Raw genomic sequence first — 71,763 nt, forward strand, 5'->3', positions numbered from 1 at the left:
CACCGAGCTGGGACCCAGCTCGGCGAGCTGCCTTGTGGACTGATTCCTAGCCCCACGAAGTCACGATCGGCCCCACGTCTTCCCACCTGCAAAAGGAAACGAATTAGGTCAGAAAGAGGGCCCGAACCGCATCTATAAATAGAACTTTTCAATTGTAAATTAGATATCTTTCATTATTGTAATTTTCTTAGCTTTCCCCCTTGAAAAATCCTCTCCACCTCCTCCATCTCCTTCAACCTCCATTGAAGAACTTCCGAAGCTCCATCCATCGAGGATTGTTCAAGGTCCGTCCTTAAGACCTAGGAAGCCGGCTGCAAGGTAGACAGGTTCCCTGAAAGGGATTTTCTTATCACCTTTTATCTTACCATGTTTGTACCCTTTGATACAGTCTATGAATCCTAGGCTAATTGTATCCCGTGACAATTCTTCGCCTTTAATAATATTTTAGCTCTTGTTTTGTTCTATGATTCATTTATTTAATCGTTGTCTTACGCTTTATTCAATTGGTTTAACTCATTCAAAAGCCCCAAAATCTAGTAGGCACATATTGTGAGCTGAATCTGACCTAGTCAGAGCCTAGGAGATTGACGACCTCTTAGTTAATTAAGCCCAAATTGCTGAGCCTTAGACCTAGTTTCGGCCTTACAAGGGAATCACGCACTAGAGACTTCAAGAGGGTAAGTAGGGTTAATCGCCTTGAATACAAGTGACTTAGATTAGGTTTTTAATCTATTGACCTAATAACCTAATTTCATTGTTATCGTTCATACCATGTTCCTTCAGGGAATTGCATTAGTGAAAGATCACCTAGGAGTAGTTTAACTTAAATTAGGAGTAGTTTAACTTAAATTAGGAGTAGAATAACTTAATTAGGAGTAGAATAACTTAATTAGGAGTAGAATAACTTAGCTAGGAGTAGCATAATTCAACTAGGAGTAGATTAACTTAAACAAAACCAACTCAAAACCCACACAGCCTAGATAACACCTGAGACCAAGTAGCTCGATACTTGTAGTAAATAAATCATGTGGATTCGATACCTGGACTTTCTAGATTTTATTACTTGATAACGACGGGGTACACTTATCCCTTAGTGAGCCTTGTGGTACCGAACGCCGTGAGGCACATCACTTCCTCATGGTTTACCCTCTTCACCCTCCACCGCGAACTCTAGTAGCTCTTTAAGGGCTATCGAAGGTGCATTGCTTTCTAGTAAGTTTTTTGCAATCTCTTAGTTTAGACAGCTTTTTTTGGTACAAGTGTTTTTAATATTTGCTTCTCGCGTATTATAGCCACAGCTTCAGCTGCTAGAGCTTTTGGACTTAATATTGAACCTTTTTGCGGTCGTTCCTATTTCTCGTGGTGGCCCTATTGATTCGAGTGAGATTCCAAATGCATCACCCTCCATCATGGTGTTGGATGAGGATGAGACATTGGGTAACTCTGAAAGGATTAATTTCGAAACCGGGGGTGAAACTCAGACTCACATATAGGTTGAAGTAGTAACTTCTGTCGAGGCCGAATCTATGAATGTTTTGAAAGAGAAGAAGCGCGATTTCATAGAGACAATTGAGCTACATATTGGGGCGGAGAACTATGATCCGCTGAAGGACAAACATTTCAGTGGCTTCGTGAAATTTCCACACATCCCCCTGCCTAAGATGAAGATTTGCATGCTGGGAGATTCTCAACATATTGAGGAGGCTGAAGCTGGGGCTTTAGCAATGGTTCCTTTTGAGAACACGAGAAGGAACTTTACAGGGGTAGCTCAAGAGGTTTTCTTTATTGAAAATAAGAATGATGCATTTGAAATATTCAAACTAGAGAAAACATTGTTAAGAAACAAACTATGAGACAAATCAAATGTCTCATAATTGATAATGGTATTGAATTTGTTTCTTGATAATTTAATCAATTTTGTGAGAATGAAGGCATAAGTAGGAACCATACATGAACTTACAGTCCATAGTAGAACAATATTGAGAATATGTGAACAAAATAATTGTCGAGGGAGATCAATGCATGTTATTTAATTCTGGTTTGGAGATGTTTTGGGCTGAAGCTGTTGATACAACTTTCTATCTTGTGAATCGATCTCCACATGCATCCCTTAACATGAGAACATTTGGAGAGATATGGTTTGCAAAACCTTATGATTATTATAGTATAAAAGTCTTTGGGTTTCCTGCATAATGTCAATGATGGAAATAAATTAGAACATAGAGCAAGAAAATGCATATTTACTGGGTATGATTCCTAGGTTAAGGGTTACAGACTTTGGTGTCCTATTTCGAAGAAGATTGTAATAAGTAGGGGTGTAAAATTTTATGAGTCGGTTATGATATACTCGAAAATGGAAGGTTTCGTTTCTAGTGATGCAGGTCCTTATGAAAGATCTAACGAATCAGTTGAGTTAGAGGTATCTCCCTCACCTCTTGAAACGTCGCCAAACGCACCAACATCCGAAGGACTTGTAACTGACAAGTCGAGTAATTTGGGATCTGGACCTCTGATGCAACAAACATTTGTATCTATTTCCAAGAATGAACCGATGGGACATATATGTCCATTAGCGAGGCATGAAAATTCAATTTCATATGAACTTATTGTTGAGGTGATGTTAAATATTGATCCAAATTCCTATAATGAGATTATGGAATCATTTTATTTTGACAAATGGTTGATAGTGATATGGTAATTAATGGTTTTTGAGCTTAGCAAACTAAGACTCATGCCTATTAAAAACATCGGCCCAACCCACTAAAAGGGCTTCTTTGGAAGAATGAACTAAGCAAGATGCAAGAGAAGCTTCGAACTTCAAAGGATACGCTCAACTCTACTTTACTGTGGAATTATAAGGTCTGGAGCCTATAAAGAGCTTGTACTTGTATAGTACACAAGCTTACTGGTAAATAATTATCTATAAATAGCACAAAAATGGAAACAACAAGTGCATCAATTATTATTCATTTCTCTACCTTTAAATTGCTTTCAAGTTGATATTCTCTATAAGATACCTCATTGATTTAAGCATCGGAGAGGGTTTGCTGAACGAAATAATTGACAATTCAATGTAATTTTATTTGGGAAGTTGTGAGTGAAGAGCAAGTTTTAGTGAGAAAGATTCATACTTCTGAAAAATCGAGTTGCTAGGTTAACTAAACATGTATATTTACCAAGTTCGAGTCGTGTAATGACTTGGTGGATCTTGGAGCTTGTTGATTATAGTACTAAGGGGTATGAGGAAAAGATGTAGAATTTGGAACTAATACTTAAAGATGAGATTGTTAAAATAAATTTGGGTATTAAGTGGTCCAACAAATTTGGTTTGGATACTTTGTTGGATTTATTTACAAATTATGTCTTATAAATAACATATAAACTTCACAGTTTTAATGATTGTCATTTAAGAGTAGAGAAAAATAAAGAGTTTGAGAAACATTTGGATATATAATTTCTAAAAATTTTGTTTTTTGCTTTTTTTTTTTTTGAGATTTCATAAAAAAAATTTGTAAGTTATTTTTTGCTACTCCAATAATAAAAAAGTACCATCTACTTTAGCAGATACGAATTTACTGAACCACATAAATTTATTGTAAAATTTATTTTATTTTATTTCAATTAATTTACATAAGTCCGATCTTCATCTCCTAACAAATTTAATGCGAATAGGGCTGTAAATGAGCAGAGCCGCTCATGATCGGCTCGATAAAAGCTCGGCTCGATTCGGCTCGATTTGTAAACGAGCCGCTCGTGAACACGATTTACTGGCTCGGTTCGTAAACGAGCCGAGCTTGAACAGGCCAAAGCTCGGCTCGAAAGCTCGCGAGCAGACTCGATTAGAACATTTATGAACAAATTTTAGTTTTGTAGAAAACTATATAGTTTTGTGTAAGTTCACAAATATCTAAACTTAATATTATTTTATTTGTTATTAGATGAGTTTGTTCACAAACATAATAAATAAGTAATAGACGAACTATTATTTATTTATTCACGAACTTTGCTTGTTATCTTGTTTATGTACACAATTAAAGAGTTATTTGCGAGCAAACTTCACAAATATAATTAACGATTTACTCACAAACAATTCATGGTTAGATAATTTTCTTAATGAACCAAGTCCAAAGAGGATTTTGGGCTCGAAACAAGCTCGAAGCTCGAGTCAAGCTCGTTGAGCAAGCCAAAGCTCGACTCGTTAATTTTATAGCAAGCTCGGCTCGGGCTCGAGCTCGTTAATTTTATAACGAGCAGAGCTTGAACAAGTCAAAACTCAGCTCGGCTCGGCTCGGCTCGTTTACAGCCCTAAATGCGAAACAAACTTGGAATCATGTTAGATCAGATTAGTTTTGTTTTAGCCTTGTATTAATTTGAATACAAAAAAGCAAGGAACATAGAGGCCACAAGGTTTTCTTCTTTAGAATGAATTGATTTAAATTGAATTGAAAGAAGGGAGTTTTCCGAAGTAGAGAACAAATAATATAAAACATAGAAAATGAAAGAACCACTTGTTGTGTTTGATGTTGTGTTGTGTGTCATTAAACACATTTTGTTTGAATCTCACACAAGATTCCTATAATAGATAAGAATGAATATTCTTACTCCAAAACAAATATCAGTCTCACCCATTATATAATTTTGGTTTCATTGTAACACCCTGGTCCAATACCATGTAGATATTGTCCGCTTTGGTCCAATTCTAACACATTGGGCCTCACGGCTTTAAAACGCATCTGCATATATTAGATTCACATCTTGCTATTAAGCCGTAATCACTCACTCTCCATTTCCGATGTGGGATTCAATTCATTCCTACCCCCATCGCCATCCCTTAGTGTCGCTCCTTGCTCAGGTCTTCTACCCCGGCGCCACCCACTCCGGACCGGATCGTTACATTCATACTCGTTGGAATTGAGAATTTTTAGTTAAGAATGAAAAGAAAAAAAAATTATGAATTCTAATTTCAAGGGTTAGGCTATGCTTACTTTGTTTTTCCCACCATTGGATAGTGATGAACTTTGACAAAGTAAACTCATCTAATGGTAGAAAAAACAAAGTAAAGCTTACTTTGTCAAAAACAAAGTAAGCATAGAAGGCACCCCAATTTCAATATTACAATATTACATTTGATCACTAGTCACATACCACAATCTAGGTTTATGGAAATATTTTTTGGTTAGTTTTTCACCTGTTACGAGACTAAATTTTTTAACCTGCGTTGCACTTAACTAAAATTATAAAATTTGGTCAAATAGGAAAATTCATTTACATATTTAACTCATTTACTCAAGCTACTATATATCTAGACTATTTTTACGTAATTTTTCCAAAATACCTCAACCTTTCATCTTCATCCTTCCCCTTCCTTCTCATTGCCGTACGGTTTCTCTCCCCTTCCTAAACCTTTGACATTCCTCTCTTCTTTTATATTACGAAATCTGCACCATTTTCTTTATCACCATGTCTTTCTCTTTTTCTTCTCTTCATCTCTTGATTCTTCATCTTCCTATTGCTAGAAAATTAAGTCATCGTTCTTCATCTTCTTGTTTCTTCTCGTCTCTTGGTTTCTTTCTATTTGTGCGGAGCGAAGAAATTGTTATTCGACGTTATTTTCATCGTTTTTCTACGTTTATCATATGGTTATTGATGATTTTAATGGTAAAAGGCGAAAAAATGTAAGTATCTACCAAATATTATCTTCGCAGACTTCGCATATTGCGAAATCTAAGAAGTCAGACGGAAAGGAGAAAGAAAAAAGCTAAAAAAATTTTAAGTGTTATATATATATTAAAGATATTTTGGAAAAATCACATAAAAAATAGTCTAGATATATAATAGTTTAAGTAAATAAGTTAAATATATAAATGAGTCTCCAATTTGACCTAATTTTATAATTTTCCTCATACAATAACTATACTAGTATAACACCACTGATAAATACCTGATATAATGCAAAGAGCATGTAAAAGGGGATTTATTTATTTATTTATTTTTTTTTTTGGTATGACATATATGTTAAACTGAGAGAGAATTTGTTTAGGAAAAAGATAATTTCATTCCTTCTATTTTTATTTTTATTAATGTTTGTTTTATAAATATAATCATTCATTTTATCCGTGTTAGTTTTGAATTTACCTCAAAATTTTCTAATCACATTATCAAAATTACATGAATATCATAATTAACTACAAAATTACAATTAAATTAAATTATTAAACTTAATTTTAAATATGTCATTATTTTCCATATATAATAAATAAAGTATGTTTTTACATTCTAATTTAAAATTCTAAACTCCAATTCATAAATTTTAAAGCCTAGACAATATATACTAGACTTTTAATTTATAAACTCCAATTCTTAAAATAGATTAAAATTAATGATTTTATTAGTTTGACATAATTGAAAATTAGGACTTGATATAATTATAGATGGTTTTTCAAATATGAATTTAGATGTAAATTTCTCTATGTTCTAAGGGTTTTCATTTCCTTTTCCCTACTTTAATATCATGCACGTCTATCTTTCTCCGTAAAGTTTTAATTAATCTCTATTTTACTTTTTAATTTTCATTTGGTCCTTATATTTATTTTTTTATTTTTTTTTATTCTAGATTAATTTTACTTTTGATCCCTTATACCTTAGTAATTTTTACTTTTTACCTCAAAAAATAGTATTGACTAAATTTTTTATTTTATCATATTATTTCAGTTTTAATATTTTTAATTATTTTCTTTTTAAAATAGATTTTTATACATTTTTTTTTATTAATTTTGTTTCCGTTTCCTTCATTTCACCATTTTTTTTTTATAAATTTTCCGATTACTAGATTCGATACTTGTCATGCACCCTTTAGGTGGATTCTCTTCCAATTAAAGTTTTCTGGATACACTAATTTCACCATCTTTTGATTTTAATGGTTTGAAATAATTAATTTTAATTTTTATAGGTGCATAGATTAATTTATTAATGTAAAACATATAAACATGACCGGTCTTGATATTTTATGAGCCATAGACAAAATAAGAGATAATAAGCCCTTAATAATAATAAAAAAATGTACTTAAAAGTTTAAAATAGAAATTTGGGTCCATTTTAAACCTAATATATCATATTATTTTGTTAACTTTTAGGCTTGAATGGATATTATAACTGCATTTATAATAAACAAAATGGTTAAATATAAATAACTACCATGTGGTTTCGCCGATTTACAGACTGATAACTAGGGGTGTACAAAAATTAACCAACCCAACCCAATCCAATCCATACATTTCCATTCTAATGGTTTTATCTATGGGTTGGATTGAAATCCAACCCATATAAGGAATTGATTAATTAGGTTGGATTGGATTGGATTGGGTTGGGTTGGATTTTTATTCAAATATTTACATGTATCTTTTTATTCTTTTATTTTCCATTTAAAAACAATTTTATTACAAAATATTATTATAATTCATATATTAAATTAAGAGTGTTAAATAACAAATTATAATTTAAAGTATATGCAAACATAAACTTTATTTATTTTAAAAACACACCAAATGAGAAAAATTAAAAATTTAGAAAAAAAACTGAAACAAAATGTGAAAGTTGCGAAACAAAAGATAAAATAGAAAAAACGGTAAAACGAAAAAAACAAGAAGGTTCACGGTACGCTCTTCTTTATTTATTTAGTTTCAAATATTTCCTTAGTTTCAAATATTTCCTTAGTTCGAATATATATTTGTCTAATTTTTAGAATCATTTACGATTTTAAATTTTAATTAATTAATTTATTATTTCTTGTATTTTGACAACGCTCTTCTTTATTTCTTTAGTTTCAAATATTTCCTTAGTTTCAAATATTTGATAACTATGATATTTTTTTTACAAACACAATCCTATGGTTGAAACTTTTATATGTTTTTTTAATTTGTCAAATTTGACCGATAACGACTTCAAAATGAAAATTTTCAAGAATTAAAGTTGTTTAGTATCATATTTATTATGGAACCATATTTTTAATTTTTTAAAATCATCATTTTTGGAGTTTTCTCTCTCTAAACATTATTTTTCGCTCTCATTAAAAACAACACCTAAATGACCTCAAACCTACAAAGTTGAAGAATTAAAGTTGCTTAAAATATCATTTAACTCTTGAAAAATTTCATTTCGAGGTCGTTATCGACCAAATTCTGACAAAGTGAACTCAAATGTAAAATTTTGCAAACCACATAATTGCGTTTGCAAAATTTTACAAACCACAGAGTTGTGTTTGCAAAAAAAAAAAATCACAGGTACCGATCTGTAAATTAGTCAAATCATAGGATAGTTATTTATAATTAACCCTAAACAAAATTGATATATATATATATATATATATATATATATATATATATATTAAAAAATGGATCCCTTTTATCCCTTTTAGTGGGTCTGAGAATATGTAAACTTTATGAGCATACACAAAATGTCCTTTTCAACTAGTATATTCTTGAAAGGAACAGAAAGAGGATGATGAATAATTGAATTGGAAATAAAGGAAAGTAGTTGTGTCATGTTATGTGGCAATCCTTGTGCCAACAAAATATGGTTTCTTTTAGGGATGAGCATGGTCCGATTCGGTCCAAAAACCGAATAAAACCGAATTGGACCGAACCAAATTATCTCTATTTTTTAGGATCAAATCAAACCAAATTATAATTCGGTTTGGTCTGAACCGAACCGAAATCTTTCAGTCCGGTCTGGTTTGGACCAAACAAAGCACTAGAGATCTACAACTACTTGTATCTTCACTAACTAAACAATTATATAAAGAAAATAATCATATAACTAGTTTTTCTTTTGTATATATAGTTAGTTGAGAGAGAAAAAACATATTTAATTGTTTTTTCTTTTCTATATATAATTAGTTAATTAATTTAAAATCTTAAAATTAAGAGTAGTACATATTGTATTTCGGTTTGGTTTTGTTCGGTTTTGGACCGGATCAAACCGAACCGAACCGAAAACCAAACTAGCTTAAAAATTAGGACCGAACCGAACCAAACCAAAATATAATTCGGTCCGGTTTGATTCGGTTTTTTCGGTCCGCTTTTTTCAGTTTTTGAAGTTTCGGTTCGGTTCGGTTCTGCTCACCCCTAGTTTCTTTGGTACAATTTTGTTTGCTAAATTGTGGAGTTTTTTATTCAGATATTTAATCAGTTTAAGAATCTCGCTTAGTAATAGTGACCTTTAAAAATCTTCAAAATTTTACCTAAATCAGATTTAAAAAAAAAAACAACAATTCAATCCAATTCTTAATCTTTTTATATTTGAATATTTAGCCGGATTCAATAATATTTAAAATCGGTGCAACTTACCTGAAATGAGGGATGGATCCAGGAATTTTATCTAGTGGGGGCAAAATACATATATGCGGATATGGTGTAAAAGAAAAAAATATAAAAAATCAAATTACTTAAAATGGATAAGGTGCAAAAATGCCCCTAACATTTACACCTATGGGCAATTTTATCCCCAACGTTTAAAATAGTGCAAAACATGTCATTATCGTGATATATGATCTATGATAAACTAAAACGTTAAACATGATTACATCTAGAAATCAGAGGACCATGACATAATGCATCAGTGTAATATATTGTTATCACTATCAAACTCTATTAAGAAAGCATATTCCATGATTGCATATTCATGTCCAATAAGTCCACAAGATTTGAATGAATCATCTAATGTTATAACAGAAAAGTAAACCATGATAGCTCAAACCTCATGTACTGAACAAGCAAACGCAGTAACACCTACAAGTTCGGGTTCGTATCGTACGTACCTGCATTACTTGCTGAAACACTATGGTAGCAGAAGAGTAAGCACAAATTAGTTTAATAAAGGTGAGAAATTGGGACAGAATTGCCAATTTTCCCGAGAGCCGCGACTGCTAAAAGCACTTAAATTAGGCAATCACCAAAAAATCAGCCACATGTGAACACAAAGGATATGTAAGTTCTAGTTTTGCATCCAATATCTGTAAGATAAATAGAGTAAAGCAGCAAAAGAATGTAAAAGTTATTGGTTTCAATTCGGATTTACACAAAATCGACAACTACAACTACGGAACTACTTGCTAGGTTTGACTCGTAAGTGTACATCTCTTAACATAATGAAAAGTTTGAACCAACCAGTAGTTTAACTACTTCTGCACAGGCAAAACACATAGTAATTCACATCTATCCACAATGAGGAATAGACGAATGAGCTCGTGTGGCTTCATAGCCGAAATGTACTTATGGCAATGGTTACAAACTATAACTAATGACTAGGCAAAAGAACGTTTCTTGCGAATGATAGAGACCCGTTATTCGGAGCACCCTGAATATTGAGAATTGAAGTTATCATGTTATATATCTGAACATTTTCGAAAGATGGAACCTTTTTCCCTCTTGCAAACTGTGGACCATGGCCAATGAAGATAGTTCTCATGGAGAACACAGCATTGTCATAACCATGAGCTCCTCCACACTCTTGTTGCTTCGTTCTCTTCTGTTCCACCTTAAAACCCTCTTCAATCAGCCCAATAATCGGTGAAATTCTATCACTTGCAACATAATGAAGCCTGCTAGGCAAATCCTCCTTAAGATAAACTTTCATATACTTCCCATTCTGTACTTTTCCTGACTGCAATGCTTCATTCATCTTTGAAACAACATCGGATAGTATCCACCCTGAAGGGGGGCGAATTGCAAGTAATGGAGAATAGGATTGAACCCAATCAGCTGGAATTTCAATCCAGGAAGCTAAATCATCTAGGAAGATCAATTTTTTATCACAAGTACCAACCATTCCATGATCACCAACCATAATAACATGAACATCCTCAAAAACCCCTCTTTTTTCTAACCCATTAATCAATCTACCAATCATGTTATCAATATTAGTAACAGCTTCTGTTAAACGAGGATCATCAGGTCCAACTTGGTGACCTTGATGATCAGGATCTTCAAAATAGAGAGTCATAAACACAGGAATTTCACTATTAGGCAAATCAAAATAGCTCAAAACCTTATCTACTCGTTCCTCAAATGGAACTGAACCATTATAAAACATACAATACTTATCAGGGCAATTCCAAGAACCTTTATGAACCTCAGACCCAGGCCAAAAATAAGTTGCAGCTTTTAATCCATGATTAGCCACAGTTTCCCACAATGGCTCACCGAGCCACCACTTGGGTTCATGGCTTCTCATCGTGAAAACATCGCCGGTTTTTGGATCGACGAAATCATTATCGATAATTCCATGGTAAGCAGGGTAAAGCCCGGTTACAATTGAGTAATGATTAGGTAAAGTAAGAGTAGGAAATACCGGAATTAAACCTGTTTCTGCTTCAGTCCCGTTGTTGATCAGACGGTGATGTTGGGCGTCGGAGTTTTGAATTGGTACCCGAATCGGAACCCATCGGAAGAAACCAAAAGCACGACAGGACGTCTGAGCTTGGTCAATGGGCGCGACGTCGTTTCTAGGGAAGATGATTGCTGAATCGGAGTAGTTGCGGAGGCGGCGGAGAGAGCAATGCAAGCGAGTAAAAGGAGGGAGATGAAGACGATTGTGGTTGGTACATCCTTCATTAGACTTCGAGGAGGTTTGATGACCATGGTTTTGCTCCATTCTTAATAATGAATACTGGATATCCAGTATCTTATCCATATTGATACTCTTATCCATATTGATACAGTTCCAAATTCTTTTCAACGTCTCCTCAACAATGGTGAAATTTGTATCTCTATAAAAATTCATGATTGTATCTCAACAATGGTGAAATTTGTATCTCTATAAAAAATCTGAGGAGGAATAAAGAGAACTTAAAATTCCTAAGGATTCGATTACAATGAATGAACTTTGTGTAAAGGGTGGAAAATCCTTGTAATCATATTATGTAACAGGAGAGTGCCTATAGTGTTGAATGAAACATTGTAACGGTGGTTGGCTCTAGGCCTCGACTTGGTATAAGGAACACTATAGGAGAGTGATCTGTAGTCTTTGGACTTGTCACTAGGTGTGTTTGTATTCCACCATCTCTAGTAGTTGCCCTCCTACTACTACTACGAGATGAGACCTTACGGAAGTGTCCCTTATGTGTTGCCTATGATTGTATGTGAATATGCTTGATTATCTTATGATTGTATTATTGTTGTGACATTTATATCTCGGATATATGGCCGATATCTAACCCCTGCGTGTGAATATTGCAGATAAGGTGAATTATATCTAGTGGCTGGCTTACTTCTGAAGGGTTAAATGAGCGCCACACAGGTCCATCGGGTTGGTCCCGTGACATTTGGTATCAGAGTCGGAAAGCGGTAACTGACAAACGTTATGGCAAGCAATGGCTTTAAACGGATGGAAGCCCTTAAGAGGCGCTTGGGTGAACTTGAATTAGAGAATCTAACCACGATGGTGTTAGAGGACAAAAAAGAGGCAATGTTTGAACTTTAAAGAAAAATTGGAGAAATGAATTCGGCAGAGGCTGTGGAAAATAGCAAGCACATTAATAACCTAGAGGAGGCAATGTTGAAACTCCAACGAAAAAAATGGAGGCGTGAACACATCAGAGGCCAAGGTATCATCGACGGCCACAGTAGTCGGTGTGGAATTGTGTGAAGCCTTGGTGGCTAATGTTGATGTGATTAGGGACATAATAGCTCAAACTAAGTTGTTCAAATTTGTGAAGGCTAACGCCGATGTGATTCGTGACACAATAGCGAGAACCACTTCCTCCAAGGATCAACCACCAGAGGGTGGGGTGATCCAAATGGAAGGTGGGAACGATCATAATGATGATTCTATATTTTTTTTATTTTTGCGTTTTTATAGTTTTTTTTTGTTTTTATCAAGTTTTTACTGTTTTAAATAACTAATAAATTAAACTTGAGAATAATGATGTCTTTTGACATATAAAACTAGTTATTTCAATATATTTCATTCTTTTAAGGATAAATTTCAAATAAAACTCATATGGTTTCACTAATTTTCAGATAAAGGACTGTGGTTTACTTTTTGTCAAAACGAGGATTGAGGTTTTCAACTTTAGCAAAATAAGGACTTTTTCAATTGATAGTATTAAAATCACCCTTGACGATTTCAAAAATGACATATTTTAAGAACTAGTAATATTCTAAGCAACTTTAATTCTTCAACTTTTATTTATTTAGATGATGCTTGGTAAAGAGAGAGAAAGATAATGTTTAGAGAGAGAAAATTCCAAAAAAAATGATTTTCTAAAATCGAAAATGTAGTTTCATAGAAAATATGACATTGAACAACTTTAATTCTTGAAAATTTTCATTTTCAGGTCGTTAAAGATAGTTTTAATAGCATTATTAAAAGTGTTAAACATCAAGCCTCGTTTTGACAAAAAGTAAACCGCAATCCTTTATATGAAAATTAGTGAAACCATATGGGTTTTATTTGTAATTTACCCTTCTTTTAACCAAACATAGTAATAGACATTCCTAAAGAATGATTATTCTATTCTCTCCTATTCTATTAATAAGAATAATTATTCTATTCTCTCCTATTCTATTAATAAGGAATAACTATTCTATTCAATTCTATTCCATTCCGTGAACCAAACGACACCTAATGTTATTGGTGATGGATATTCTTGTCGCTGATTCTTAATTAAAAAACTGTTTTTTTTTTTACTAAATTTTGTAATTAGTTATGGCTACTGTTTGGATATATTTTGATATAATGCAAAAGAGCATGTAAAAAGGGATTTTTTTTTTTTTTTTTTTTGCTGCATGACATGGGTACACTGAAGCTATAAATTTGATGAGCATACGCAAAATGTCGTTTTTGAGAGTATATTCTTGAAAAGAAGGATGATAAATATGTTATTTGAATAATTGAATTGGGAATAAAGAAAAAGTAGTTGTGTGGCAATCCTTGTGCCAACAAAACATGATGGTTTCTTTGAAATTTGACTACCACTTCTACTTGTGTAAATCGAATAGGCAAAAGCGTCTTGAGCTCTTTCATCCTTTCAACTTTTTGTTGATTATTGATTAGATCTTTCAATTAACTCTAATAACACAAGTTAAACCCGTACTTAGTATAAAAAAATTTATTTATTAAACTCGATTAAAATATCATCTTTATTTTAACTCATCTTTGATTATAGGCAACATTAGTGAAATATCAAGGATAGCTCTCTAACAAACATGTTGCACTCATATTCGTGTCGCAATCTTATTATACGATATAAATGCAACAAAAAAATATAACTGTGTCAAGCGGATTGTCTCTGAAAATCGTGTAATCATATCAGAGAGTCAACCCAACTGACAAAATTGCAAACTTGGACTATACCAGCAATGTAATAATAAACAATAGTAATTGTTTCCATGATTACCACAAGTAGTTCCCAAGATGATGATTACCACATAACAAGAATCCTCTCACAACCCCATATCTGCTCAAAACAGTTTATACATCATATCATCACAAACAACTAGAAAATTATCCTTCTTGTAAGGCTGCAATGTTCTACTTCTATCACATTCAGAGGTCAGTAACATAATAATCAAACTCTATTCACATATTCTGAAGATTTCTATTGAATGAATCATCTGTTCCTATAATCTAATGTGATAACACAGAAGTAAACCATGCGAGCGGAAACCCCATGTACCGAACAACCAAATGCAGTAACACCTACAAGTTCGGGTTCGTACCTGCATTATTTGCTGAAACACTATGGTAGTAGCAGAAGAATAAGCACAAATTAGTTTAATAAAGGTGAGAAATTCGGGCGGAATTGCCAATTTTCCAGAGAGCTGCGACTGCTAAGAAGCACTCAAACTAGGCATTAAACAGGCACATCTGAACACAGGATATGTAAGTTTTAGTTTTGCATCCAATATCTGTAAGATAAATAGAGTAAAGCAGCCAAATAATGTAAAAGTTATTGCTTTCAATTCGGATTTACACAAAATCGACAACTACAACTACGAACTACTTGCTAGGTTTGACTCATATGTGTGCATCTCTTAACATATGAAAAGTTTGAAACCAACCAATAGTTTAACTACTTATGCACAGGCAAAACATACAATTCACATCTATCTGCAATGAGGAATAGATGTATGAGCTCGTGTGGCTTCATAGCCGAAATGTACTTATGGCAATGGTTATAAACGATAACTAATGACTAGGCAAAAGAACGTTTCTTGCGAATGAGAGAGACCCGTTATTTGGAGCACCCTGAATATTGAGAATTGAAGTTATCATGTTATATATCTGAACATTTTCGAAAGATGGAACCTTTTTCCCTCTTGCAAACTGTGGACCATGGCCAATGAAGATGGTCCTCATGGAGAACACAGCATTGTCATAACCATGAGCTCCTCCACACTCTTGTCGCTTCGTTCTCTTCTGTTCTACCTTAAAACCCTCTTCAATCAACCCGATAATTGGCGAAATTCGATCACTTGCAACATAATGAAGCCTGCTAGGCAGATCCTCCTTAAGATAAACTTTCATATACTTCCCATTCTGTACTTTTCCTGACTGCAATGCTTCATTCATCTTTGAAACAACATCGGATAAAACCGAACCTGAAGGGGGGCGAATTGCCAGTAATGGAGAATAGGATTGAACCCAATCAGCTGGAATTTCAATCCAGGAAGCTAAATCATCTAGGAAGATCAATTTTTTATCACAAGTACCAACCATTCCATGATCACCAACCATAATAACATTAACATCCTCAAACATCCCTCTTTTTTCTAACCCATTAATCAATCTCCCAATCATATTATCAATATTAGCAACAGCTTCTGTTATCTGAGGATCATCAGGCCCAACTTGGTGACCTTGATGATCAGGATCTTCAAAATAGAGTGTCATAAACGAAGGAATTTCACTATTAGGCAAATCAAAATAGCTCAAAACCTTATCTACTCGTTCCTCAAACGGAACTGAACCATTATAAAACATACAATACTCATCAGGGCAATTCCAAGAACCTTTATGAACCTCAGACCCAGGCCAAAAATAAGTTGCAGCTTTTAATCCATGATTAGCCACAGTTTCCCACAACGGCTCACCGAGCCACCACTTGGGCTCGTGGCTTCTCATCGTGAAAACATCGCCGGAATTCGGATCAACGAAATAATTATTGATAATTCCATGGTAAGCAGGGTAAAGCCCAGTGACAATAGAGTAATGATTAGGGAAAGTAAGAGTAGGAAACACCGGAATTAAACCTGTTTCTGCTTCAGTCCCGTTGTTAATCAGACGGTGAATATTCGGCGTCGGAGTTTTAAATTGGTACCCGAATCGAAACCCATCGGAAGAAACTAAAATCACGACAGGACGGGTGAGCTTGGTCAACGGGCGCGAAGTCGTTTCTAGGGAAGATGATTGCTGAATCGGAGTAGTTGAAAAGAAGAGGAAAGCGAAAGCGGAGGCGGCGGAGAGAGCAATGCAAGTGACTAAAAGAAGCGAGATGAAGACGATTGTGGTCGTAGGTTTCTGAGTAGGATTTGAAGAATCGGAATCAGTATTGAAAGAGAGAAGAGCAGCGGAATGAATGGTTGTTTCTTCTTCTTCTTGAGTTGGGAGCTGAGTGGGTTTGGTTGAGTTCAAAATCGAATCAGAGCCCATGATTATGAACTTGTGACCTGAATAAAGATCAAATCGTTGTGCTTCTTTCTTCTTCTGGTTTGAATCGATTAAGGGATGAAGATGACGACTTTACTTGCAGAGAGGTGAAATTGAAAGTGGGAATGGAGTAGGAATTACGGAAATTTTGTGGGTTGGAGGAAAGATGTTGGAATGTAGCTATCTGGAAGTGTTTGATTGATGAAGGAGGCGGGTTGGACTGAATTTGGAGTGGAAATGAAGATTTAATTATAAAAAAAAAAAAAGAAGAAGGAAATAATAATTGCAAAAGAAAAAGAGAGGAGGGAATGGGTTAGTTGATGAACGGTACAGATTGGTAGGAGTACAAAGTTGGGTCCTACCTGACCTGGAAACTTTCATGTTTCACGGGTAGGCTGCAGTTTTCTGTTTTTTTTTTTTTTTTCTAAAACAAAAATGTGAAATAGTGAGTCTCGTTGTAAACGTGGATGCATTATTTGTTGGATAAATTACACCCATGACCAATCCATTTCCATGGTAAAAAGCATCATTGGACCCCTATTGTTTTTTTATTTTTTTGGTTCATTAACCCTTTAATTTTTTATTTGGACACATTAAATTTATAATTTTTTTATTTTTGGTCTTATTAAATCTTTGATGACTAAATTAGTAAGTTGTGAATATGTAATTCTGTTAAAAATACATTATTAACTTTATATGTATTTGAAATAATTCAAAAAAAAATTACAGTTTGAATTAAAGTTTTTACAATTTTCTTATAACTAAATTACACATTCAAAACTGTTTTCAAATAGTGAAAAATATAAATTTTGAATGCAGTTGCAATGAATAACAGTTTATTAATCGAATTTTATATTCAAAGTTACATTTTTTTTGTCATTAATGGTTTAATGAGATAAAAAATAAATGGTCAAAAGTTTAATGTATTCAAATAAAAAATCAAGAGCTTAATAAACAAAAAAAATGAAAGTTGAATGGCCTGACAATGCTTTTTCTCATTTCCATTTTCCATAAAAACTTTTGACAAACAAATTTTTATTTTGTTTTACATATATAAATTAATAATGTTGGGATCGTAAAATTTTATCAATTTATAGAGATATTAATTAATTAATAATTATTAATAATTATTAATTTATAGAGTGATGAAGCTGAGGATGAAACTGGTGATGATTCAGTACTTTTAGAACGAATCACAAGAAATGAAGCTGTGTCTTTTTATGCTAATCGGCTGGTGTTTTCGGACTCTTTACAATTTTTTTTTTACACTTTGACAAGAGTTTATATTGAGTCAAAGTAAATACTTATAATTTAACTAGTCTTTTTATTTACTCCTGATTATATCATCAAGCCTTATCCTTTGTATTTATACTTCCAATATCTGTAACTATACGATTTAGTGATAATATGCATTAGGATAAAGTCTAAAAAAAACCGATATGCTTTTACGTATTGTCAAACTTGTATTTGAAAAAAAAAATTATTCAAAAGGACTGAGTTTTTTCGTTTTTCTAAAAACGAGAATATTTTAGTTTGCTACTATAAAAATTACCGTTAATGACCTCAAAATGAAAAATTCCAAGAATTAAAGTTGTTTACTACCACATTTACTATGGAACCAAATTTTTCATTTTTCAAAATCATTATTTTCGGAGTTTTCTTTCTCTAAAACATTCATTTTATCGCTCCTCACCAAACACTACCTAAATGACATCAAAATTAAAAAAATTGAAAAATTAAAATTGCATAGAATATCATAAGTCTTTTAATTTTTCAATTTTAAGGTTGTTAACGCTCGTTTTAAGTTTAAGATCCTTATTTTTAGTAAAACGAAAAACCACAATCATCTTTTTGACAAAACGAAAATGCTCAGTCACCTTTTGGATAAAAAAAAATCAGGTACTAGTTTGATAATACGTGAAAGCACAAGAATTTTTATAGACTTTACCCTCTACATAATTTTTACACTCTCAAATTTCAAACACTACAACATGGTATCACAAGCCGGTTCTGGCCCTCACCCTATTCTGTCCGTCGAAAATATACCTCCGTTGCCACCACCATGTTTCCATCGTCTTCCACCTCTGCCTCACCAGAGTATACGATGATATCTGATAACGCGTCGTCGTTTGTCATCCCGTTAGTCACTCAATACGTATTCAATTCGCCATTCGGTGATTTACCAAATAATGCTCAATCAATTTCCTCCCAGCAACTAAATAACCATCAGCAACCTCCGCCCATTCCTCAGCTGTTTGCGTCTACATACCTGCCGGAGTCGACTATGTCTAGTGTCTCTCTTCCATCGCCTAATCTGCCAGATCCTGTGACCTCATTGTCGCAACCAGCATTTGTCTTCTCGAGCTTCATGCCTCAGCAGCCCCATATGACCACCCAACACATAGTCAATCCACCTCATTCTCAATTTCCCAATTATGATTACACAATTCCACACACCAATTTTGATTCTCGTCTCCATTCTAATTAGGTATCTATTCAATCCAATTCCACTTCAGGCATTCATGTATTCGTTTCTCATATCATTCATCCATTACCATTTTCTGCTCATGTTCCAACAAATATCATTGTTAATATTATCGTTTATGGAAAATGAAAATAAGCACTACTTTACAAACTCATGATTGTATGATCATGTGCTTAGTTCGACTCTTCCTCTCCACCAAAACATTTGCACAGACAGAATAATCCTATGGATTATATTTTAAATCCTTCATTTATATCTTAGGACACAACAGAAAACACTGATTGTATGATAATCGGTTGTATGGATTATATCATAAAGACTATGAAATTTGTACACGGATGTGACATATAGAGTACTCAAAAGATATTAATTCATCCATATTTGTTTACTTAAGTTTACATACTACTCTGTATCTATTCCTTCACTGAGCACATTAAGGACCCAACAAGCCCAATCCAAATTTCCTCACACCACCTACATAACTTAACTCGATTTAAGTTAGGGGCATATATTATATTAGACCATGTTAAAGATTTATATGATGTTATTTATTTTTAACATGTAATTCGGTCAAAACCTAATTATTCCTATAACTTAATTTGATCCATTTAAATTACAATAAGATATTATATTGGATCCTAATATATTTCATAAAGTATATAAAAAAAAATTTAATTTTACTTTTCAAATGTTAAAAAAAAAAATTAAACTTTAAATATATAAATAAATTTTAAAATATTCAATAATAAATAAGTTCTACTAATCCCTATTGTATTTATATTGGTAAATAATATAAATATGTTCTATTAGTTTCTGCATTTTGTTTATTTTCTTTTTATTTTATTGTCAAGTTTCTTACGGATGAAAGAAAAAACTTAATTAGTTGACTCAAATGTCTTAAAGCCTGATAAGAAAATGTGCAGCTCAAACAAAATTTGATTCATTATTACAGGATAAGAAAATGTAAAAAGAAAAAAAAAATATAGAAACTGTTTAAAATTGGAATTAAAAAAAATAAAGAAAAAAGATTTAGGAAAGGTATGAAATGAAAAAGAAAGAGCTCAGAAACACCTGTTTTCATCTGAAATTAGATGATAGAGATGGACCCCATCCATCATAGGAGGCGTTGAAATCCTCATAGCTCTAAGAAATGCACCAGCCGGGAATCGAACCCGGGTCTGTACCGTGGCAGGGTACTATTCTACCACTAGACCACTGGTGCTTCATGCAATGTTTTCAAAATAATATTATATATTACTATATTAGAAATACTATCTCCCTCTTTTTATTTCAATATGATTGTGGGCGTGTAAACTTAGGAATCGGGCTATCAAACAAATTTTCATTTTTTAGAAAATCTATCTATCAACTTGACATTTTCTCAAATTTTTGACATTTATATTTATTTATTGCTGTGAACATGGGTCACAACACGATAACACGATTCACGTAACACAAAAATTAAATGAATTAGGGTTGAGATAAATGGATCGACACGTCTAACTCATAAAATAAACGGATCGGGTCGCGAGTTGACTCGCGAATTCGTTGTAACCCATATAATTTAGACGAGTCTATGGGTCGTGTCAACCCAACCCGTGAACCCATATAACCCGATCCATATAACCCATCATGTAAATATAAAAAAGTTTTATGGATATTAAAGTAATTTTAATTTTTAACCCTAAGATATATATATATATATATACAGATTAGTAGATTACAGAACACGTTAGGTTTCCAACTTTCTTTCCCTAACAATTTGTGTTGCCTGCCTCTCTTCATTGATATAGCCACAAGTAAGTCTTTTGTTGATTTAATTTTCCACTTAAATTGTCTTTTGCCTCTTGTTCATGTCCATGAGATTCAGCTTTAGTCGGTTACACTCATTTATCCGAAACTGCGAGCCTAAGAAATTCTAGGAAATTAGGTATTGATTTTGAGAGACCATGAGATTTGATGGCTTTTGTACTCTGGTAGACTAATAGTAGTTCATTTTTCTAGGATAGTGATATTTTCCTTTAATCTAGAATCCGGGTAGTTGTTTTTAATATGCTTTATTCCTTTGGTATATAAAATAATAAACAATAGGCTATCAATCTAAACCAGGTTAATTATGTTCTCTAAATTTTTATTTCTTATAAAAGTTTTTAAACTTTTCTTTATAATAAAATTAGATTGATGATGGTGTAGTGTAGTAGGCTATAACTACACAACAAATTCATGGATTACCCAACAAAATACACATTAATAATCAAAGACCATCTATGCTAAAAAAATTCCAGAAGGTTGAACTTGACTTCTATTTGTTCTTGTTTCGATCTCAAAGGCATGGATTTCATAATCAATTGAATTAATAGTAATCAAATTGGTAACCTAGGTAGTTGTTTTGTTTTTTTTTTATTATCGTGGTTCCTATTCTTTGTTTGACTAGCTTTAATTAAATTAGATACTGAATTTATTTGTTTCGTTTTTTTAGTTTCTCATTGTTTTTACACTTTGTTCATGATACTGGGTTAGTAAAATGAGAATGATAGAAAATTATATTTTGTAGATGACTAGTACTATCCAAGTTGGTTCAGTTAAGATTGAAGATAGAGCAAAGATCGACAATATTACCATTGAAAGTGATGGTGACAATATTACCATTGTATTGGATTTTATTTTTTCATATGCAATTATGCATGTTTTTATTTTCTTTTTCATTTTGTTTAGTTGAATATTTTTTTTAGTATGAAGTTCCAAAATTAAATGGGTTAGCCAGGTTGACACGTTCAATCCGCTTTTTAAACGAATCGTGCCGAGTCGACCCATTTATTAAATGGGTTGGGTCAGGGTTGGGATAAATGGGTCACCTGAGTAAATCGACAGGACACGTTTACAACCCGCAAACCCATATTGATACCCCTAATTATGAACTCTTGTGAGATTTTGGTCTGCATTTATATTTCAGTGATTATGGTTTTATATGTATTATAATATCTAAAAATAATAATATAAAATTATTTAATATAGCAAAACATGTATATTTATAACACATATCTTTACAAATGTGCAAGCATCAACATTTCAACAACAATATAATTGAAACAACTTAAAATTGAATTATAATAAACCAAAAAAATAAATTCACAATAAAAAATGATTTTATTCATTGTCGCTTAGGTAGTACCTAAACGGAAGCAAGACGGCTAAAAATCACTTAGTAGTCAATAAAACTCTTAGAGGGATTAATTGAAGAAAATCGTGGCGGATTCTCAATTTCCAGCGCCGGGACGGGGCCTAAACGGTCCAGGCGGCCTCCGTTTCAAACAGTGAGATTTGATGATAATATTCCTACTCGAGCTTTAGATAACTTTTAGGTTAGTAGCAGCTCTAAAATGTACACTTACTCTTGGAGGGTTCTTCTATATGGTTCTTCTTCCATTCGATCACCGACAACCTAAAGTAGCTTGCTGATTTGGCTTTCTACAACAGTTTTGTACTTTTTCATTGCAACTGTAAGTTAAATTTCCTTTCTATTCAGCTGTGATGGGTTTACTTTCAAATCTGGTATTAGAAAAAAAAAGGTTTCTTTTCTAATGATTTTAGGCATCACTACTTACCTTGGATTTACTTCAAGCATTTCATAATTGACTAATGGGTATGGATGTTGATATGAATGGATTCTTATTCAACCCGGTGATGGGACATTTATAACTATAAGACTTTCCAAGACGAAGTAATATCCAAAAATTCAAATGGTTCTTCTGTATAATATTTTCCATGTTGTTGCACCTTAACATCAATTTTCTTTCTAAGTATTAAATTTTTATTGAAATTTTTTATTTATGTATATATAGGTTTTAATCTTGACTTTTAGAGAGACTGGAAAATGACTCAAGTAAACATTTTCAAAAAATTGTATGGATACAATTCATAATTAAGAAATTAGTTCAAAGAAAATCCGAAGAGTCTATTAAAAAACATTGAAACGTTTTCAATTTTCATTCTTCATAGTTTCGTATATTTTTTTGTTATTTTTAAGTTCATTTCACTTTTGATCTAAGTACATTGTCACAGTTCAATTTTCATTTAGTTTATATCACTTTTGTGCATCACATAGAATTCTTTTTGGTTATCTATTCAGGTATTTTTCTTTGCAATTTTCATGGAATAATTAAAAGGAAACAACAAGCTCGAATACATACTTTATATGTTATCACTAATACATACTTTATCAAAGCCCAATTTCCCTTTATGGAATAATTTTCTATAATTTATACTTTATATGTTATCATTTATACATACGTTTTAATAGATAATAAAATTTTACGTATATCACAGGGTTTCATACTAGTTAGGGGTAAAATTGATCCAACATGCAAATATTAAAGATGTAACACGGGTTTTGGATCTTGTTATGGGACATTGCGCCCTAAAATCGTCTAGGAAAGAATGCTTAAAAGTCTTAATTCTCTTACCTATCTTGTTGGAACGGTTAAGAGCTCGTTAACAGAGAACTCTGCAATCTCTTTAGATTTTAATTGGATTTTCAACTCATATTATTCAATTAATAATCCCCTTTAAATAGAAGAGACATATCAACTGATTAGGAACAGGAAACAAAAACTAAGTAGGAAAAAGAGAATAATCACCACTAATTGCAGAAATCAAGACCTATCCTATCCTATATGGTAACTAACTATTGCAGAAATCAAATTAATGCATGAATCCTAAATAGACATAAACCACTATAACTAAGACATATCCTAGATGGAAACTAATTAATGCATGATTCCTAATTAGGACTCTAAAACATAATACTAATTTTGATTAAAAAAAAACATAATACTAATTAGGGATAGGTCTATGATTTTTGGGAAGTATCAATTTAGGCTCCACGTATAAAATAACACCAATATGAGTTTAACGTTTAAAAAAGGTTACCAATTTAACGGAACATGACAAGTCATTCATATTACTCCGTTAAGTTCTGATTTCTCTCCACATACAATTGACAAAACTTAACGGAATAATATGAATGATGTGTCACATTCCGTTATCGAAACCTAAATTGGTACAAATTTTAAACATTAAGCCCATATTGATGCTATTTTGTACATAGAGTCTAAATTAATACTTCCCCAAAAACCATAAGCCTATTTCCCCACCTTACTACAACATAGGGACGGAAGGGAAAAGGTTATGAAGGTGGCCTTGTTATCCACACCTCCAGTCGGATGAATGGAGGACCAACCCGGGTTTTCATGAGCGTTGGCGGGTCCTGGAGTGCCTGTCAAGGGTGCTAACACATACCCCAGGGTGATCATCACCACCTGCACCTCACATCTCGGCACAGTGGAACGTGTAACCCACCTGTTGTCTCATTCAACTACATTTGTTCCTGTAATCTATAGCCGCCTAACAGAACGCAGCAGCGAGGGACAACCCGCACATACAGCCAGCGGGGAGGATGGCACTACCGGAAAAGACCGCCTAGCGAAGATCCATCACTATACCATAGGATTACAAAACAATAGGAAATCAACATTTCAATTAAGGAAAAACTTTGTTTGTACGAGGCTCATCACAATCGAGTCCATAGAGCTCAAAACCCGATATTCCAAGCACTCGCACAAGGACAAACCAATCGAATAATCGACAACAGGCTCGAAAAACAATTCATTTGACCGTTCATAGGCTCGATTGACCCTGGAATGGTAAGATGTATACGACTCCAAATGGGCAGGACATCCGGGAGCTCACAGAACTTTGGCCTTAGCTAGGGGATAGCTAGCCCATCTGGGAAAAGGAACTCCCTATAAGGCTGGTAGCAATGCAATGGGATTGGTGGGTGTTATCTAGCTATCCACGGCCGAAGTTTGAAGCACTTGGATGTCCCCACTGGATTGGACCCCCGGCTAGATGAATCTACCTCATCAGCCATGGGTGGCTGTGGATGTACCATTTGGCTATGACTTGGTCCTTCGATGTAGCGACGTATGCGGCCCCTTCATTGTACTTTATCCCTACTAATTAGGACTCTAAACAGCAACAGCTCATTCATCTACATGTAATTGTACTATTTATAACCTTAGGATAAAATTGCTCTAAGCTGCTATGGGATCGACTAACTACTACCAAAAAAATAAAAGAAATGAAAATGGAATGTTGACAATTATTTTCTTGGGATAAGAAGAGTGATCAACCTGCATCTAGAAGTGCTAAAAGTTTATTAATTTCTGTTATTTGACTATCCGTATGAACTGAACCTAAATGAAGCTTCATATGAAGTAGGAAAGCATGGAAATAGTCACCGTTTGACAAGTTTGTAGTCAAAATAAACAACTAACTGTTGCATAAATTGTAAAACCTTTTTCCTCTCTTCTGAAATATTTCAATTATGGCTACCAAAGCAACAAGTTATTTCCTCCTCTGTTTATCATATTATTTCCTGTTTGTTGATCCCTCTCATTCATTTACAGACACAATACTACAAGGACAACAGCTCAAGGATTCTGATCAGTTGATTTCATCTAATCAGATATTCAAGTTGGGATTCTTCAGCCCTGGCAGTTCAAGAAGCAGATATTTAGGAATATGGTACAACACAGTGGATGAGAATCCTGTCTCCATTGCCAAGAACAAGGTAGTGTGGGTCGCCAACAGAGATCTTCCGATTTCTGATGCATCCGGAGTTCTTACAATTGATAAATTTGGCAACTTGGAAATTTCATACAACAGAGGCAGTAGCAGCTCCATTGCTTTAAGTTCTGTTAAAGCAGCAAGCAATGTGACTGCAACACTATTAGATTCAGGGAATTTTGTTTTAAAAGAGTTAAACTTAGATGGTTCTGAAAAACAGATTCTATGGCAAAGCTTTGATTATCCCACAGACACACTCCTGCCTGGAATGAAGCTTGGACTTGATGACAACAATAAGCGGACATGGTCACTCACTTCATGGATAAATGACAATCTCCCAGCTCGAGGCTCCTTTTCGCTTACCATAGGCATTGGTTTCAATAGTACCAGCCAACTTGTCATATGGTGGAAGGGAAGCATTTATTGGACAAGTGGAATCTGGCAGAAGGGGCATTTTGAATTTGTGTCTCGGTTATCAAATGAAGGCAACCCCAACTTTAGCTACATCTCCAATGATGGGGAATATTACTTCTTATATTCCATGAGTAATACTAAAGTACATAGTTTATCAAGCTATACAATGGATTCCAGTGGTTCAATACTAGAAATACAGGGGATAGCACCGTTCGGCTCTTGTTCCTACAATTCTGATCCCGGTTGTGTGGAGCTAAAGTTACCAAAGTGCCGGTCAAAGAACTATTTTTTTGTGGAGAAGAAACTATTCATGTCTAAGGAAGGACAAAAGCTTGATCAAAGTTACAACTTTAGTCACTTCGACTGTAAGCAAAAATGTCTGAATAATTGTTCTTGCATAGCATATGCTTATACTAGTGCCAACAAGACTATCTGTGAGCTATGGAATCAAGAAATGCTAATCACAGATAAAAATGGTGAAACCAGAGTTGTAAATGTTCTTGAAGGAAAGAAAGGTAGATACACTTACACTTAACCTGTTTGCTTAAGCTCGATGCTAAGCCTTTAGTAAAAACACATCACACACATGTTTGGTAATGCAGCAAAGAGATGGATATGGCCTGTCATAACAGCTTCCGGGCTAGTAGCTCTCCTCACAACATTATTACTAATGTACTTCTTTATACAAAGAAGAAAAAGAATAGCAGGTAACTTCCTAGAAATATTTAGAATGTGTCAGCCACTAGCTGTGTTGGCTAATTACTTCCTGTTAGAACTTGCAGCTGAGTACAACGCAGAGCAGGAGATTCTACTGTGTGTCTCAGAAGAGAACATGACAGATTCTAGCCGAACCAGAACGACAGATGAAGTCAGGAGAGATAAGAAGAGTCATGAACTGAATTTTTTCAGGTTTGAAAGCATAGCTTCTGCCACGGATAATTTCTCAACCACTAAAAAGCTTGGTGAAGGTGGATTCGGTCAAGTTTACAAGGTGCAAACATATATAAACAGAAATGGTTAATTAGTTTTTAGCTATATTCTAACAAATTTGTTATTTTTTCAGGGAATATTACAAGATGGCCTACAAGTAGCAGTAAAAAGACTTTCAAGAAATTCTGGGCAAGGAATAGCAGAATTTAGGAATGAAATCGTACTGATTGCAAAGCTGCAACACACTAATCTTGTCAGGCTAGTTGGGTGCTGCATTCAAAGAGAAGAGAAGATTCTGATCTACGAGTTTATGGAAAATAAAAGCTTGGATGCTTTTCTCTTTGGTTTGTGAACTTCAAAATTTTTTACTTTCCTCCTATAGCTTATGCTTAGAGTAATTTTATGTCCTAACTACAAACATATAAATGCAACTATTTTAATTATTTTCTGGAGCAGATCCTATTCAAAAGAACTTATTGGACTGGAAAAAACGCCTCCACATCATAGAAGGCATTTCTCAAGGACTTCTTTACCTTCACAAATATTCAAGATTAAGGATAGTTCACAGAGACTTGAAAGCAGGTAACATCTTGCTTGATGCTGAAATGAATCCAAAAATTTCTGATTTCGGCATGGCGAGAATATTTGGCAGGAACGAATTAGAAGCAAGAACAAGAAGAATTGTTGGAACATAGTGAGTATATTCAGCTCCAAATCAATCATGTTTTGTTCATACGTTTGTGTGTGTATTATATCTACATCACTTGAAATTTTTAGAACATTCAACAAAATTCACTTCAGTGGCTATATAGCTCCAGAGTATGCTTTAAGAGGCATTGTTTCAACTAAAGTGGACGTCTTCAGCTATGGGGTTCTACTACTTGAGATTGTGAGTGGTAAAAAGCATAATAAAAGCTATGGTTCTGAATATCCACTCAACCTCATAGGAATTGTAAGTTGCTCTCATTCTATTCGACTAAACACTAACCAGATTGTGCAAATCAACCATGACAATGTGTATGAAACTCTTGTTATTACAGGCATGGGATCTGTGGAGTGAAGGTAGAGGCTTAGAGCTAATGGATCAAACCATGAATGGTTCTTGCCCTCAAAATGAAGTGTTGAGATGCATTCATATTGGTCTCCTCTGCGCACAAGACCAACCAGCAGATCGACCACACATGTCAGATGTTTTATCTATGCTAACAAATCAAACTTCAAATATACCTAAACCCAAAAAACCAGCATATTTTCTTGACAGAATTGAGGAAGAGCAACAGATAGGCAAGTACAAATCAGAAGAAAAGTCAGTGAATAATGTATCAATTACAACCATGGAAGCTAGATGATAACCTTTCCATATATAAAGGATGTAAATATTCATTATTCACAATAATGGAAGGAATATTGTGATCTAGTTTCCAATTTTTTCATTAATCTGAATTCAATATAGCATGTGCATAAGTTTCATCTTATCAATATCATGAAATGAGATGTATGATGAGCTAATGACATTAAATCTTACAAACCCAGGAGAAGTATATATTACCAGATAGATTAACGGGAAGGAAGAAGGATGAAAAAAAAAATATGTTCACATTTCGCCGTCACACATGAGACAAAAGGAGAAGCAGAAATATGTACTTGTGACCTTATATCTACAAGAGCAATAGAATCCATTAAGCTAATAATATGCTGACCTTATATCAGAAAGAGAGTGGTTTCACAATTTTAGGGGAGAGAAACAAATGCTTAAGCAGCTCCAAGTTCTGTCCACAACCACAATTCTTCTTCCCGGCGTAAGGGGGAGATCGCTGCCCGGCTGTGGATGAGAGAGAGAGAGAGATAGAATAACTGTGAATCACGAAGAAAAGATGAGATTATGGAGTATTGGCAAAGTTGAATAATATGTTGTTCTAACAGTGTAAATACCCTTAGAATCATGCTTCCAAAAATACTGATATGACTGAAGTTGCGGTGGACGTGTGATAGAAACATCAAACCAATACAGAAAAACAGATTGAATCTAATGAATAAATAGTGAAATAGGCTATTAGATTGAAGGACTCAAGAACTATTACACTACCAATGAAAGAAAGAGACAAAGATTACATGAATTGAGCCTAAACTCAAGATATTCTTCCCTTCCTATAAGTGGCAGAAAGCCAATCTTGGAAGCCCCTACAAGTTATCAACGTAAAACAACAGCATATAAGTTGTTAAATCTAAACTATTGAACAAGAAAAAAAAAACTTTATTGTCTGCATCAAATGCAATGGCCAGATTGAATACATCAAATAATAAATCAAACCAAGCATAAGGCACTTCTAACAGACAAGGCAACCCTACTTTTAAAATCTCAAACGCCTACTTCCTAGTAGAAACTTAGAAGTCCATTGAAGTCCTGAAGAATTACTGCAAGAAAATAGAACTAAGTCGACATAGTATACATGTGATTATGCTAAGTGACAATAAGAACAGAGGAACACTTCACCTCCAAGGGTCAACATTTGGGTGATTTTCATGCCTCGTTCAACGTATTTTGCATTTCCAATGCCACGAGCTGTTACTTGAGAACATATTTCCCATTCACCTTCATTGACCTAAATCAAGAGCATCTTAGAAGTTATATAAGATCCATTAACACTTGTACAGTATAGTGAGTTTCACGAGGAACATAGAACTGCTTTATGGTATCAAACATGAAAATATCACATAATAGTTCTGAATACTTTCAAATAGACTAACCTTGATTCTGAGATCATGATTCGTGTGCCCCCAAAAGCCTTGTAGGGCACCAATAACATAGCACAAATTTCCAAATCTCTTATATCTTGATGCAGTAACCAGCCTTGGCACTCCAGCCAAATTCCACTAATAGCAATAAGACTTTTAAAGTCACCTATAATTCCAGTGACGATGATATATTTTTTTCTAATCTACAAGTCAAACTTACAAATGAATATCAGCAATATTTATGTAGTAATGAGATTCTTCGCTTTTTTTCACCAGTAATTACACCAACATCTACATGTGATCTCACCCCTGCAAAGCAGCTTCATTGAAAATTTATAAATGACAAAGAAAATGCAAACAAGCAACCAAGTTTTACACCATAATAATAATATAAAGTAAAACATTTCCAGTTTAGATCAACTAGAACATTACATAATAAGGAAAACTGAAAGATAAGTAACTCTAGCAATGCATTCCACAACTTCATAAGGATCCGGTTTCCTAATAAATGCAACAAAAATGATAATCGTGTCAGACTGTTATCGTATCAGAAGTTTACAGCCCTTGTACTTGCAGTACGGCATAACAGTAGTTCCTGCGGTTGGAATACTATTTGACAAGAAAGCTTTTGATCAAATTCCAAATGCCAACAAAGTAGAATCAATATTTGATGTTCCACTTGAAATGTTTCTCAGGGTTCTACTATTCTTTTTATCTATTAAATTTCAAGCCAATTCTGGAAAGCTTTCATTACTGGCTCATCTCATAGTTTTTGATGGTGAATGCAATGCAGGATGAGAACCACAAAGTAGAGGAGAAAAAATGGATGGGACACAAATATCTTCTTCATTTCTTTGATTATCAATCATGAACCAGAAGGTATGTAATCAGGCGAGTAAAATCAAGACATTTGTTAAAAAAAACTAATTAATTAAAGACCAAAAAATTATTTTAAATTTAATATTCACTTCCCAAATCCCACCATCTCTCATTCATTTATGCATCTACCCAAAAGAAATATCTCCTTTCAGCTTTTATCTCTCATTATGTTGGCAACCTTGCTTTTCCATAATTCAACACTTTTTATGGAGATCCTTGAAAGGTATTCTTATGTGTATGATGAACATGTACAATAGTAGTAAAATGGCAAAAAGCATTCTGAGGCCCTGATCTTTCATTGTTTGGGTACCATCACCAACTTGATACATCTCATGTTGAGGATTTTCTTTAATATTCTCTTCCCCTGATCTTCTTCAATCTTCTCTTCTACATTTTATTCCCCCGGTCTCCTTCAGTCTTTTCTTCCCTCCGGTCCTCTTCTACATTCTCTCCATTCTGCTCTTCTTTCTGCGCTTCCTTCCGCTCTCCCATCACCTTTTCCATCATCTACACCATCTTTCTCATATGCTCCTCCCTCAACAACCTCATCTCTCTCCTATGCTCCTCACTCAACTCCACCATCTCTCTTATGTGCTCCTCATTCATCTCCGTCATCTTTCCCATCAACTTCATCGTCACTTCCGCCTTCAACTTCATAAAATGACTCTACATCCTTGCCCTTTTCTCTTCTTCAATCTTTGCTTCTATATCCATTCTAACATCTTCAGTCTTCTTACTCCTCTTCTCGCTTCTAATCTTCTCCTCATCATCCTCCACATCATGTCCTTCCACTCATTATCCTTCGACTTCTTCTCCTTTTATCTCCCCATCTTCCTCCTCGTACTCCTTATACTTCTCTAACAGTCCCTCAAGATCTATATCACACCCCTCTATATAATCCTTGAGTGAATTATACCTTCCACACGTTTCTTCAATTACCTCAACCATAAGTGTAGCTTCTAGCCCATCGGATTACCGAAAACACAAAAGCTTCTAGCCCATCGGATGACTGAAAGCACAAAACCAAAAACACAAAACAGATAAACACAAAACATAAACATCGAATATCGTATTACTTACATTAAAAATGTTTGATGCTTCTTTAGAAGTTGGATTTTTGGAAGTTATCCATTTACTTAAACGAGGGAGTATGCATTTATCTTTCCTTATATAGAAGTTTACGAGGCACACTCCCTACCTTAATTATCCAAACATATAAAATATTTCGATCCAATTCAAATACAATGGAAATCTAACATCAAGTAGATCAAATAAATATACGAAGCATACCTGAAATGTTTATGCTAGACTAACTAGCTGACAATAATGACAAATTTAGAATTAATTTTTGTGGTATGATATCATTCTAATGAATTAAAGAGTATTATGTTTTACATCGATACATTATTTGAAAAATATTCTACACCCTCTGCAATGCACATGTTTTCAAACTAAAAAAGTTATAACGGTTTTTAAGGGATAAATTACATGCACCATCATCCAACTTTGCTCTTACTAACATTATGATCATCAACTTCAAAACTTAGCATAAAAGGATCTCAAAATAGAAACGTCCAACAATTAAAGTTGTCTATAACTACAGTTACCACAAATCACATTTTTTAAATAATAAATTTCAGTTCTTTTTATCTATAAACAACCACTTTTTCTCTAAGAACTAAACTATATTTAAGTGATCTTAAATCCAAAGAGTTAACGAGTTAAAATTACTTAGAATATGATTTTCATCAATTCTATAATAGAGGAATACCTGATGTTAGAATGATCAAGGTTGACCAACTTTTATGTTATTAAATGATAAAGTTGAATGACTTTTATGTTAGGTTTTAAAGTTGACTAATCATAATGTTAGTAAAGATAAAGTGAAGTGATCATAGATGTAATTTACCTTGTTTTCCAGATACTCGTGATTCATAACAGAGTTGGAGATTTTTGGACGTGGGCTTTTACTTCTAATAGGCTTCCATTATCATTTAAGAGCTGATTCTACGGTGAATGTATTGGGCTTCAGCCCAGACTCATAGTTCTTGATGCATTCAAAACTAAATTAAACTTTGGATTTGTTACCAAATTGTGATAAATCGACAATTAAAAAATATAATATAGATACATATAGAATTCTATGGAAAGCCGTATTCGATGAAAGTCGTATGTACGGCTTGAAGGGAGGTCTTTCATATCTTTCGAGATCCACCATATAATATGGGGTCAAAAAGCCAAAATAAATGATTTTATTAGCCCTTATAAAAGGAAAACAGATTCTTGAGAACCCCTTGCACGCTCATGTCACGTCGAGGTACTGCAGAAGAGAAAACTGCAAAATCCGATCCAATTTATCGTAATCGATTAGTTAACATGTTGGTTAACCGTATTCTGAAACACGGAAAAAAATCATTGGCTTATCAAATTATCTATTTCCCAATAAGCTCGGTTGTAACGACTTTGCCCTCAGGACTTGTCAAAGACCTTATGGATGATCAAGGAAATTGGAAGCAGGAGGTTATTAACAGCTCGTTTTGCCCACGGGATGCCAAACTCATTTATTCCATACCGGCCAGGCGTACGCGTGTTGAAGATGCTTGGTTCTGGCCATCTGATAAATCTGGTGCTTATACAGTTAGGAGCAGATATTTTCAGGCAAGGGGACTCACACCGTCGAACCAAATAAATCCGAACGAAATAAATTGGAAGCTGATATGGAATTTGAAGGTTGCCCCGAAAGTCAAGAACTGTTTATGGCGAATTTTTACCAACTGTCTGCCAACTTTGAATAATCTTGCAATTCGTCATAGCTCGCTACCTAACTGCTGTCCGGTGTGCGGAGCTTTCGGGGAAAACGAGTTTCACGTGTTCATAGGGTGTCCTCGAGCTGCTCAGGTATGGAAATTATTGTTCAAAGACAATCGGTTGGATCTAATCACGAATTTTATCCATTGGTTTACAAATATCCTTGGTGATGTGACGATGGATTGTAACCTTATTGCGATAATCCGTTGGCAACTATGGAGGGCACGAAACGAAAAAGTTTGGAATGATAAAATTCGAACGCCTGAGGAAATATTTCAAACCGCCACTGCTGAACTGACGGCTTGGGAGGCAGCGCAAAGACATCACCCTGATCAACAAAATCAATACACGAGTGCTTTGTGTAAATGGAAGAAAATGGTTGCAGGCTGCTACATCTGTAACGTCGATGCAGGGGTAAATGGGTTAAATAATTTCTGCTCTTTTGGTTTCCTTTTACGCGACTATCAGGGGCGATGCTTTGCGGCAAGCATGGGTTACCTTGCTGAGATAACGGATCCACCTTTGGCTGAGGCAATGGCAATCCGCGAAGCGGTATCATGGATCAAGAATTATAACTTAAGCCATGTTGAAGTTCAGTCCGACTGCGTGATGGTGGTACGGGCTATTCAGCTCCAAAAAAGTCAATTATCTTATTTATCTGATGTGATACGTGAGTGTTGTGATTTGTTGCGAGATTTGAACTCCTGTTCGATCTCTTTTATTAAACGATCAGCGAATTTAGCAGCCCATAGCCTAGCTAAAGTTGTTACTTCTAGTTCCGTTCGTGGTGAGTGGGCATGTCCACCACCGTTTATTATTGATGTGTTATCTTCTGATTTAAGTTAATAAAAGTTGTTGTTTGTTTCAAAAAAAAAATATAATGTAAGTAGTTGATATAAAAGAAAAATAGTAATTATAACAATGGCTATTAGGGAATTATTCATTGCCTGAATTTCATTTATATTAAACTTTCTTTATATTTCAACAAAGTAACCCAAGCCCATTAAGATAAAAAAAAAATCATTACAGTATTGATGTGATAGCTACATTAGAAATTTCTTACTTTCATGCATTGGCGTGGCATCCATGCATGTAACACGTGACAATAAAAAGAAAATGAAAACTTACATTTTTCGATCACCACGTGACAACTTCAAACATTTGGATTAAGTAAATTAAAAAATAATAATTTATATTTTTTTTTCTACTATGTAGTGAAGGAATTGAGTTCAGTTAGAAGTCTCTTGAATAAAGACTTAAAATGTTCACATTCAAATAAAGTAATAAAAATATTAACTTTTTCATATTCATGGTTAAATATATGGAAGATTTTGTTGTGTGTTTATAATATTATTTTTTTCTATAAAAAGGGATAATACTAGATTTAAAAAATTAAATAAACTCCTAAAATTAGAATAAAAATCAAAACTTGTGATTTTGTAGAATTTGGCTCTCCTTATATAAAGAGAGGTGGAATCAATGGAGTAATAACCTACATACAAAATTTTATTGTGTAGTTTTGAGTAAAATGGAGCATTATATATGGCTATTCTTAGTTGTTTTGATACCTTTGTTTCTTATGGTAGCAAGTGGTAAATTATTTATCCATTTCTCTTCTGAATTTATTTCTATACTCATTGAATTTTTATTATTATACTCATATGGGATGTTTGGTTGGGTAAAAAAATACATGTTAATTGAATTTTTAATTTTGTTTTGATAAAAACACAGTGAAGCTGGAAATGGTGGAAGCAACAAAATATGAGACCAAGAGCATGAAGTACTCCAATAACATTTGCAAGGAAGAATATATGAAGGAGATCATTGTAAAGGAAAAGTTTTACGTCGTTGTTATTGATTTAAGGAATGTTCTTCTTCTTCTTCGTCGGAGTTACTACAATAATTAAGTTTTGGAGAAGCTAATGTTCATCTATCCTCCTTTTTATGAAATAAATGTCCTGTTTTATTTAAATAGAACAATAGTTTTTTGTGCTTCAATTTATATGAAACTAGTGCAAAATATATAAAAATGAATAGTTATAAGTATCAAATAGTAAGAGCAAGATGTGTATCTAAGGTTAGACATATAGGTTTTACAAAAAAAAAAGGGGTAGAGAGGTCAATTATAGAAGCTAAGAAATTAATAGAGCAGTAACAATCACCATGAGTTTTGAAGGTTCGTTAATGGAGGTAATGGAATCTGTAACAATCCCCTATTGAGCACGCATAGATTTGTCTTACCAAATTAAACTATTGGTTTAAAAAGAGGGTTGTTGTGATTATGTATAGCCCAGATAAAATAATTATTTGGCTGAACCTCACAAAATCCAATTTTAATTAGAAACAATGAAAAGAGAATAATGGTAGTCGGCAATCTGCAGTTCTAAAAAAAACCTAATGAAGAAAAAGATAAAGAAAGGAAAGAGATGGCTCTGGATCCATTTATTTAATATTTATCTTAAAAAAACAAAATAATATCTATTTAATATTTAGCTTAAAAATAATAATTAAAGACCAAGTGTCTTAATTTGGTTGGCCATGACATACCACGTTAGACTCTTACATGGTATGTTTGGCGTATTCTATAATTTCTCCTATATTTAATTATATTTAATTGAGGTTAGAGAGAGAAACTAGGCCCATCAAATTTTGCCTTGCAGTGGTCTCACCGGCCACCATGCGAGCGTGGTTGAACTTTCTCTTCTCTCTCTTCGTGTTCTTGTTCTTGCTAACCATTAGAGTTGTTTTTCTGGATTCTTTTCAAGAACATGCAAATTATCATCACTGTTAATTTGAATAACAACAATTTCTTATAAAATAATCCTAAAATTAGCCGTATCTTGTTAAATATAGCATAAAACACTGCATTAACCAACTACTATAAAATAGTATTCCAATCTAAAAATCCACTGATTTTGTTGCTTAATTTCTTCAATTTCGTCTTTACTCGGAAAATCTGATCGTCTGAGCTTTTGAATGTAATCATCTTCTTAACAGAAAAAGAAAACATGGTTTATTAGGATGATAACCAGATATTCCGTATTATGAGACTCAGAAATTGGAAACAAATGGCCACACACACACACACACACACATATATATATATATATATATATATATATATATATATACAACAAACTTTTACAACAAGTTTTGTTTCCTTTTACAAAAAAATTAATCCTTTTATTCAAATAAATAAATAACTAAAACGGTTTACATATACTAATTTACTAGAATATTCCATTACAGAGGTTTAAACATGAATAAAAGGTTTGTTTTTCCTAATTTATTTTTGCTTTTTGTTCTAAAATAATTATCTAGCCGTAATAAAGAGTTTTGTTCTACTATGGCAATAACGTCTTCTTTCCTACTCATTGTTATTATTAGTATTTATTTATTTATTGTTTGTTAATCTTATTTTATTTTGGAGTAACATATAAATATATCCTTAATCTGTGTTGGGTCTTATCTATCTTTTCGAAATTGACTTCCTTTAGCGATGGTGTTGACTTATGCTGGGGTGGGTCCTCGTTATAAATTCCGATGTTAAAATTTGTAAAGATATAAAAGAAAATCAATTGAGTAGCTAATGGTGCACAAAGAGAAAATTACCTTATTTATAGTGATATCTGAGAGTGAAAATACTCTTATGTCTTTGAGTGAGGCGATTTAGTTGAGGTGGTGGTGTATTGGCAATTAGGCTCTGAGCTTGTTTCCTTTATTGAAAGCTCGTTAGTTGTTAGGCTCCCAATGAGGTGAATTAGGCCAGCAATGGAGTGATAATTTTATCCTTCATGTCATCAATGGTGCATTTAAGAGTCTAATATTAGCAAATTCTGCCAATTTCAAACATCACTAGCAAAAGTCTCCACTCAGTACTCCACTATACATATATGTTATTTTTATCTCTTTAGAGTAATAAATTAAAGACACGTGTATACATGTGAAAAAAGAATTAAAAATTCATATCGTGTACACATCTGTTGGACAAAAAAATTAAAATATAAATATTTCATCGAGTTTAAAGGTCATCTGCAAATCTATTTTGAAATCACAAAAGATACGAAAGCTTTTCTTGAACCAACTAGTATGAATAGTGCCGAACACAAGAAAAAAAATATATGTATTTTTCAACTGCGAACTTCCTTAAGAAATTATGAATACTCTTTTCTCATTTGCATCTAGTGTAGAATGTGATTAGATTGAGAATGAACTATCTGTATATGTGTTCGCAAACACCATCTGTTGAAATGTGAATTTATTTCGCATCGCATTGCTACAAATGCGATGCAGTTCAAATTGTGTGAATCACATCTCCACAAATGCAAACGACATATTAAATGTGAAAATGAATTTCACTAAGTTTCACTTAATATGTATTCATTCAGTTTCACTCAATTTCAAACTACATTTTCTATGTTTATGATATGATTCTTATAGGAATTTGACAATGTATTTTGCTCTTTTCAGTAGAGTATGTCCACATATATTGTTATTTGTGTTGGTCTCTTGGAATGCCCAATGGTAAAAAGTTGCAAGTACCATGACATACGTGGGTAGTGAATCGAAGTTGCTCCATGTTTAAAAAAAATCAACCTGGAAAAGTTATAAGAGAGAATTTACACTTCTGTAGGTGTTGATTCAACCTTATATGATTTATGAATGTCACGTAAGCAAAAGACGGTCGAAACAAAGTATTTATTGTAGATTGCAATGATGTATGATGCTTCCTAGACTATTGCTCATTGAATCCGACCTATGTGATGCCACTATAAGTTGATTTGATACGCCAAACAATAAATGCACAAATACTGCGAGGTTGTAAGGAAGAGAATATTGAGACAAGTAACCCTCCGCAAGACAATGCACGTCCAAACCATGTGTCGGACTTATCAAGTAGTGATCCAATTATTGATCAAATGACACGTGAAGATGTATGGGGTACTTATAACGTCGAGCATGGTGATGTTGGAGATATATGGGGCACTTATAAATCCGAGCACAATGATGCTGGAGATACATTTATACTTGAGACAAAACCAATTAATAAAGTTGGTACTAAAACAAATGCACGAGCTGACCATGTCCCATCAAGTATCTACGAGGCAAATGACGAAGATAGAAAACGAAAGAGGATTGATCCATTTCGGTGGCTTCTAGAAGTCCATGATGCGCCTGTGGTTCCTATTGTATCTAAAGCATCAGCATGGGTGATCAGTGTAAAGGTGCATGATATATTCATAAACAAAAAAGAATTGCAAGATGCACTCGGGAGACATACAATTCAAGAAAATATGAATGGAAAGTCTATAAATCCAACAAGTACTTGCTTGAAGTTAAATGTAGACATGATGATGTATGTAAATGGTGGGCTAGAGCTGTCGTGATATAGAATTCTGATAAGTTTGAACATACATGATGATGTATGTTCAAACTTCGAAGAATGTATAGGATCGACCAACACACTTGTCCCAGAGATCAAATTCTACCACATCACAGACAAGCGAGGAAACATGTTGTAGGCACACTACTAGTAAATAAGTTTGATCAGGATGATAGAAGTTATCGAGTAAAGGACATTATTTTCGACTTTGGGAAAGAACACACAATTAACCTCTCTTACATACAAGCTTGGAAATGTGGTACCCTGAAAGAGTCATGCATGTTGTTATCGGACTATTGTGAGACATTAAAGAGTACTAATCCAGGTATGGTTACTCATATTGAAACCGATGAGGATGATCACTTTAAGTATTTCTTCATGTCTATGGGTCAGTCTCTTAGAGCTTTTAAAGAACATATTCGACCCATTATATGTGTTGACAGAGCATTCTTAAAAGGTAAATACCTACGTACATTATACATTACGGTTTGCAAAGATGGTACTAATCAGATTTATCCTATTGCTTTTGGGATTAGACCGAATGAATCAAATGAAGCATATGCATGGTTTATGACCAAGCTAAGATAATGTATTAGTGATGTTACAAATTTTCCATAACAGCACACAAACATAAGAGAATTGATCATATTCCATGAATTTGGTAGTTCCAAATGCGGTACATGAATGTTGTTGTCAACATCTCAAAATGAACGTGAAGACCAAATTTCTATCTATTAAGAAGATAGCAAAGCAATATTGGCAAGCTGTTAAAGCTTATCGCATCTTTGATTTTGAAGATGCATTCTCAAAACTAGGTGAAATACATGCCCATTGCACGACATATTTAGAAGAAGTTGGAATCTAAAAATGGACACTACACACTTTTCTACTCGTTGTTAACTATCATAATGTTAGTGGAATACATAAGAGCAACCCTTAAAAATAGTTTTATGAGAGACGCAACACAACATGTTACAAATATAACCATGTCTATAATATTTGTTCAATTTAACCTCGTGTTTTAACATAATGTATTTCTCTTTCAGGAGAACATAGATCCCACTTGGCAAAATGGGCTGAATTAAAAATGACAAGGAACGTACATAAAGTAGTTACTTGTTCATTTTGGGGAATCAACAATCACACATTTGAGATTCACGATCAGAATAAGGGTGGAATTATTGATTTAGAAGCAAGAACATGCACATGTAGGAAATGGCAACTATCCAGGTTCCCATGCAGACATCATGTATATAGAGTTTCATCTGAGTTTTAGTTAATGAATGCATATTAGTGGGTCGATAGCTATTACAAAAATGATACACTAAAATTGACTTATGTGGAGGCTATATATCAAGTTGCACACCAGTCCGAATGGAAAACGTGTGATAACCATATGAAAGTACTTCCCCCTGTAACTGGAAGACCATCTGTTGGACAACTTATAAGTCAAAATAGAAGACCATCTCAAGATGAAGATGTAGTTCCCAAAAGATATAGTAGGAGCAGACTTACTAGACATAATCTTTTAAATTGTCATCGCCCTGTATCGAATACATCACGACCTCCAAATGAATGGTATGAATACCCTCCTAATATCACTCCAAGGTCTTAAATAAGCATTTGACATGGATCCATTCACTCTATAGATATACAATTATTCATTTTTGAACATTGGATCCATGCAATCAGCTTTGGTCATCAGCATTTGGCGTAACCATCATGTCAATCCTGCATCAACCATTATCCAATATGAACAAACATCGTTAACATCATGCGGATGATGCTTCAATAACAAGAAAATCCATTGATGTGTTGATACATCCAAACAAAAAATATAAAGGATGTTCAAATAAGCAACATGTTAATTAACTAAAGATGAAAGCGACTACACGCCTCTCTTTCTTGAGGCATTTAGGCCTAGTATCCAAAAGAGTGAACCATGTAACATCCGACATTAATATGATTCCATTCACAGCCCTAGTAATGTCGATATCTACACTTGCTTTCCACTGTACATACTCCTCTTGCAGTTTCAGATCAATTGTATTGCCCAATCCTAAACTAGTATGAACCTTAACCCCTTTTTGTCCTTTTTTGCTTCGTAGTATCATACACAGTGTACGGGTAACACAATTATAGACATCGTTTCCTTCTTTGACGATGTTCATCGATGATAGCCATGTCAAGACTATTTGATAGGAGTAAAAGTTGTTCAACTCGTTGTCCATCATTGTTATCCTAATGTACTTTTTCGTCATCTTGCTATCAAAAAGGTTACACAACATATTACAATTACAGTTCAACAAAATATAAATAGAAACATAAATAACACTACCATCATTACCTTAGCATCGTCCCATCCCGAACCTTCTAATGTGTGCACCTTATCTTCTAATACATCAACACAAGGCCCTATATCATAACCCTCTAATTTCTCTAGGCGAGAACCTATATCAAAATCCTGTCAGGTATGCACATCCTTCACCAACTCCAACATTTTGGTGTCCAATACCGACACTTTGGAATCCATCACCTCTAATTTCCTTTTGCACCACTCTTGGTGCCCGAGAAACAACCTACGAATCTCAAAAATCACATCAAGGGATGGTAGAGATGCCCGAGATGGCCAAGGAGTATATCCCCGCCCTTAGCATCATCAGCATTTCCATCATCCCCATCATTTTGATCATTTCTCTCATAGTCACCATCATCTTAATCCTTAGTCTTAGCCTCATCCTTAGCATCATCTTGATCCTTAGCCTTTGTGTAACATCCTAGCCCAATAACATGTAGATATTGTCCGCTTTGCTCCACATCCAACACATTGGGCCTTATGGCTTTAAAACACGTCTACATGTATCAGATTCTCATCTTGCTAATAAGCCCCAATCACTCTCTCTCCATTCCTAATGTGGGATTCAGTTCATTCTTGCCTCTATCCCCATCTATTAGGGTCGCTCCTTGCTCATGCCTTCTACCTCGGTGCCACCCACTCCGGACCGGGTCGTTATAGGCCCACCATCTTTTGCCTGGTTCGTCCTCGAACTACACATCATACATGGAGAGTCCGCTCTGATACCAATTATAATATCCTAGTCCAATACCATGTAGATATTGTCTACTTTGGCCCAAATTCAACACATTGGGCCTCACGACTTTAAAACTCGTCTATGTGCATTGGATTCTCATCTTACTAATAAGCCCCAGTCGCACTTTCTCCATTTCCAATATGGGATTCAATTCATTCCTTCCCCATCGCAATCTCTTAGGGTTGCTCCTTACTCAGGCCTTCTACCTCGGTGCCACCCACTCTGAACTATTGGGGTTTAGTGTCTTATAGATAATTGTTGTAGGATATAAAATATTTGTAAATGAATTGTTCTTTTATATCATTTGTTTTAGTAAGATATAGTTTGTTTAACTATATAAAGGCATTCATCTTTTAGAACTAATTAAGCCAAATAAAACAAAACCCCAAAGTTTATTTAAAGTAATTATAAAGTGTTCATACAAGCATGAAGTGAGACCAAACCTTATAATAAACTAATAAACTTAAAACCACCCCAAATCAAGTAATATGTTTGTATATGGATTAACATAATACTGTTGAGACTTGTATGTAATAGTGTCTTCTGTTATGAACAGAGAGCTGATCTCACAAGCTTTAGATATGGAGATATCTAGACAGTTACATGGATCCGGTGAAGGAGTTCATTACGATTAGGGACCCGACTTGAGATAACAGGATGGATGGATTTATCCTATGTCACTTATTTATCACATTGGTATTAGTAGGTATAAGTTGTCAAACCCGACCCTAGACGACCTCAATCGGCATCGGGCATGAAATAGAAAGATCATAATCAGTACTTAGGAGTCTCTGATTTATCCAAATATCATAATATCATATTTATTTATTTATTTTGGCCTTCCTCTTCAATATATATTCTAAAATACTAAACTCGTATTCATATACATTGGTTTTTCAAGAACCTCAATATATTTACCAACTCCATTATATTACAATTGAAATACTAAAGTTCTAATGCCAATTCTAACAATAAGCAACAATTTCCAATCCTCGCCTAATCGGTCGGTAACCTTCTCTATACCTTGTACTTTCTCACCTAAAAACATTAAAACATTTGAAAAGGTGAGACAAAAATCTCAGTAAGCAATTATCAACTATAAAAACCAACTTTACTTAACATACCTACATATATACATTTAGGGAAAATTTCATCAATGGTGTACAACCTTTACCCCATTTCACACTTTGGTGTACAACCTTCAATTTGTCTCACTAATATGTACGAACTTATAGGTGACCTCTCACTTTAGTGTAGAGCAGGTAAAAATGACCGGTCAACGCGAAGTCAACACGCCACATCAGCTGTTTGACCAGTCAAAAAGTCAAAATTTAACTATCTTATGTAAAATTACTTATATAACCCCATCTTCCTCCTTCCTCCTTCCCCTTTCCACTCCCATTTCCATTTCCATTTTTCTCTCTAACTTTTTTTTCTTTTTTTTAGGCAAACCCAATTTATGAAACTTGATTAATTTGTTAACATACTATCCATTCTTGTTTACAGCTTGTTGCTTTCTTTTTCTGAACTGCAACTTGGTAAGAGTGGAGGATTTGATTGTTCATTTTCTAGATCTTAATAAATCGAAGAAAATAGTAAGCCATTTATGCTCTTTGTAAATCCATTATCAAATTTTATCCTCTATGTTATGATGGCTCTATATAAAAATTTAATCCATTATTTTATCCATTATCGAAAGATTTGATTGTTTGTTTATGCTCTGTATAAAAATTTAATTATCAATTATTTCCATTTGCAAATCGTTTAGGAATATCAAGTTGGAAAGATCGATTAAAGAATTTGTGCGCTTTTCTTTGTCTGCTTCTTCTTATCCGCGCCTCCGCTTGCCGTCAGCAACTTCTTCTCCGCTCTCTGCTTTTTCTCCGCTGGTGCTTTCTCAGCCTTCTTCTCCTCCGCATGTTTTTCTCGGCTGCCTTTGGTTCCATCAGAAATTGTGGGAAGATTAAGAGTGATTTGAAAGTAGATTACAGTAGATTATATGAATTGGCCTTGGATATAAGTTCTGCGATTTTCTCTTTTGTGAAATCGGGTTTTTTTTTTGTGAAATCGGGTTTTTTTTTTTTGTTTTGCTCACCATTAGTTTTTCATCAGGTTGTGTTTTTCAATTTTTTTACAGAAGCAAAAAGAGGGAGGGAGATGAAAAGAAAAGTGTGAGAGAGGAAAAAAAATTACAGTTGAGAGAGAAAGTAGAGAGAAGGAAATGTAGAGACATGAACAATGAAAAAAAGGAAAGGTAATTTCGGTGAAGGAGAAAAGGGGTAAAAAAGTAATGTTTATTTGGTGGGTCTTATTTAGGGGTAATTATATATTTAGTGGGTCCCACTTTTCTTAAAGAATGAGTTGAAAATGGGTGATATGGCAATTTGACTTGTATAGCCGGTCATTTTGACCTGCTATACACCATAGTGGGAGGTTACCTATAAGTTCATACATATTAGTGAGACAAATTGAAGGTTATACACTAAAGTGTGAAATGGAGCAAAGGTTGTACACCATTGATGAAATTTACCTTATACATTTATAAAGGGATTTAATCAAAACCTTATAAAATATACTCAAAACTTAAATTCATAATATAGTCAAAGGATTAAACCAAAAACCAAAAATATATAATCTTGTATCCATTCTTGAGTTCAAAACCTTATAAAATATACTCAAAATATAAGTTCATAATAGAAAATTTGTGTATGTGTATCCATCCTCGAATTCCACCCGTGATAACATCAATCATATCAATAATCGAGATATCTCATTTATATCTCGTTCCTTGTCTAACAGTTAGGACTACCAGCCGTGCACTCTGGCCATACCGCCATTAGATATGGTCTTATAAATACAACTTCTACCCCGGGCAATCCTAGATGGACAAAACCATTTTATCTTTCGAAATATCACAACTCATAAAAATCATATTTGGACTTAATCCAAAATAATAACAACAATAACCGCAACAGATTTCTCAATCCAAAAACAATTCGTAAGAAATCATCAAATTCATTTTATTCAATATAGATATCATTGAAACCAAAAACATATATGTTTATATGTAAATCAACCAAATTAAGCCTTAAATCAACATAATCAAGTAAAATCTGAAATTCACATAGAAGCATAGTCAATAGCTTCATTTGAACCATAATTTCACAATAAAAAGCAAAATCGTGAAAAATCTCAATTTTACAAAATTCCTGCATAACCTTAAAATATTATTTTTTGAAAATTCTTTGATTATATATATATATATATATATATATATATATATATATATATATCTATATACATAAAACTCAAAATATAGTTGTTAGTTACTTACCTTGCCTACTAATTGAAGAAAATACACTCGTTCAATTCTCCTCTGAATTCTGTCTAAGACTTTTTCCCTCCAAATGTTTCCGAAACTCAAAAACTCTTCGGTTAGGACTTAGAACTATACGTAAGGATGCTATGTTTAAAATTTCGAGTGATTCGGATGGTCGAATCTCCGTAAATCAAAGAAACGGTGGAGAAACGATTCAGGAAAATTGATGAAGAAGATGAAGAGGCATAGAAAGAAAAGAAAATGAAAAAAAGAAAAGAAAGATGATGATGATGATTATCTCGTTTGGAATATATATCCAAATATAAAAAAGATTCAGTTTGATCCTCCATCTTTATATAATCTTTTTCAAATTACCTTAAACTTTTAATTTACACTTAAAACCATCAAATTAACTCCAAACTTTTCCTATAGCACCAAATAAAAATCATACACCTAATAATTATAATATATAGTACTATCAAGGTATAAATTCTAGAAATTTAGACCCGGACATGACAATTCTCCCCACCTTAAGAAATTTCGTCCTCAAAATTCACGCTCTCTAATCTAAATTTTCTTCCTCAAATAATCTCCAAGATCACAAAATTATTTCAAATTATCAAGATTCCTTATAATCATCATAAGACCACAAATTCTAATGTTTCCTTCCATTAACTTCATCATTTATCAATATCGACATCTTTGTAACACTCATTTAAGTATAACTCTTAGTAACTCTAAACTTCAATATAGTTAATTCCATCGCCATAATCCAAATAAAACTTCAAATATCATTCATATCTTCCTAACATACACCAAATCTCCCTTTAATAAATTGAAATCATAATTGATTCCATCAATTGCATATATAGTAAATATATTTCACCTATCTCCAAGTTCTACAGACTTCAAAAAAAATCATGTTTGAATCACTAATATGTACGATATTATATTTTCCTTAACCTTTAAATAATCTGAATCAATGATTTGCATCAACATATAATCTTACTTCATCATAATAATAATACTTATATCTATCATTTTTCACTCCAATCATGATGAATACGAACTCCAAGTATCATCATCAATAAAATATAAACCTTATATCGATAACATATTTTCTCTATGAATATCACATTGACTTATTTATTTTCGTAAAACCTCTATAATCAAATCCTTACGATAAGAAAAATCAATATAGATCATTCTTATATCCATCATCCTACATTCCATTAATAACTCCAAATAAAGTTAAGTTTCTCATCAAACTATATGGATAACAAATACGATTTACTTAAATCGCAATGTGAAAGTTTTTGAAATCTCCAAGAAATATCCTTAAACACAATAAAAACCTAAAAAATTTATATGTCATTCAATTTCTTTATTTGATCTATAAATACTCAATTTGATTTTTATGTGAATTTAGACTATAATCTGCGAAACTTCAATCTTTTCTCCAAACCATAAAACCATATAACCAAGGAAGATAGAGTATCTAAATTACGAAAATCAATGTCTTTTTTTCCGCCAAACTCCAAATGATTTACACCCATAAAAGTCAGTAAATCTATAATATCATTCGATTTTCTTATTTGACCTATAAACACTAAATTTGATTCTTATATAAACTTAAACCATAATCACACAAACTCCAACTAAAAATAACTTTTATTAACAATATATGTACTATAAAATTTCACTTATCAACATATATATCCTCTTATATCATATTTATCTTTTAATTTCCTACCTCAAACTGTGCTTAAGATCAGCAAAATTTGTCCTCAAAATTCATATCTTAAGTATTTCCTCAAACACTATTTAAGCTTACCAAATTTTCCTATTTAATCATCAAATCATGAACTCTAATCTATTCTCCCACTTTACTTCTCATTGATCACTAACATCGGTATCTCTCTAAACATCATTTATATAACTCTCAATAATTCTAAACCTCAACCCGATAAAGTTCAACAATAGATCTGTACTTTGAATGCGGATATCATTTATTCCAATTACGATTCCATAACTTGTTAAACTCCTACCATAATCTCCAATTTATAATCAACCTCCAAAACAATTAATTGAAATCTTCGTATTTTCGCTTTCTTAATCACATATGTATTAACTTCAAAACTCATCATATCATTTCAAAGTCTCTTAACCTTACTTCACATCTGAGGTACGTATATTTTATAAACCAGTAGGCAGTGTCTCTCAAATAAGGAGAAAAATCAAAACAGAAACCAAATTCTGGTTTAGAGCTAAAATGACCAACATATATCGTTTCCAGCCTAACTTCTTCATACGGATTCCGAATAAGACAATTCAATAACCCCTGGAAACGTAAGATAAAAATAAAGAACTTTCATTTAGGACTCTATGACAGATTCGGCCTATATCTGGTAATGCATCATAAGATTCAGATACGAATCTGATTCTCCCGCAGCACCTATATAGACAATTCTCTATTATCTCTAGCTCAAAGTTTTAATTTACTCATATCTCATATATATATGGTTGTAAGCTAACTATGAAACTCGTAAATATCAACTCCAAGTCATACTTAATATCATGTATGTAACCCATGTCGCCAAATATAAAATAAGTTACAAATTTTCATACATTCAATATTTTACTAACCATCAAATCTCATTTCTACCCCTCATTAGCTAGTTACTCAATCCTCGAAAAATTTCAAAAAATTTCTTAGCTTGCACCAGATATCCATATTCCTCAATTACTATCGATTATTTCTTAGCTATCACCAAATATTCATATTCCTCAACTATAATCAATTATTTCTTAGCTATCACCAAATATTCATATTCCTCAATTACTATCAACCTTAGGTCCGAAGAATTTAACCTAGAGCTCTGATACCAAACTGTCACACCCGACCCTAGACGACCTCAATCGGCATCGGGCATGAAATAGAAAGATCATAATCAGTACTTAGGAGTCTCCGATTTATCCAAATATCATAATATCATATTTATTTATTTATTTTGGCCTTCCTCTTCAATATATATTCTAAAATACTAAACTCGTATTCATATACATTGGTTTTTCAAGAACCTCAATATATTTACCAACTCCATTATATTACAATTGAAATACTAAAGTTCTAATGCTAATTCTAACAATAAGCAACAATTTCCAATCCTCACCTAATCGGTCGGTAACCTTCTCTATACCTTGTACTTTCTCACCTAAAAACATTAAAACATTTGAAAAGGTGAGACAAAAATCTCAGTAAGCAATTATCAACTATAAAAACCAACTTTACTTAACATACCTACATATATACATTTATAAAGGGATTTAATCAAAACCTTATAAAATATACTCAAAACTTAAATTCATAATATAGTCAAAGGATTAAACCAAAAACCAAAAATATATAATCTTATATCCATTCTTGAGTTCAAAACCTTATAAAATATACTCAAAATATAAGTTCATAATATAAAATTTGTGTATGTGTATCCATCCTCGAATTCCACCCGTGATAACATCAATCATATCAATAATCGAGATATCTCATTTATATCTCGTTCCTTGCCTAACAGTTAGGACTACCAACCGTGCACTCTGGCCATACCGCCATTAGATATGGTCTTACAAATACAACTCCTACCCCGGACAATCCTAGATGGACAAAACCATTTTATCTTTCGAAATATCACAACTCATAAAAATCATATTTGGACTTCAATCCAAAATAATAACAACAATAACCGCAACAGATTTCTCAATCCAAAAACAATTCGTAAGAAATCATCAAATTCATTTTATTCAATATAGATATACATTGAAACAAAAAACATATATGTTTATATGTAAATCAACCAAATTAAGCCTTAAATCAACATAATCAAGTAAAATCTGAAATTCACATAGAAGCATAGTCAATAGCTTTATTTGAACCATTTTCACAATAAAAAGAAAAATCGTGAAAAATCTCAATTTTACAAAATTCCTGCATAACCTTAAAATATCACTTTCTGAAAATTCTTTGATTATATATATATATATATATATATATACATAAAACTCAAAATATAGTTGATAGTTACTTACATTGGCTACTAATTGAAGAAAATACACCCGTTCAATTCTCCTCTGAATTCTATCTAAGACTTTTTCCCTCCAAATATTTCTGAAACTCAAAAACTCTTCGGTTAGGACTTAGAACTATACATAAGGATGATATGTTTAAAATTTCGAGTGATTCGGACGGTCGAATCTCCGTAAATCAAAGAAACGGTGGAGAAACGATTCAGGAAAATTGATGAAGAAGATGAAGAGGCAGAGAAAGAAAAGAAAATGAAAAAAAAAGAAAAGAAAGATGATGATGATTATCTCGTTTGGAATATATATCCAAATATGAAAAAGATCCAGTTTGATCGTCCATCTTTATATAATCTTTTTCAAATTACCTTAAACTTCTAATTTACACCTAAAACCATCAAATTAACTCCAAACTTTTTCTATAGCACCAAATAAAAATCATACACCTAATAATTATAATATATAGTACTATCAAGGTATAAATTCTAGAAATTTAGACCCGGACGTGACATAAGTAATCCTCAGACTCAAAGGAATATTAATTAGTGATTCTGGATTATGGAGTGTGATACTTTGACTCTGTTCAAACACGACCCATAACAGGAATGATCCTGGGGTTTATGCGGGCAAGCGTTGGGTATCACACAAAGTAATTGCGAAATAGTTAATATTGGATTGAGCACTCATCACTTCTGATAAATGAGAGATATATCCATGATCGCTTGTGGAGACTTAACTCTAAATCCTTGCAAGGTGATAGTTTAAGAGTCAAAATGGAGATTTCACTTAATCTATCTATTCGGAGTTAACTCTACCTGAACAAGTAAAATGAACGTCTCGTTATATGTGACTTGACAATATCCATCGTCACAAGATTCGTTCAAGGATATAGCTGGTGAAGGATCGAATTATATTGGACCTAATACGGAAAGGTCAACGACGGAATCAACCTGTCTTCTTATGGCTCTGGGGGAATGTTTACGGTTCTGCTATTCACAGTCCGCACACTCATTCCGATATACAAAAGGTTGAATATAATTTTAGAAATTAATTCAATAAATGTATACGACTAGTAGCAATAAGAACCTAATGGGTCACACATAAGACTTGGAACCTAAAGAGGGCAAGATAGTAATTATTGAATATAGAGATAAAATGGATTAATAATAAGGGGGGCAAAATTTAATATATATATATATATATATGTGTGTGTATGTTATTTTAGTTAATTTATTTAGATAATTATAATTGGATTATAATTGTGGTTAAATTAATTATGGGATAAATGAGTTAGGAGATTTAATTTGATTATATCTCTAACTAAGAATATATTATCCTATCTAAAATAAATAAATAAATATATATATATATATTATGTATAATTAATTTATTTAGATAATTATAATTAGATTATAATTATGGTTAAATTAATTATAGGATAAAATTAGTTAGATGCTTTAATTTAATTATATCCCTAATTATTATCCTATCACAAATATATAATATAAATATTATTTGTATTATATTTAGATATAATTATATATAATATTATTATTAACTAAATAAGAGTGCTATTTGGAATAGGACTCTAATTAAGTGTTTTAATTCAATCTAACTAGGGATTGGAATTAAGAGACTATAAGTAAACCTCTTATGCTCAGAATTTCGGGGATCACTAATTGGTTAGCGGAGAATTCGGCCAATATAAGAAAAAGAGGAAGAAAAGTTCATCCCGTCTCTATTTGATTAATCTCTATCTCCGTGTTCTCTATCATTGATCTTGTGTTGATTTATTAGAGGCAATCTTCTTTGATTACTATTCATCGGTTGTATTCTAATCGTTTACTTGTTTGTTTTGTTTGTGCTCATGAAACTCGGGATTAAGAGTTGTGGGCACTTCATTTGCAACTGTAGATAGATCGTCAGTAAAGGTATTTTGTTCTATCCCTCTTTATATGAAATAACGTTTTAACGGATCTTGGGTTAAGGGAAATAGGTAAAAAATTTATATTTCCGTTGTGCCTGTGTTTGCCTATTTTCCTTCATGAACCGGGTCATTACACTTAGCCTCATCCTTAGCATCATAACCGCCTCAAATGTCATAATCAACCTCATGAACCTCGATGTGATCAACAAGCAACTTATACCAAGTCATATTCTTATCGACATCTTCAACAACAATTTCAGGTCCTAGAGGAGTGGAATCCTACAAATAGATTGATAACAACCGAAAATTACCCTTAGGGGCAAAACTTAAGAAACCCACAAGCACTAGGACTAAATGACATAAAGGTACAACTTTAAAGCCACATCCCCTAAAGCCAAAACATGGCGTATATAAAAAGATACGCCCCCTGGGATCCGACATAATACAAGGATACATATCTGTCATTCAAAGCAGATACGCCCACGCTGCCACACAACCATTTTCCTAGAAAACGTCGGTAATCAAGTGGAATTAATCAGTTCATTAAATGCTCTAACCGTTGGACATAAAGAATGTATACTTAATACATTAAAAGGCATTAAATGCAAGACTATTCATTTACCACTCCGATGGTTATGGAATCTAGTATAAATACCCATACTCCGAGGTATTCAAGGTACACATTCTGATTCCCAAATTTGTGCTTATAGTTTATTCTCTCAAAATCATTACTAACTTAAGCATCGGAATGTCCCCGCCCGAACCCAATAGCGCCTCACAGGGAAGAGCTCCGATCAAGGATTTTTTACGAGTTATCATGGATCAAATGATAAACTATATAATATGATATAAAATCGATTATGACAATTTAGAGATGTTCACATTTTCAAGTACTTGATCAAATGTCGGGACTTTACTATTATTCCATCTAAGCATGCGGGGCGGAAGACAATTTGGTTTCTTCATGTAGAATGTCTACGCCTTCCAAAGCTTAAATAGCCAAAGCTATACAAAAGATACAAACAAGTACGTAAACTATATTTGTATAATTCATAAAAACAATATTTACAATTCATACATGGGCTACATGTGCAAACCCAATTAGTTGATATTTAGTTGGAGCCCTCTTTTCTTTAGACATAATTGCCTCCTTTTGTTTCGAGATAGTTCTCGTGATCGTCTTGAAGGTCTCAAAACAAGCCACCTCTCCCTATGGAAATGTATCAAACAGTATTGGATAATCAGCAAGCACTATCCAATATGTATTCACCAACCGTGATTTCTCGATGGTGAGTAGAAAATGATGTATGAAAAACAACATCGCTATACTAACGACTTCACTATCATTCTCCTTGCTCCAATCAGTTTCTATGAACACTCGAAATAAGTCCTTGTGAGTTATGTGTTTTACCCTTTTGAAGCACTTCTTAAATATTTCCCTTTTTTTAGCTTATTAATCCTCTTCGTAAACTCTAGTAAACCAACAAATCGCAAGCCAGATATAATTTCGTACTCCTAATCACTAATTCTCAATTGAACTCCTCCAATAGAAAGTCACATTTCTCTAGGGAGGGATACAATATGCCCATTCTCCCTAGTTAACAATGTATGTATAAAGGCACTGGAGAAGGTGACGTTATCCAAATCCATAAGCTGTTAGAAACATATGCTTTTGAAAGCCTTTATTTGTGAAGGCGTCAATATATTTTGTAATTCAATCATCACTTCAATGTCTCCTCTTATAGTTATTGTGCCTTTTGAACTGCTTCTTTAAAATCCTTAAATAGATAGTTTAAATCAACCTTACGCCCCTCGACATGGTCCGACAGATACTTGTACCAGTCTATCTCTTTCTCACCGTCCTCAGCTTCAAGTGTCTTAGCTTCTGGAGCTGCAGCTTTCTACAAAACACATTGGAAAATAAATACCAGTTAAGCAAATAAATTTATTACACATTGCAAATAAAACACAATTATACTTACAATTATATTCACATTGGTCTTCCTCTTTCCTCCAGTTTGTCTTTTGGAAAACATCTTCCACGTCACCATGCTTTATTACCATATAATCTTTGAAATGTTTATTTCTCAATCTTTTCAGCATATTGAGTTCATTCATCATTCCTATAAACTCTCCTGTATCTCCAAACCTTAATCCACTAATAAGTCCAAACTCCCAATCTCTAAATCTCAACTCAACTCCTCTCACCTTGAACCACATCTCCCTGTGTTTACTATTTTCATGCTCAATCTCGCTCGTTAGCACATGATGGGTTATAGCTCTAGAAAAAGTACCCATTACCATATCCAAGTACTTTTCAAAGCATGGTTTTCTCTACATTTCTATCTGGTTAGCACTCAACTTAGACTTGATCAACTTCCCAAAATCCAGATTAAATGGGACTGTTACTTGTGCATCCGAATTAATAGTCTCAGCATATTTGTAATTACGTGTCATTTTGATCTTTTTGGATTCCCTAGGACGATTCTCAAAATTCATACCATCAACACATATACAAAAACATTAAACATAACATTTGAAAAGACCCAAATGATATTCTTTGTCGCATCCAAGCGCATTCACTACAGATGCGACAACAGGGAAGGAATACAACTTTTAAAAAATCGCATTTATGGAAAAAGTAACCTCTGTTGTCGTAAATGCGATAAGAACCTTATCACATTCACGTCATGTTTCTACTTCCAGAACAAACTTAAAGTGGGCCTTGTAGCATTTACGATAATACCTCTAACTGTTGTCACATGTATGCCAACCGTTGTCGTAAATTCTACAATAACAAAATAATTTGAACTCTAACTTAAAACCAAATATTGTTGTCGCATGTACGCCATCTGTTGTCGTAAATGCTACAATAATAACATAAGTTGAACTCTAACTTAAAAACAACCATTGATCATCTAATAGTCGTTCACCTAAGTGCGACTACTGGAAAAGTATAATCAATGAAAGGTTTACATGCAATACCCAATAACCCGATCGACGAAATTGAAATAAATGCCATTTCGAAATCAACGAAGGGAATGCAATAAGGGATTACTTACCTTAAGTTTGGTTCGTCCTTCCTTTTTGGTTGCCTTTCGTTTTCCTTTGCCTGCCATGTCAAAATCAAAGAACAAAATGTAAGAGAGAAGATGCAGACAAAGAACAATGGAGAAAGGGTAAGGTATTAACGATGGAGACAAAAAACGAAGTAGATGGAGAAGGGAATGGAAGAGAGAAGATGAAACGAAGAGAGAGAGAAGAAGATGTTTAGTGTCACGTCCGGGTCTAAATTTCTAGAATTTATACCTTGATAGTAATATATATTATAATTATTAGGTGAGTGATTTTTATTTGGTGCTATAGGAAAAGTTTGGAGTTAATTCGATGGTTTTAGGTATAAATTAAAAGTTTAGGACACCCGACCCTAAACGACCTCAATCGGCATCGGGCGTGAAATAGAAAGATCATAATCAATACTTAGAAGTCTCCAATTTATCCAAATATCATTATATTATAATTGCAATACCAAAGTTCTACCCATAAGTCTAACAATAAGCAACAACTTCCGATCCTTGCCTAATCGGTCGGTAACCTTCTCTCTATCATGTACTTTCTCACCTAAAAACATTAAAACATTTAAAAAGGTGAGACAAAAATCTCAGTAAGAAACTATCAGCTATAAAAACCAACTTTACTTAACATAGCTGTATATATATATTTATAAAGGGATTTAATCAAAACCTTATAAAATATACTCAAAACTTAAGTTCATATACTAAATCAAAAACCAAAAATATATAATCTTGTATCCATTCTTGAGTTCAAAACCTTATAAAATATTGTAATCAAATAAGTGTTTTATCAAACCAACTTGTAATCAAATAAATATTTTATCAAACCAACTCGTAATCATTCAAACGTAAGACCTTATATCAAAATCAATCATAACCGAAAATATAATCCAAATGAACTTAAAACATTGTATCCATCCTCGAGTGTCTCCCCTTAAGTATCAATCCATAACCACATATATAGTCGAGACGTCTCTTAACATTGCCTATCCCATATGGTCTTACCCGACACTTCTTTGCCATACCCAATAGGTCTTTCAGACTGTGTACACAGGCCATGTCCCTCACTGAACATGGTCTTCAAATATAAAACCACCGATACGGATAACTCTCGATGGATATAAAATCATAAAATCATAACGTGCTCAAATTTCCTTTCACAATCAAATTCTCATTTGGCTTCAATTAGCCCTTTTGTATCATAAAAATCATATTTGGACTTCAATCCAAAATAATAACAACAATAACCGCAACAGATTTCTCAATCCAAAAACAATTCGTAAGAAATCATCAAATTCATTTTATTCAATATATATATACATTGAAACCAAAAACATATATGTATATATGTAAATCAACCAAATTAAGCCTTAAATCAATATAATCAAGTAAAATCTGAAATTCACATAGAAGCATAATCAATAGCTTCATTTGAACCGTAATTTCACAATAACAAGCAAAATCATGAAAAACTCCAATTTTATAAAATTCCTGCATAACCCTAAAATATCAATTTTTGAAACTTCTTTGATTATATATATATCTATATACATAAAACTCAAAATATAGTTGATAGTTACTTACATTGGCTACCAATTGAACAAAATACACTCAATCGATTCACCGCTAAATTCTGTCTAAGACGTTTCCCTCCAAACACTTCCGAAACTCAAAAACTCTTCGGTTAGGACTTAGAACTATGTATAAAGATGCTATGATTTCAATTTCGAGTGATTCGGACGGTCGAATCTCCGTAAATCAAAAAAACGGTGAAGAAACGATTCAGAGAAAACTGATGAATTTAAAATAAATATAAAAAGAGAGTAAAATAAAAAAATGATGGATAATCTCTGCCTCTTCCGCTGATTTCTATTTATATATACCAAATCTGGCGAATATCCAGTTTAATCCTTCATCTTTATATAATCTTTTAAAATTTTCCTAAACTTTTAATTTATACCTAAAACCATCAAATTAACTCCAAACTTTTCCTATAGCACCAAATAAAAATCACTCACCTAATAATTATAATATATATTACTATCAAGGTATAAATTCTAGAAATTTAGACCCGGACGTGACAATTCTCCCCACTGTAAGAAATTTCGTCCTCGAAATTCACGTTCTCTAATTTAAATTTTCTTCCTCAAATAATCTCCAAGATCACAAAATTATTTCCCATTATCAAGATTCCTCATAATCATCATAAGACCACAAATTCTAATGTTTCCTTCCATTAACTCCATCATTTATCCATATCCACATCACTGTAACAATTATTTATACATAACTCTTAGTACCTCTCAATTTCAACCTAGGTAATTCCATCACCATAATCCACAATAAAACTTCAAATATCATTCGTATCTTCCTAACAGACACCAAATCTCACTTTAATAAATTTAAATCACAATTGATTCCATCAATTGCATATATATCAATTATATTTCACCTATCTCCTAAGTATTGATTATGATCTTTCTATTTCACGCCCAATGCCGATTGGGGTCGTTTAGGGTCGGGTGTGACATTTAGGGTCCAAGGAAGAAGCACAAATTGAAGTAAGGATATTATTACCTAAAGTGAATGAAAGTATCTAGATCTGTAAATTGGATGAGAAGTATATCAAATATGTTAATGAGCCTTCTCAAATGGGCTAGATTGGTAATTAGCTCTAAAAAAATGGTAAAAAATCTTGATTTTGACATGTTATCAATGGCTAATGTAGATACATATTGAAAGGTTGAGAGAGTTTTACTTTATTTTATTTTAATCACATGCATGTGTAATCCATGTGCACAAAAGATAAATTTCATTTATGAGTCAGTAAGTTATGACGATAAACTATGAAAGAAAAAAATTTTAGGATTCTCCTGGGGTAATACTCCCGACCAATGCATTCACGACACATGCATATATAGTTTTTTTTATGGAAAGACACAAAGATCTATTTAAGGAAAATATTTATTTTTGACCTAATACACAAATAACCCCCTGAACTTGTCCAAATATTGCAACTGCCCCCCCCTCCTCCCCCAACTTTCAATTGTAACCCATCAAACTTGTCCAATTGTAAAACATAACCCAAAATTGGAATTTTTTTACCCCGTACTTGAAGCAACCGTAAAAACGTTTCTCCGGATTCGTATCACGCTATGAAATCTTCATTGGAGCTATTTCTCCACATAAACACCTTTCACCGTCATAATATCCCAAACTTTGAATCAAAAAATTACTAAAAAACGAATAGGAATAACAAAAAGAAGAAGAAGAAGAATGGATGATTTTTGATTTACCGTTAGATTGAAGAATAAGTTGAAGAATTGGGGATTTGGTCACTTAAGTACTGATTTTTTTTGGATCCAAAGATCTGATTATCACATTCCACAAGCGTTGCAGCTTTTGTATTTCACGTGTTTCTTCAATTGCAGTCCATGCCAGCAATTTTGGGTTATGTTTTACAATTGGACAAGTTTGAGGGGTTATGTTTTACAATTGGACAAGTTTGAAAGGTAAGTTGTTACAATTGAAAGTTGGAGAAGGGGGCAGTTGCAACATTTGGACAAGTTCATGGGTTATTTGTGTATTAGTCCTTTATTTTTTAAACAATTTAAGGAAAACATTTAAAAATCTATGTGGGCCGAAACTTCATACATGGACAGGACTACAGGAAAGACCAAGACACTCAGCTAGCTATCCAAATCCGATCTTTGTGCTTCAAATCAAGTTACGTTACGCTGATGGTTAGGTCGATCGACAAAACCTTTTCCGAATCCCAGAGATAACAGAATCGAAATTCATTATCTTGTTAACTTTCATACGAGCTATTTCATCACTTGGGTAACATTTGAGATCGATCACCCAAATATGGCTTACTTGAGCATGGGCGAGGCGCACCGACGAATCACAGACTATCTTAATCGCTTCTCCGACGCCGTTTACTCTCAAGACGGAGCTTCTCTCAAGTACCTTCTTTCTTTCACCTCTAACTCTCCCGCTCTTCTTTCCCTCGCTGACGCCCTCCACGTCTTTCAGGTCTCATTAAACTTCCTTTTTTGCTAATTACATCACTAATGTATTGTTTATCTTGATGAAATTAGATTGGTGGTTGTTGATTTTATAGGATGCTAATCGATTGATTAAGCAATCGGAGAAATACTCACAGTTTGGGGAACTAACTGCCCCGCTTTTTCGTTCTCTGCAAAGTTACAGGCTAGGGAACTTGGTCGATACTTATCCCGCCTACGAAAAAGCTGCGATGTATTTATATCTATACTCTTTCCATTTTTGTTATTAGCTCCTGTCAAGTTAAATTCCTTTTTTTACTGATTAGATTTTTTTTTGGATAGTGCTTTTCTTCAGGAGTTCCGAAATTGGGAATCAGCTTGGGCTTTGGACGCATTATATGTTGTTGCCTATGAAATTAGGGTTCTTGCAGAGAAGGTAGAGATTTTGATTGATATAATCCCGTAATATGTGCTTTTATTTGTATTTGCTTTTGGGGTTAGTTGAGTGAGGTTTAGCTGAAATTTTACTCTGACGTTGTAGGCTGATAAAGAGCTTGCTTTTAATGGGAAATCACCGGAAAAATTGAAGGCCGCTGGTTCATTCCTCATGAAAGTGTTTGGTGTTCTGGCTGTATGTTTATCGAATCTGCATTTTGATTTTTGTAGTTGCTTCCTTGGATCTGATGTAGAAAACAATGCATGTTAGGCAAATAGTTTACACTCCTTAGTTGCTATCTATCTAATGGTTTGTGTAAATTCACAGGTAAAGGGCCAAAAACGCGTTGGAGCATTATATGTGACTTGCCAATTGTTCAAAATCTACTTCAAGGTGATAATTTGTGCTCCTCTTTAATTGACATGTTGTAGAACGTTTCGTCATTGATTTGTAATATGCATTCAATTAATTGGTTCTGAAAAATGGACGACCATGTAATGTGGTGTGCATGGGCGAGGCTGGTTAGATGCAGTAGGATCATCCCTTGCAGTAATAAAGATCTTCCTGCGCCTGATTCGAATTCGTATGTCTTTGTTTTCAGCTTGGTACAGTTCATCTTTGTCGGAGTATAATAAGGAGTATTGAAACTGCTCGAATTTTCGATTTTGAAGAGTTCCCTAAAAGAGATAAGGTACACTGTAACAGCTTGATGTTAACAAATTACTAATATTTCTCATTAGAATTTAGTACTGTCTGTGTAACTATGGCATGTGAAAGGCTCGTAAAAGTTATAACTATTGCCTGTATTCATTACAGGTCACGTATATGTATTACACTGGCCGTTTGGAAGTTTTCAATGAAAACTTTCTTGCTGTAAGCACTGATTTCCTCTTACAAGTATAAAACTTGATACAATTTTCTGCTATCTTTAGCCATTGATTTTTTCGTGACCTCGCAGGCTGATCATAAGTTATCGTATGCCTTGAAGCATTGTGATCCCCGTAATGAAGCAAATATAAGGTTTGATTCAGGTGTGCTTACTGCATAATCATGTGTGCATCATATTTTGAATTTGGCTTCTTTGCAACAAATCCTTACTGGTGGTCTTGGGGGCAATTTTCCAAAATGATGCTTGTATCAGCATTTGGTTTCAAGTCAAATTACACCAAAATTATAATCTTGAGTAGAAAGTTACTTAAAAATGCAATTATGGAAATTCATGCATGAGTACTTCCCTGCTTACTGCATGTAGTATTACTAGTGTAAGTTACATTTAATTTGATAAAGCCATTGGAAAGTTGTACAACAGAGCTTACTGCAGAAAAGGTGAAAGGACACAGTATTCAAGTGAAATACTTGTTCCTGGAGGACTCGGCCTATATCTCCATAATTTGGAAATTGCAACTTCTTTTTGATTTTTTTTTTTTCTAATTTTACTATGCTTACTTGTTCTGCATCATCTTTTATGTAAATGTGATAGAAAAATGTTATAATATCTGGCTCACATCTTCTTTCTCATTGTTGGATCAGGATGATATTAAAATATTTGATACCTGTGAAGTTTTCGATTGGTATCTTGCCCACGGACCAGCTCCTGGAGAGACATAATCTAGCTGAGGTAAAACTGCCTGTCCAATTATTTGTCTTTCGCTTTGAAAATGAGAACTGTTAATCTCCTTGCACAGTCCATGGAAAATTTTGAAATTTGACATTTGGGTCATATACTCTTTAAATGTCTTACAAGCATTCATGGGTCTAGAACTTTGCATTTCATACCACCAATCTAACAAGCCTTGATTTAAATTGTCAGTACAAAAATGTTGTACAAGCTCTAAGAAGGGGTGATCTCCGACTTCTTCGACATGCCCTCCAAGAGAACGAAGACCAGTATGTTTGATTTTGTCTTTATGATGAGCTTGTGTAATGAGAATCAATGGTGTTAAGAGCTATGCCTGCTGAGCCATTCTGTTCTTTTTCCTCCCAGGTTTCTGAGATCAGGCGTATTTCTCGTTCTGGAGAAGCTAGAACTCCAAGTTTATCAAAGATTGTTAAAGAAAATGTAAGTTTGGCTCTACTTGTGGAGCTATTTCATCCGATGTTTCAATTATTAGATTGGAATGTTAACTGCAAAAATATGACAATGCATCAGTTACATCATCCAAAAACAAAGGGACCCAAGCAGAGCTCACCAGATAAAATTGGAAGTGATTATAAAAGCACTCAAGTGGCTTGAGATTGACATGGATACGGACGAGGTAGATATTTTTTTTCTTCTCGTATTGGTCATCAATCAAAGGGCTCTTATTGCTTTTTCTATCTTTGTTTCTAGATTATTATCTAATTGAATCTAATATTTATTGGTAGGTGGAATGTATTGTAGCCATATTGATATACAAGAACCTTGTGAAAGGATACTTTGCACACAAAAGCAGAGTGGTAGTACTGAGCAAGCAGGATCCTTTTCCCAAGTTGAATGGTAAACCTATTGATTCATAGAGGTGGAAGAACCACCATTCATATACTGCTAGCCGTTCGGACAGCACCAACGGGCACGATGATAGTTGCATGTTATAAGTTAGCCAGTTTTGCAGGCAGGCATTCTATTCTGCTTCGATAATTGTAAAAATTCGAGTGATTGATCTCATTTATAGGCTTTCTTGTTGTAACAATACAGAGCAGTCTGGATATAGACAACCGACATTTAGTTTTATTTGTGGGAACAACTACAACAATAACAACAAAGTCTTAGTCCCGAAATGATTTGGGGTCTGCTAACATGAACCATCATACGAAACCATGAAATCAGAAAAATATTCTTTTTAGAGATTTTTGGGAAATGCTTTTTGTATTCATTTTATTTTAGCAAAATTATCCTTTTTACTTTATTCCTTTCTCTATATTGTGGAAGGTATGCACATCTATTTATAAAATTATTCTTTAGCAAGATTCAATATTTTCTCGTTGAGATTGAGGCCCACGTTTAATATGCCAAAACCGTACAAAATCAATAATCATGCAACTACATAAGTACATAACTTGCCCATTAGAGAGGTTACAAATGGAGTAAATAAAAGAATATGAACAGAAAGAATCTCAAAAACTCATTCACATATAAGCTGTAATAAATGTATATTTGAATGATTACAAAACAATATAACCAACCATAAGATATTGCAAGGAGAGATGAGTACCTGGTTTAATTTCTCTTTCTAGTGAAGAAAACTAGTGTTGCAAACCCAAGCATGATCCCAACTCTCATCATCTAGGAAAAAGATTTAAAATGATTAAATAAATAAAAATTTCTGATTAAGTTTTTCTCTATTCTCCAATACGAGTCCTTCTATTATAATTTATGGTGCACAGAAGGGAGAAAAAGAAAAACCTTCCCAGCGGGTCGTCTACTACTTGCAGAATCCTCAGTTTTCGACTTTTCATGTCTTCCAGGAGCCTTACTATCATCTTCTTTCACCTGAACAAGCACATTATTATTACTTTGGTTAATACCAGTTTTGCATAAGCAAGCAAGGATTAAGTATAGCTTGCAACAATTCAGAGAAAATGAAAAATACCTCTTTCACATTCTCTGCTTCAGAGCTCATTTTTGTAGGTTTTCTCCTACCTTCTAAGTGAACTTCTCCCATTATATCCATTATTTCTTTTCCACCAGCTGTTATACACAAACGCTTTCCTCCGTCTGGGAAAATCCAGGCGCCATCGCATTCTGAGGAACAAGGTTCATCTGCTGAAGCTCCCTCACAGTTTTCATCTTGTAAATTGTTTACCTGAATTTCTTTTTTGTTTGTTTGTTTGAGTAAATTCTCACCAAAAACTCTTCTCCTAAGCAAGTTATGCTTATGTTTCTCGTGGACCATTTTTCTTGAAACAGAAGCCTTTTCACCTGTCAATGCTCTAGCAAAACCTTCAGAAGATTTTTTTTCTTCCTGTATGCCAACTTTATGTAAATATTTTGCTTTATCCTCCAAATTTACAGTTGTCCCTTTAGATCGATCGAGTCCAGTTGTTGACTCTTTCGAGTAATCTCTAGGGTGAACAAAACTAGTCTTAGGTTTCTCTTGTCTTTTTGTGATATGAATAGGATTCTTGACTCTTCCTGCAAGTTGTGCTACTTCTGTATTCTTTAAATCGACTCCATTTACGCCTATACTTCCTGAAGAAAGTTCAACTTCATTCTCACTCAACTCAGATTTTTCAGATGCTGGTCTTATTTTAGGTCTCATATCCTGCACAACAGAAGTTCTAATGATCATTTTGTAGAAAGAAAAAGAACTTTCTGCAATCAGGACTGTAGCATGAACGTACCTGATTTAGACTACTTTCAAAGGCACTTATCATATTTCTAATCTTGCTTGGACTTTTCTCCAACAAGTTCTGCTTATCTGCCTGAAGTTTTCGAGCAAGTACTGATCCAGAGCTTCTCAAAGATGAAGCTTCTTCTACAAAATTGGTTTCGGCAGGATCATTGATGGCAGTCCTCTCAACTAACCTACCATCGCTTGCTTCTTCTAAACCAACGCCAATTGTTCGCAACACAGTACTTGGAGATGAGGCATCTTTATATCTATCTGTATCGTTCTAAAAGAAATGGAACATCATTAGAAAATCCGAAAGGTACTACTTATATCTATCACATTGAACCAAACAGCAAAATGTTCATACGCAAAGTACTGTAATCCTTAACTGGGTTTGTTTCCTTCTTAGTAGAATTTTGAGTCTTGAAAAGAGTGAAGGTAGTAGTAGCTGACGGTAAAATAGCTTGAATCACTTCATTTCGAAGAAGGCTTTTATGTGAATCTTGGCAAGATGGAAGAATCCATTAATCAATAAAAAGCTTTCCTGATAAAGGTAATGCGAAACAACTATATATTTGTTCCTCTTATATTGTAGCTTTTAGTCGTTAGGCAAGATCGAACCTGAGACCTCTTGATTGGTCAGCAAAGAAGATGCGCTATAACTACGAATCATAGTGGAATGTTTTGGACTTGTAACTTCGCTGTTGAGAAGTTCATCATATTTCTTCTTCAATGCTGATTCTCGCTGCAAACAAATATGACTATATGTGTTGTTAAACAGAAGCTCAAAGACTGTGAAAGACACAAAATAAGAAGAATATGCTCTGAGCTTCTTTTGAGATGTCAATTCTCATGTATATAAGAGACAGACTAACATCTTGCCAATTGGTTACCCTGGGAAAAATACTGGTATAATACCACATTCCACGTTTCAACATGAGTCACACCATTTGCGGTGGTATACAGAAGGAAACCTCCAACGCCACTGCAGCATGTTCCAGTAGAAATTAAGGTGGAGCAGGTACCACAAGAATTAGCCAATCACACAGAAACCTTAGATCAACTGAAATTCAATCTCGCAAAAGCACAACAGGTAATGAAGGAGGCAAATAAGCATAGGAGAGATGTGTCCTTTGCAAAAGGGGATTGAGTGTATTTAAAGTTGAGGCCTCACACACAAAAGTCAGTAGCAAGGGGTAAAAATAAAAAATTGGCAGCTCGTTTTTAAGGGCCATTCCAGGTGCTGAATCACATTGGTCAAGTCGCTTATGTCTACAACTTCCTGCACGTTCAAAGGTACATCCGGTTTCTCATGTATCCATGCCGAAACTCCCCATTCCGTGGAACCCTCACTACTAGAAGGATTTGAAGTAGAATTGGCTGATTCAATTCAACTGGAAAGAGTCTTGGTGACACAAAAGTTAACCAGAAATGATGAAGAAATTAATCAGTGGCAAGTGAACTGGACAAGCAAGGGTGTGGAAGAAGCAACATGGGAGGACAAAATCAGCATCAGGGCTCCGTTCCTCTTTTCAGTCTTGAAGACGAGACTGCTCCTCCACAGGGCGGCAATGTTAGCCATGGGATCACAGACTCCAGGAACAAGGACCAAGCAACACATAGGCAATAAGTCGCTTGAGGGTAAGGGATGTAAGTAGTCTGCTAGTGTTTGGGGTATTAAATAAGGGCAGTGTGTTGTCTTTAGGGACAGTAGGTTTATTTTCCTATTTTGGATGGGGCAGAGTCCCTGGGTAGTATTTGCCATAGTTGGCTTGCACTCTTTCCCAGTGTCATGGAACCAATGGAACTATAGCTAAAGCCCAGTTCATATTAATATATTGGTTCCATACATGCTATTAGAGCCTCTTTGACCAAGTGATCAAGGGTTCGATTCTTGGCAACTGGTCAAGGGTTCGATTCTTGGCAACTGTATTTGTTGATTTAATTTCAACGCATGGTAAGATGGGCCAGTGTTATTCACGCTTCAAGCCCAGTTGGCATTCGCGTGCGGGGCTGTTTCAGATATCAATATGAATTGTCCCTTTAACTATCAGCTTAAGCTTTTAATTCAATTGGTTCAGTGACACCTAATTATTGTTCTCACTGTTTAATTGCCTTATATATAATATTAAATCATTTTGTCTGGTTCCTAGTGATTGCATATCTCAGGCTAGAATAAGTTGTTTTCTATTGTTCTTGATCTTTTTCTATCACAAGCTTCTTATCATTAACCATGTATGCTAATTTTCCAACTAATCTTTCCTTTAAATACAAATCATTATATATATAACTCACATTTCATTACATCCTACCAAATATGCACTTATTGCTTTCATATCATAACTCCAAGAAAGAAAGTTTTAGAACAACTGAAATTGTTTTTAAGAGAGAAGCTCTGCAATCTAGTACGCTAAAAGGGCTTCAAAAAAATGAAATTAAGTAACTAGGAAGGAGAAACAGTACCATGATACGAATACGGTGGCGATCTGCTTCACTGAGGATAAACTGCAACTTCATATGCACATGGCCGCCTCCTTCTAAAGGAAATAAATCGTCCCAAATGCCTTTTTCGATCACCAACTTGGTCTCAATAACTTCCATTGAACACAATCAACAATAATCAGCCTCACAGGTTAAATGGAGTCAAAACGGAAATGCAAACCAATTACGTCAAACCTGAATGTGCTATCTCTTTTCCTTCAGCATTCTGAAGTATAACAATCAAGTTATCTCGTACACTTATTAGTGGACTGTAACAAAATTCACATTGTTAAACAGATAGCAGAGAAGAATCTAGACTGTAAAGAGAAAGCAAGGTTCAGAGAATCATTACAAAGAGAAGTCTCCCTTGTCAAAAGTCTGGTACTCTTTTTTACCCATGGAAACTGCATTACGAAATATTAAAATCTTTTCTTGAAGATAAAATGTAAAAAGTTAAAAAAAGAGGTAGCAGTTGCATACTATTTAAGGAGATTTCTGAAAGAAAAGACGATTGCTGAGGAGGCAGGAATTCCAGAACTGGAGAGAAACAAAATAAGCAACAAAGTAACTGGAAAATATGAATTATGGCTAAGAAGTAAAAAAATTTAGTACCTGAAACTTGGATGGTTCCTGGCATTTGTGCTGGAAGTAAGCTGAAAATTATTTGAAATTAATTGAAAACAGAGCTTGATCTGAACTGGAAAATAGATTGATTGACTTGGAGTAAGTGTGGGTGCAGGTGCAAGTGCAACTGAGACTATTGGATGGAAAACTGAGGCTGTGGTTGGAGTTGAACAATTTCTGGTGGGGACCACACACCCTCCTTCATTACTTTTATTAACCACCTCAGCAGGTTTCCATTTTTGTCCTATGTATAAATAGCTAAACTCACTAACATCTTCCTATGCGCTCCTAATCAAAAGCTTCAAACTTGGACAAATTTCCAGAAGAAAATACAGAGAGAGAAGAGGGGGAAAAACTGAAAACCGTTCTAGAGAAAGCCAAACTTCAACATTCCAAACTCAGCACAAAACCATTCATAAGCCAACAAAGTGACAATGAGTAAATATTGCAAAATAATGTTTACATCAGCTCCACTGAGGCTCAAAAAAATTAATTTTGTGGCCAAATGTATGCTGTAAAAAAATCAAGGTACATAAAAAGAAGCATCTTTCATCTTTAACAGTTGCAGCCAATAGATGCCAATCAGTTTCTGCTGCCTGCCCCATAAAAGAAGAATCTTTAATCTATGGCACAACTCAAGGTTTTACATAGATGTAATTAAAGAGCATGTAAATGAAGTTTGCTGTTCCATTCGGTAAGCAGTGGAAGCAATCCATTTTATGGAGGCAAAATTTCATTTTACAGGTAGTAACTAAGTAATCTTTATCAACGTACAGTCAATTCATATGAATAATTTTTTAGAATCTCTATCTCAAAATTCGTCAGCACCAAATCCTTCTAAACTAGTTTCCAGTTACAACATTCAAAGCTTTGGAGTAGTATCTGTCCGTATGAATTGTTTGAGGATGGCTTTGTCTTCATCTATTCTCTTCTTCTCCTCAGGATCATTGGGTTTAACTTTTCTTTTCTCTTCCAACATCCACTTGAAAAGTTCAAGCTGCTGATCTTCAGGTATGGGCTTCTTTACTTTCAGTATAGTTGGAGGTGGTGGGGATGAAATCTCAGGATCCGGAAGTGTAAAATCCGATAAATCTTCTTCAGGGGCTTTGCTTTCTTCCACATCTTTTTTGGCACTTCTGTTATTACGAACATTCATATTTTTCTGGCTTCGTATCACAAACATATAAGCTGCAAAGATTAGAAAACAGTCCAGTTAAACATCTGTCAAGTTCTTGGTCAATACACTTTAAATGTATAGGGTGGATAATTGATACATTGAAAACAAATGATGGAACATTGACATATATACGGTGATCTCTAAATATTGAAAACATAATTGTGGATTTCAAATACATGACATGGAAAAAGAGAACTGGTGATTTTCTTCAATATGTCCCAGTTTATAACTCTGCTTCGATAAATTGTAGTTTGCATCCGTTAGAGAACAGAAACAAACACATAAAGCTGGCTATGATACAGTTAGTCAACAAGAAGGCAACCTGGCAAATTGTTTAGTACTTGACATGTCAGGATGGGTATACCAGCATGAAGTGCAGAAACCCATTCATAACAGAGTAACCGACAGAGACCTAGTACTACGAAACTACGAAAACAACCTCATGCACTATAACCTCCTTAGTCATCCCCAACAGGAAGAGGAAAAAATGGTAAAACGGTTAGCATCATGATTAACGTGCAAACCCATTGTTAAATTTTTCATGCTATGCAATGAGTAATGGTAAACGTTGTTGTCGTGTGACCAAGAGGTCACGGGTTCGAGTCTTAGGAGCGGCCTCTTGCCAAATAAATTGGCAGGGGAAGGCTTGCCCCCAGTACACCCTTGTGGTGGGACCCCTCCCCGGACCCTCGCTCAGCGGGGACGCGTAATGCGACCGGGCCGCCCTTTTTTTTTTTTTTTATGCAATGAGTAACATAAACGAAAACACATAGTAACTTGTCCCCTTGAAATGCAAGAACAATTGCACCAGTTCCTTCATAACTCAATTTTCACAAATCCTTATTGATTGTTCAGCATAACTCAAATTGGAACACACAATTTTTAGCTACTTCACTTACAAAAACCCAGATTCTAGAGCAAATTTTTTATCCATATGAACTTGGACTCAGTAGTATAGTATCCAAATCAACAATAAAAGAATAACAAGAACCTAGATGCAGTATAAGATAATTGATAGGAAACAAGCATCTCATGAGACCAGAACCCAGTTTCAAATAAACAATTGCATTTAAAGAAGAGATAATCATTAAGATAAAATCTTTTATTAGTCTAACACCATTGAAAGGCATTTCCTAAACACCACATTGTCCACAAACATAATATGCTGTTTCTATGCAGATAGAGAAAGAAGACAAATTCAAATTAGAAAGAATAGAAAATCAAGAAAAATCTTTCCCAGATGATGCTTCCAAGTCCAATTAAAACAACAGCCCAAGTTCAATACATCAAACACATTATTGGCAAAACTCAAAACCCAAACCCTAGAACGCTAAACCACTCTGTAATTAGGTCAAAAACAAAATTGAAGATTAAAACGCAGAAAATGTGAAGATACGGGAAAACAAATGGGATGGTACGAACCTGCAAGGCCAAGATTAGAGATTAAGAAAAATCGCCAAAAGGGCTGGAGACGCTTAATTTTGGATTTCTTGGAAGCCAAATCTGATTGATATTCATTTGGCTCCATTTTGATGAAATGCCTCAAATTTCGTATAAAGATAGCTACTTCAAACCCAAACTTGCACGCGGGGGTTCCCTCAAAGGAATTACTTTCGGCGCCATTTTATTCCCTGCAGTTCATTGTGCTGATCTTCTACTTTCTTGTTCGTTGTTTGAGAGCCGATAAACAATACAATGCAAATTTATATAATCAAAGAAACGATTGCCATTTTTGTGCTTCTCTTTGGTAAATTTTATGGAAATTTATGGTCTTGACTTGTTTTTCGTTTTCTTTTCCGGTCTCAAAAATTTCTATCTATTTCTCGGTTATATGTTGGGTTCTTTAGCTTATTATTGTTTGCTCTTGGGCTCGGCCCATGTATACCATTCAAAAGTGGGGAAATTACATGATATGCCACCTTCTGAGGGGCATTTACTATCTAACTTATATATTATTTTTAAATTTTAAGTTATAATCTTCACTATTAATTATAATTTTTTTATTAATATTTAGTAGATAAATTTTAGATATTTTTAATTTATTAAATAATTAAATCTCAACAGTTAATTTTATAATTAATTATTGAAATGCATTAAATTTAAATGTTCAAGTTGAAACTCAACTTGAGAGGTTTCAAATTCACACTTTCTTTTTCTTTACTTTCTATTTCCTAAATATCCTAAATATCGTTTTTCTTTTTAGTATTTTTTTTTTATAGAAGCTGGGACGATACTGTAACACAGGGGGGAAACGGAAAAACAAAGTAACAAAATAAAATAACAAAAAACAAACAACGAATAAATCAGCAAAATCTAAAGTGACCAACATTACAGATAACATCAAAAAGCAGTGAGTGACAGAAGTGCAGAGCCGGTTGCCACCACGTATTGCCGGAGGAGGAGGAGACGCCGAAGCGGGGTAAAGCATCAGCAACCCGATTACCCTCTCTGTAGATATGGGTAATCATGACGGACATCTACGAGCACTGTTGTATTCATATTATACCATTTGACGTTTTCTTACCATATACATAGGTGAAACTAGGGGGGCTAGATGGGGTTGGAGTCCCGACTAGCACTTGGAATTTAGTTTAAACTAGAATTGAATCCGTGCAATGCAAGGGATATGCTATAATTTTCCAATGTATAAATAATACTTATACGATCATTTTATATTAACCCATATGTCATGCATACTCATTGTGTTTTTGTTTAATATAGTTATAAATAACCAACAAAAAAAAACTGTATGAAACTGTTTCAACTTATCGACAGACTTGTTTCGAATGTCCAATATGACAGTTAAATAACATTTAAATCAATATTTTCAAAATTTTAATAATATAAGGCTAAAATTGATCTTTCTTAGGTGTAAAATTATACGTTCATATAAACATCATGAAATAAAAAAATGTCTATATACCATTTACAAAAACTTTCTCAACTTCTCAAGTGAGAATTAATTAAAAGAATGATGGGAATATAACAACATGAACTTATTGGTTTTCGGTGCATCATAGCTCAAAAATTAAGAGCATGAAAGAATCTCTAAAAAAACGTTAAGAGTAATGAGAAATACATGTCCAATAAATTCAAATTTTGAATCTAAAAGCTTGGACATTGTTCATCAAGTTGAGGAAAGCAAATAAATTTCTACACCTAAATAACATAATAGAAATTTTATATAATTAGGACGTAGTAGATTAAATTCATTCAAATATAGCCCTGTAAATCTTTGGATTGCTTAAAACATCTCACATGCATTAAAAAAAATAAGAGCAGCAATTACTGAAAGAGATAACGCAAACTTACCCAAATTAGAATTCAAATCCTTTAATAAGGAAATAACTAAACAGGTAACAAAAAAACCAAACTAAACATCAAAACTACTCTACTTGACGGCATGAAAGTATGGATTAGGAAAACACAAAATGTAAATAAATAAAGAAACAATAATTTAATTAAAAAAACAGAAATAGTTTGAAGAAATCAGGGAAATCCAAAACTAAACATTCCATTAAAACTCACAATGAAATCTAAACAGGGAAACTTACATCGAACCAGAATAATAAAAAAACTCAACATTCCATTATATAGACACTTGTTTTCTGAGATCATTTAATTTCCTGATCTGTCTGAGTGGCTTTGTCTACTGGATAAAATCATAAATAAGCAATTAGAGATACTATCATTTTACATTTATTGTGTTAACCGCTACTAATATTCATATATCTGTACAGTTTGATTTTACGAAGGAATCTGAAATTTAGAACAACGGTTGGAAAATCTTCAATACGAACCTGCATTATGATTTCAATCTGTAATTCCTTACGAATAGTTCAAGGACCACATCACACACCGTGTCCGCATAAAAGGGTAAGAGATTGGCTTACAGACCCCATCAAAAGACGCTAGAATTCAGTGACCGAAGACATGAAATGCGCATTAAGTAATAGAGAATTAAAGAATTGTGAATTGGGAAGGAAAAGGGTTAGAAGTGCCTTACTAAATCCAGCCAAAGATCCCAGAAAATGGAGACCTGAAAAGATCATGCATACGGGGTTTTGTCAGTAATCAAATACATAATCTCATTAACTTATGACAGAATTGAAGAAGAAACAGAAGAAGTAAGAAAGTAATTTTTTTTGTTTGTTTGTAATTGTGCCTCGGCTGATTTTATTGAAAATGATTGTTTCAATTGCTACCTTCAATTTCTGGATTTGAAGGAGAAGGACTGCTCGCTGGAATAGAAGTAGGAATGCAAAGATATTGCTGTATAGTTGGGTTTATATCCACCACACTAAAACATCCAGGAAATCGTACAAATCCA

The 71,763-nt window shown here is 33.8% G+C and overlaps 6 protein-coding genes, 1 long non-coding RNA gene and 2 other non-coding genes across 15 annotated transcripts; 2 read left to right on the forward strand and 7 right to left on the reverse strand.

Annotated features, from left to right (window-relative positions):
- Positions 1-9,967: 9,967 nt before the first annotated feature.
- LOC136203739 (uncharacterized) lies at positions 9,968-11,882 on the reverse strand. Its single transcript, XM_065994960.1, has one exon. The coding sequence runs from the start codon at positions 11,776-11,778 to the stop codon at positions 10,294-10,296; it is 1,485 nt and encodes a 494-aa protein (XP_065851032.1). The 5' UTR covers positions 11,779-11,882; the 3' UTR covers positions 9,968-10,293.
- A 3,054-nt stretch (positions 11,883-14,936) lies between these two features.
- On the reverse strand, positions 14,937-16,896 carry LOC136202865 (uncharacterized). The gene has a single exon (XM_065993803.1). It carries the CDS (start codon positions 16,648-16,650, stop codon positions 15,187-15,189), a length of 1,464 nt encoding a protein of 487 aa, XP_065849875.1. The 5' UTR covers positions 16,651-16,896; the 3' UTR covers positions 14,937-15,186.
- Positions 16,897-20,189: 3,293 nt separating this feature from the next.
- LOC136204482 (small nucleolar RNA snoR114) lies at positions 20,190-20,276 on the reverse strand. The gene has a single exon (XR_010675324.1). It is a non-coding gene; the product is annotated as a small nucleolar RNA snoR114 (small nucleolar RNA).
- Positions 20,277-20,283: 7 nt separating this feature from the next.
- On the reverse strand, positions 20,284-20,354 carry TRNAG-GCC (transfer RNA glycine (anticodon GCC)). The gene has a single exon. It is a non-coding gene; the product is annotated as a tRNA-Gly (tRNA).
- Positions 20,355-25,516: 5,162 nt separating this feature from the next.
- LOC136204233 (G-type lectin S-receptor-like serine/threonine-protein kinase CES101) lies at positions 25,517-28,520 on the forward strand. Of its 5 annotated transcripts, none has more exons than XM_065995446.1 (7): positions 25,517-26,688; positions 26,776-26,880; positions 26,947-27,164; positions 27,237-27,447; positions 27,560-27,797; positions 27,905-28,055; positions 28,144-28,520. In XM_065995446.1, the coding sequence occupies exons 1-7, from the start codon at positions 25,518-25,520 to the stop codon at positions 28,450-28,452; spliced, it is 2,403 nt and encodes an 800-aa protein (XP_065851518.1). In that variant the 5' UTR covers position 25,517; the 3' UTR covers positions 28,453-28,520. The 5 variants fall into 5 exon arrangements, 4 of the variants coding, with proteins under 4 accessions (XP_065851518.1, XP_065851519.1, XP_065851516.1 ...); XM_065995447.1 differs by having other exon boundaries at positions 26,956-27,164; XR_010675095.1 differs by having other exon boundaries at positions 26,776-27,164; positions 27,916-28,055; positions 28,144-28,283.
- An 880-nt stretch (positions 28,521-29,400) lies between these two features.
- LOC136202378 (uncharacterized) lies at positions 29,401-30,140 on the reverse strand. The gene is made up of 4 exons (XR_010674427.1): positions 30,060-30,140; positions 29,852-29,977; positions 29,598-29,706; positions 29,401-29,518 (listed from the first exon to the last, which is right to left on the reverse strand). It is a non-coding gene; the product is annotated as an uncharacterized lncRNA (long non-coding RNA).
- A 27,938-nt stretch (positions 30,141-58,078) lies between these two features.
- On the forward strand, positions 58,079-61,667 carry LOC136203064 (enhanced ethylene response protein 5). Its single transcript, XM_065994112.1, has 13 exons — positions 58,079-58,433; positions 58,522-58,658; positions 58,748-58,841; positions 58,947-59,036; positions 59,169-59,234; positions 59,443-59,532; positions 59,658-59,714; positions 59,800-59,861; positions 60,372-60,459; positions 60,652-60,728; positions 60,826-60,900; positions 60,991-61,096; positions 61,206-61,667. The coding sequence occupies exons 1-13, from the start codon at positions 58,266-58,268 to the stop codon at positions 61,335-61,337; spliced, it is 1,242 nt and encodes a 413-aa protein (XP_065850184.1). The 5' UTR covers positions 58,079-58,265; the 3' UTR covers positions 61,338-61,667.
- On the reverse strand, positions 60,829-66,378 carry LOC136203063 (uncharacterized). Of its 3 annotated transcripts, XM_065994110.1 has the most exons (12): positions 66,245-66,378; positions 66,113-66,169; positions 65,985-66,036; positions 65,828-65,901; positions 65,615-65,745; positions 63,773-63,896; positions 63,541-63,653; positions 63,162-63,434; positions 62,411-63,082; positions 62,224-62,310; positions 62,033-62,103; positions 60,829-60,965 (listed from the first exon to the last, which is right to left on the reverse strand). In XM_065994110.1, exons 1-11 carry the CDS (start codon positions 66,267-66,269, stop codon positions 62,038-62,040), a joined length of 1,674 nt encoding a protein of 557 aa, XP_065850182.1. In that variant the 5' UTR covers positions 66,270-66,378; the 3' UTR covers positions 60,829-60,965; positions 62,033-62,037. The 3 variants fall into 3 exon arrangements, with proteins under 3 accessions (XP_065850182.1, XP_065850181.1, XP_065850183.1); XM_065994109.1 differs by lacking the exon at positions 60,829-60,965 and having other exon boundaries at positions 61,920-62,103; XM_065994111.1 differs by lacking the exons at positions 60,829-60,965; positions 63,541-63,653; positions 63,773-63,896 and having other exon boundaries at positions 61,920-62,103.
- A 482-nt stretch (positions 66,379-66,860) lies between these two features.
- Positions 66,861-69,239, reverse strand: LOC136203003 (uncharacterized). The gene is made up of 2 exons (XM_065994031.1): positions 68,856-69,239; positions 66,861-67,444 (listed from the first exon to the last, which is right to left on the reverse strand). Exons 1-2 carry the CDS (start codon positions 68,959-68,961, stop codon positions 67,119-67,121), a joined length of 432 nt encoding a protein of 143 aa, XP_065850103.1. The 5' UTR covers positions 68,962-69,239; the 3' UTR covers positions 66,861-67,118.
- Between the last annotated feature and the right edge of the window lie 2,524 nt (positions 69,240-71,763).

Source organism: Euphorbia lathyris, chromosome 8 (genome assembly GCF_963576675.1).
Source record: "Euphorbia lathyris chromosome 8, ddEupLath1.1, whole genome shotgun sequence".
In the NCBI taxonomy this organism is placed as follows: Eukaryota; Viridiplantae; Streptophyta; class Magnoliopsida; order Malpighiales; family Euphorbiaceae; genus Euphorbia; species Euphorbia lathyris.

What these genes read in the sequence shown, in the direction of transcription:
- LOC136203003 (XM_065994031.1), bottom strand. Translation starts at nt 68,961, where the DNA reads ATGGAGCCAAATGAATATCAATCAGATTTGGCTTCCAAGAAATCCAAA. An exon ending in CTCTAATCTTGGCCTTGCAG is followed by an intron (nt 67,445 to 68,855) that starts GTTCGTACCATC and finishes TAATCTTTGCAG; the next exon opens with CTTATATGTTTGTGATACGA.
- LOC136204233 (XM_065995444.1), top strand. Translation starts at nt 25,518, where the DNA reads ATGGCTACCAAAGCAACAAGTTATTTCCTCCTCTGTTTATCATATTAT. An exon ending in TGTTCTTGAAGGAAAGAAAG is followed by an intron (nt 26,689 to 26,775) that starts GTAGATACACTT and finishes TTGGTAATGCAG; the next exon opens with CAAAGAGATGGATATGGCCT. An exon ending in AGAAGAATTGTTGGAACATA is followed by an intron (nt 27,798 to 27,904) that starts GTGAGTATATTC and finishes AATTCACTTCAG; the next exon opens with TGGCTATATAGCTCCAGAGT.
- LOC136203739 (XM_065994960.1), bottom strand. Translation starts at nt 11,778, where the DNA reads ATGAATTTTTATAGAGATACAAATTTCACCATTGTTGAGGAGACGTTG.
- LOC136203064 (XM_065994112.1), top strand. Translation starts at nt 58,266, where the DNA reads ATGGCTTACTTGAGCATGGGCGAGGCGCACCGACGAATCACAGACTAT. An exon ending in CGTAATGAAGCAAATATAAG is followed by an intron (nt 59,862 to 60,371) that starts GTTTGATTCAGG and finishes TTGTTGGATCAG; the next exon opens with GATGATATTAAAATATTTGA. An exon ending in CTCCAAGAGAACGAAGACCA is followed by an intron (nt 60,729 to 60,825) that starts GTATGTTTGATT and finishes TTTTCCTCCCAG; the next exon opens with GTTTCTGAGATCAGGCGTAT.
- LOC136203063 (XM_065994110.1), bottom strand. Translation starts at nt 66,269, where the DNA reads ATGCCAGGAACCATCCAAGTTTCAG. An exon ending in CTAAGAAGGAAACAAACCCA is followed by an intron (nt 63,435 to 63,540) that starts GTTAAGGATTAC and finishes CATTTCTTTTAG; the next exon opens with AACGATACAGATAGATATAA. An exon ending in AAGCAGAGAATGTGAAAGAG is followed by an intron (nt 62,311 to 62,410) that starts GTATTTTTCATT and finishes GTGCTTGTTCAG; the next exon opens with GTGAAAGAAGATGATAGTAA.
- LOC136202865 (XM_065993803.1), bottom strand. Translation starts at nt 16,650, where the DNA reads ATGGGCTCTGATTCGATTTTGAACTCAACCAAACCCACTCAGCTCCCA.